Genomic DNA, 72,089 nt, shown 5'->3' with positions numbered 1-72,089 from the left:
CCAGTGGAAAGTGGTATCTCATTGTAGTTTTAATTTGCATCTCTCTGATAGCTAATGATATTGAGCATCTCTTCATGTGTCTCTGGATATTCTGTATGTCCTCCTTGGAGAAGTGTCTGTTCAAGTCCTTTTCCCATTTTTTAATTGGGGTGGATGTCTTCTTAGAGTGGAGTCATGTAAGTTCTTTGTATATTTTGGAGATTAAAACATTGTCTGAGGTATCATTGGCAAATATGTTTTCCCATACAGTTGGTTGTCTTTTTAATTTAATACTGTTTTCTTTAGCCGTGCAGAAGCTTTTTATTTTGATGAGATCCCATTTGTTTATTCTTTCCTTTATATTTCTTGCACTAGGGGACATATCAGTAGAAATGTTGCTGCATGAAATATCTGAGATTGTCTTACTGATGTTCTCCTCTAGGACTTTAATGGTGTCACGGCTTATATATAAGTCTTTCATCCACCTTGAATTTATTTTGGTGTATGGTGTAAGGTGGTGCTCAAGTTTCATTTTTTTTTTGCACGTAGCTGTCCAGTTCTCCCCACACCATTTGTTGAAGAGGCTATCTTTACTCCATTTGATGTTACTGCCCCCTTTGTCGAATATTAATTGACTGTAGAGAGTTGGGTTGATTTCTGGGCTCTCTGTTCTGTTCCATTGGTCTATGTGCCTGTTTTTATGCCAGTACCAGGCTGTTTTGATTACAGTGGCCTTGTAATATGGTTTGATATCAGGTATTGTGATGCCTCCTACTTTGCTCTTCTTTCTCAAAAGTGCAGCTGCTATTCAGGGTCATTCATGGTTACATATAGATTTTTGAAGTGTTTGTTCTATGTCTGTGAAATATGCCATTGGTACTTTAATAGGTATTGCATTGAATCTGTATATTGCTTTGGGTAGTATGGACATTTTGATGATGTTAATTCTTCCAATCCATGAACAAGGTATATGTTTCCTTTTGTTTGTGTCTTCCCTGATTTCTTTCTTCAGTGCTGTGTAGTTTTCTGCATACATGTCTTTTACCTCCTTGGTTAGGTTTATTCCCAGATATTTTATTTTTGTTTTTGCTATATCGAACAGGAATTTTTTCTTGATTTCTGTTTCTGCTGATTCATTGTTGGTATAGAAAAATGCCTTTGATTTCTGGATATTGACTTTGTAACCCACTGTTTTTCCAAATTCATTAATTAGTTCGAGCAGTTTTTGGGTAGAGTCTATAGGATTTTCAATGTACACTATCATGTCATCTGCAAACAATGACAGTTTTGTTTTTTCTTTTCCAATTTAGATGCCTTTTATTTCTTTTCTTGTCTGATCGCTGTGGCTAAAACTTCCAATACTATATTCAGTAAAAGTGGTGAAAGTGGACATCCTTGTCTTGTTCCTGATCTTAGTGGAAAAGCTTTTAGTTTTTGCCCATTGAGTATGATGTTGGCTGTAGGTCTCTCATATATGGCCTTTATTATATTGAGGAATGCTCCCTCTATTCCCACTTTGCTGAGTGTTTTTATCATAAATGGGTGTTGTACCTTATCAAAAGCTTTTTCTGTGTCTATTGATATGATCATGTGATTTTTGTCTTTGCTTTTGTTTATGTGATGTATTACATTTATTGATTTGGGAATATTGAACCATCCTTGCATCCCTGGGATGAATCCCACTTGATCGTGGTGTATGATCTTTTTGATATATTGTTGGATGCGATTTGCCAATATTTTGTTGAGGATTTTAGCATCTATGTTCATCAGCGATATTGGCCGGAAGTTCTCTTTCTTTGTTGTGTCTCTATCTGGTTTTGGAATTAGGATGATGCTGGCTTCATAAAAAGAATTTGGGAGTTTTCCATCCTTCTGGATTTTTTGGAATAGTCTGTAGAGAATAGGGGTTAGCTCTTCCTTCAATGCATTGTAGAATTCTCCTGTGAAACCATCTGGTCCAGGGCTTTTGTGTGATGGGAGTTTTTTGATTACTGCTTCAATTTCTTTTGCTGTTATTGGTATGTTTAGATTTTCTGCTTCTTTTTCATTGAGTTTTGAAAGATTGTATTTTTCTAGAAATGTTTCTATTTCCCCTAGGTTTTCAAATTCCTTGGCATACAATTCTTCATAGTAATTTCTTACAATCCCTTCTATTTCTGTGGTATCAGTTGTAATCTCTCCTCTTTCATTTCTGATTGTGTTTATTTGTGTCCTCTCTCTTCTTTTCTTGATGAGCCTATTTGAGGGCTTGTCTATTTTGTTTATCTTCTCAAAGAACCAACTCCTGGATTCATTGATCCTTAGAATTGTGCTTTTAGTCTCTATTCCATTTAGTTCTGCTCTGATCTTGGTTATTTCCTTCCTTCTGCTTGCTCTGGGCTGTCTTTGTTGTTGTTCCTCAAGTTCTTGCAGGCGTAGGGTAAGGTTGTTTGTTTGATATCTTTCTATCTTCTTTAGGTAGGCCTATATTGCTATGAACTTGCCTCTCAGGACTGCCTTGGCTGTGTTCCATAAGTTTTCGGATGTTGTGAGATCATTTTAATTTCTTTCCAGAAACATTTTGATTTCTTCCCTAATTTCATTCTTGACCCATTCATTGTTTAATAGCATACCATTCAGTCTGCATGATTTGGGGTGTTTTGGGTTTTTTCCTTTGGGGTTGGTTTCCAATTTCAGTCCCTTATGGTCAGAGAAAATGCTTGGTATGATTTCAATTTTCTTGAATTTGTTGAGGCTTGTTTTGTGTCCTATCATGTGGTCTATCTTTGAGAATGTTCCATGTGCATTTGAAAAGAATGTGTATTTAGCTTCTTTGGGATGAAGGGCTCTATATATATCAATTAAGTCCATTTCCTCTAGGGTGTTGTTTAATGCTACAATATCTTTGTTGATATTTTGTTTGAATGATCTGTCCATTTTTGATAGTGGGGTGTTAAAATTCCCTACTATAATTGTGTTGCTGTCAATATCTTTCTTGAATTCCTCTAAGATTTTCTTTATATATTTGGGTGCTCATATGTTTGGTGCATATATGTTTACAATGTTAATGTCTTCTTGGTGGATTCTTTCCTTGAGTATTATGAAGTGACCTTTTGGGTCTCTCTTTATGACCCTCTTTTTGAAGTCTATTTTTTCTGATATGAGAATTGCTACCCCAGCTTTTTTTTCTTGTCCGTTGGCTTGGTAAATTTGTTTCCAGCCTTTTACTTTTAGTCTATGATGGTTTTTTGTCCTGAGGTGGGTCTCTTGTAGGCAGCATATGTGTGGGTCATGCTTTCTTATCCATTCAGCTGTTCTGTGTCTTTTGATTGGAGTATTTAATCCATTTACATTTAAGGTTATTATTGATAAGTACTTATTCATTGCCATTTTTGTACCTGTGTTCCTCTCTGTCTCCTTCTTTTCCTTAAAGCATTCCTTTTATTATTTCTTGTAGAGCTGGTTTGGTGGAAGCATATCCTTTTAGACTTCTTTTGTCTTGGAAGCTCTTTATTTGGCCTCCTATTTTGATTGAGAGCCTTGTTGGGTAAAGTAGCCTTGGTTGTAGGCCTCTGGTTCTCATTACTTGGAATATTTCTTGCCATTCTCTTCTTGCTTGAAGTGTTTCCATTGAGAAGTCAGTAGCTATCCTTATTGGGGCTCCCTTGTATGTTACTTCTTTTTTCTCCCTTGTTGCCTTTAAGATTCTCTCTTTGTCTTGGAATTTTGCCATTTTAATGATGATGTGTCTTGAAGTGGGCCTCCTTGGGTTCCTCTCAATTGGGACTCTCTGTGATTCCTGGATTTGTGTGACTTTTTCTCTCATCAAATTAGGGAAGTTTTCTCTCATTACTCTTTCAAATATGTTTTCTTTCCCTTATTCTTATTCTTCTCCTTCTGGTATTCCTATTATTTGGATATTATTATGTTTCATATTGTCTTGCATTTCTCTTAATCTCTCTTCATTCTTTCTGAGCCTCTTTTCCCTTTCCTGTTCTTTCTGTGAGATGCTTTCTACTTTGTTCTCCAACTCACTAATCCGATCTTCTGTCTCATTAACTCTATTTTTAATACTTTCAAGTGTGTTCTTCAATTCAGAAATTGTATTCTTCATTTCCTCTTGGCCCTTGCTAATGGTTTCCATTTCTTTTTTCATGTTGATGTAGTTTTCAGTGAGATTGTTGTAGCTCCCCTGTAGTTTCTGGTAGCTCATTGTGAGCTCTTTGAACTTCCTGATAACCAGTGCTTTGAATTCAATATCTGATAGTTGACTTGCCTCTATTTCATCTAACATTCTTTCTGAGGGTTCCTCCTTTCCTTTCATTTGGGGATTGTTTCTCTGTCTTCCCGTTGTTTGTGAGACTCTTCTTGTTAGCCTCAGCTTCTTCAATTGATCTGTTTTGACTCCCTGGGTTTATGGTGTGAACTTTTTTGGTGGAATGCCTGTAAAATTCAGTGGTGCAGTCTCTTTTGGTTATCCTGTCATTCTCTGCTTCCACCTACTCAAATATGCAGCAACTTGTGGCTTCTTTCCTGCAGTGAAGTGCAATTTGTCTCTCTGACTCTACTGTTGGGAGGTCTCTTCTATGGGTCCAGCTCTGGCCGTTTCGTATTTTCAAGTTGTTTGTGTCTCTTGTGGTTAGAAGAAAGAAAAGACAAGGAAAGAAATAAAAGGAAGAAAAAAAGGAAGGTAGGGGAATGGAAGAAAGAGCTATAAGTTTGGAAAGGAAGAAGAAATAAAACAGAAAATCTGAAAAAAGAGGACAAAGGTATTGAAAGATAAAACAGTATTACACTTTAAAAGAAATAACAGATTACTTAAAAAAAGCAAGCAGACAAAGAAAAGGAAAGGAAAGGAAACAGAAAGAAACGTTAAAAAAAAGAATAAAAATAAAAAATAAAATAAAATATAGTAATATAAAATTTAAAAAAAAGAAAAGAGAGGGAAAAAAAAAAAGGAAACGTTGCTTGTAGGTTACAAACTGGCCAAACCAGTTTTTCTGGCTGCAGTTGGCTGAGGGTGGATTGTTGTGATTTTTCTGCCAACCCTCTCTCAGGAGCCAGACCACTGGCGCCTCTCCGGAGCTCTCTACAATGGGGAACTAGGACTTCCTCTCAGTGCTCTTTTCCCAGGGGTTACTGCTGTGGGTTTGGTTGCAGGGTGCCCGCAGGTGCTTGCCTTGGCCAAGTTGCCTGGTTCCCAGTGCATCGAGCACAGACTTGCCCCTGTTCTTTGGGGAAGCTCCAGGCCTTCTGCCCAAACTCGGGTTCGCTGCCAGGCTGGGTGTGGCGCCCACTGGGCAGTTGTGTCTATTGGATTCAGATCCCCACACTGTACCTATCAGATCTTGGGGGCTGGCAAGCACAGAGTCCTCAGTACCCTCTCTGTAAATACTGGCAAACAAGTCTCTCTCGGCACCCAAACTTGCTTGGCCAGAAAGGGAGGGAGTTGAGGATCTCAGCTCTTTCCCCAGGACCCCTAGGCAGGCCCGTGGCTTCCAGATAGTCCGAGGGAGATGAACTGAAAGCTGGGAGCCGATCTGAGGGCTGGGTGCCGGCGAAACGCTGTGCGCTCACAGGTCAAGGTGCACTGCAGGTTGTATACTAATCCCACGAACTGTGCTCCGGCTGAAATTCCTTCTGCTCCTGTCTTTGTTTGGGTCCCCTGGAAGGCCCGCCGCAAAATCCTAGGGAGGGAGTAGCCCCGGGGGACTGTCCCGGGCGCTGAATGTTGGCCCAAGTGTGCCAGGCAACTGCCCAGACACATTGTACACCAGGCACTGGACCCCTGACCTGTGTGCCGGCTGAAATCCCTTCTGCTCCTGTCTTTATTTGGGTCCCTTGGCAGGCCTCAGCTGAAAAATCCTAGGGAGCGAGCAGTTCAGGGCGCTGGTGCAAGTGTGCCCAGCAATTGCCCAGATACACTGCTCGCAGGTGCTGGCCCTCCAACCATGCACCAGCCGAAATCTCTTCAGCTCCTGACTTTGTTTTGGGAGGCTGCAGCCTCCAGACGAATCCAAAACAGGGGTTTGCACGGGTCACTGGTCCAGAACGCTGGGCGCTCGTCAAGGGGCGCCATGCACTGGTCCGTGGACTGTGCACCCCCCAGATTCCCTGCTGTTCCTCTCTTTGCTCTGTCCCCGAGACTCTACTGTACCGCTGCTGTCTCCCTACCATCTGGTTCCTCTGGTCCCTCTGTGACCGTGGAGATTTCTGGTCCCTTATTTTCATATATGTTGGGCAACTGCTGGCTTGCTGGCTTCTCCTCCGTCCACAGGTTTCTCTCCCTTGTGTACAAGGAACTGGAATCTGCTCCATCCTACTCCGTTGCCATCTTGCCTCTCTCTGAGGTTTTAATTTATAAAATGGGAATAATAATCTGTCCACCACCATTCAGGATATTGTTGTGGATCAAGACAGACCATAGTTATGAAAGACCTTTGCAGAAGCAGAATTCTGTGGCAGTGTGAAAGATTATTATTCTAGAGTAATGATCACTCTAAGTTAAAATAATCCAATGTAGTAAGTGGAATTTTGTGTTTGAAATATATATTTGATATAAGTATTGCTACCCTAGCCTTATGTCCATTTGCTTGGAATATTTTTTTCAACACTTTACTTCAGTCTGTGTAGATATTTTGTTCTGATGTTGGTCTCTCATAGAGAACATATATGTGGGTCATATTTTGTGATCCATTCAGCTAAACTATGTCTTTTGATTGGAGCATTTAAACCATGTGTATTTAAGGTTATTATTGATAGGTACTTATTCATTGCCTTTTTCTCCCTTTGTACCTGCTTATCTCCCTTTTCCTCATCTTATTAAAGCAGTCTCTTTAGCATCTCTTGCAAACTTGGTTTGTTGGAAATGTATTCTTTTAGCTTTTATTTGGCTCAGAAGCACCCTTTTTTTACCTGACATTTTAATTGAGAACCTTCTGTGTAGAGTAGTCTTGGTTGCAGGCCTTTTCTTGGAATATTTCTTGTCATTCCCACTTTGTTTGTAGTGTTTTTGTTGAAAAATCAGCTGATCACCTTATTGGAGGTACCTTGTATGTTATTAGCTGTTTCTCCCTTGCTGCCTTTAAGATTCTCTCTTTGTATTTAAAATTTGCCATTTTAGTAATTACATGTCTGGGAGTGGGCCTCTTCTGTTTCATCTTGATTGATATCACCTGTATTTTCTGGACTTACATGACTTTTTCTCTCACCTAGTTAGGGAAGTTTACTGTCATGACTTTTTCAAACAGGTTTTCTATTTCTTGCTCCTCCTTTTCTTCTGGTATCCCTATGGTATGAATATTATTATGTTTTGTGTTGTCCTGAAGCTCTCATAAACCCTCTGGTTTTTTTAAATCTTTTTTTTTCTTTTTTCTTTTTTATTCTGTCTGGAATTTTTTCCTACCTTGTCCTCCAGCTCAATGATTCACCCCTCTGCTTCATCTAGCTGGATTTTAATTCCTTCTAGTGAATTATTTATTTCAGATATTGTATTCTTCATTTACTCTTGGCTTTATTGATAGTTTATATGTCTGTTTTCATGCTGGTGTAGTTTGCAGTAAGTTTCTTGTACCTTCCTTGGAGTTCTCACTGAGCTCCTTGACCATCTCTATAACCATTATTTTGAACTCAATTGCTGATAGTTCGCTGGCCTCAATTTTATTAACAATCTTTCTGGGGATTGGGTTTGGTTGGGTATTGTTTCTCTGTCTCCTCATTTTAGGTGACTCTTCTTACTGGTTTCTGCTTCATAAGATTGTTCATTTTTGACTCCCTGTCTTTGTGGTGTGTCCTTCTGTGGTAGAAGACTGGCAGAACTCAGTGGTGCAGTCTACTTGATCACCTGAAATTGATGTTCTCAGAATATCCTTTATGCTCTTTATGTGGGCTCTCTGGCTGTAACTAGGTTTTGGTTGTTGTTAAGTCTTTCTTTCGTGGATCTTCTCTCTGGTTGGCTGACTGACAGTCACATCACCCACCAAGTCTTCTGTGCTGTTGTACAGGTGTTTCCAGGATAAAAGCAAACAACCCAGGAAATAAACCTGCTCCTGTAAAAAGAAATCCACAACCACACTATCAACAGCTAACAAACAAATATTAATAGAGGCATAAATAGATGAAGACTATTATAAGAAATGAACATGAGATGACTAACTGCAAGAAAAATAATTTTGAATGGTAGAGGAGATATAATAAAAGTAAGGAATAGAAACGAGTTGAAGAAAGAAAGAAGATAAAATTTACATCATAAAAAAGGGATGAAAGAAGGCAGAGTGGAATAAAATATGGGAAGCATATAGTATTATGTTTAAACTAGAATTTTTAAAACATTATAGTGAAAAAGAAAAAAATAGGAACTACATTGAAGAAAAAGATCCACCACAGCAATATCAACAAAAGATGATCCAACATTAATAGATATGGGATAGGAACAAAAAGGATAAATGAAAGAATTAAAGCTTAAGATATGTCTAGAGGAAAGAAAAGTGATTTGATGGGAATAGAGGGAGAAGGAATACTAAGAGCAAGGAATGAAAACCAGACTTAGACAGGCAAAAATTAAAATTTAAAATGAAGAAAAGGGCCAGAGGAAGTCAAATTGGAGTAGGAGAGGGGGATGGTAAAATTTGAACTTTGAAATACAAAAATAGTGAAGATGTGGAATAAAATTGTAGAAATGCAACAACAAGCACCACATCCAAAAACAATGAACAAAGACTAATTGAGGTGGAAAGAAAATAAAAGTGTTTTAAGACAGGGAAAAAATGTGAAATAACTGATGACAACAAAATTGGTATTAAGAGGCCGGAAGGAGAAGAAATAGTAAGACTGCAGAATAGAAACAAGTCATGGCAAGAGAAAAATAAAATTTTAAACAAAAATAAGAAGAGGAAGAAAGAGGATAAAATAGAGTAATAGAAAACAGGAGCAAAATATGAGATTTGAAATAAAGTAAAATATAAAAACTAGTGACATAATATGCACAAAATGAAAGGGAAAAAGGTGAATGTTAAAAATCTATGTAGGAGAGAAAATAATGCAAATCATGAAGAATATTGTGGTGGAATTTATTTTAGTGGAATTCAGTGTTTGCCATTGTCTTTTCTTTCTGGGTCTACCCCTGGTAATATCAGATAGTGTCCTAGTCTGGCCCTAGGCATCCTGTTCAAAACTACAAGCGATCCACAATCTGTGGTACTTTCTTCCAGATTTGGCCGGACCCAGTCTTCTGCCCTGCCCTGTATGCATCAGCCCTGAGAGCAGAAGTGGTTTATTTAATGACCTGAAAGGAGTAACATTACCTTCTCTACCTGCCCTCCCAGAGGGGGCTCTAGTACAATAGGAAGGGTGGGAACCCTGGGTCACCTCCAGGGGGCAATATTAAGTCTGCAGGGAAGATTGTGTGAATGTTTCACTATCCCTTCACCCCAAGTCTTTGTCTGTCCCAGATTCTTTCCAATAATGTATGGTTTCTGGTTGATTAGCTGTCTATTTCCTGTGAGGGTCCAATTTGTATAAAAGTGGTAGCTGTTTCCTGCTTGGTTCTGATAGCAGCTTTGTCTATATGCTGAAGGTGGGTGGGGACCTGAAACTCCCTTGTTGCGCCTGTTTCTAATTTCTCTGCTCCGATAGGTTAGGTGGATCAGGGTACGAGGAACAGTGTAGCTCACAGTGTCTGGTAGAGGGCCCTTTCAGAGATTTTTTTCTCTTTCCCCTATGGAAATGTGTCTTGTAGTGGGCTCCTGAACCTGGCCTCACTAATCTGTAGAGCCTGTAATCCAATAGGTGGGGGTTGGGCTTGCCTGTCCCTGAGGAATCTGCCTGTCTGCAGCAAATCTCAGGCATCCAGGTCCTTGCTGTTCAGTCCCCATCTTTTCATTCTCTTGCAGGAGGCTCAACCCAAATTCTTCTCTCTGAAAAGTATTCTGCTTGCCAGCCATGGATTAGGTCCCACAGTCCTTAAGTGTTACTCTGTCCCTCTCGGTTCTTGGTTCCTCTTGTCATTTTAATTATGATGTGTCTCAGTGTAGAACTCTTTGGGCCCAATTTGTTTGGGACTCTATGAGCTTCTTGGACTTGTGTGTCTTTATTCTTCACCAGATTAGGGAAGGTTTTGGTCATTATTTTTTTAATAGGTTCTCAATCCTTTGTTTACTCTCTACTCCTTCTGGTATTCCTATGATGTGGATGTTGCTATGCTTCATGTTGTCCAAACTGTTTCTTAATCTCTTCTCATTTTTAAAAATTCTTTTCTTTTTGTTGCTCTGCCTGGATGTTTTTTTCCCCTACCTGTCTTTCACTAATTTGATCCTCTGCTTCATCTAGCCTCCTTTTTTATTCTTTCCAGCATATTGTTTATTTCAGATATCATATTCTTAATTTCGGACTGGTTGTTTTTTAGAGTTTCTATCTCTTTTCATGCTGTTGAGTATCCTTACAATCATTACACTAAACTCTCTATCTAATAAATTGCTTCCTTCCATTTCATCTAGTTCTTATTTTGGAGAATTATCTTGTTCTTTCATTTTGGGTTTGTTTCTTTGTCTTCCCATTTTGTCTGCTTTTTTGAATTTTCCACCTTAGTTGTTAAATCAACTTTCAAACTGCTCCATCATTAAACTAATCAAGCTGTGATTAGTATCCTAGCTTAAGCACCATAGCGTGGGACAGAATAATTCCTGTGGGCAGGGCTATTGCTTCCCCTCAGACTGATGCCACTTGGAGGGGTGTGCTCTGCCTGAGAAAGATGTGTTCTGCATTATGGGTAATGACTCAGCACAAGGATCCTGGCAGCTATTCTTTGAATGTCACACCAGAGCCACTGACCCCAGACTCTTAAGTATTTCTCATCCACTCTGTCCTACCTCTGCTGGAGCCCAGGGTAAGTGGCAGTGTGGTTGCAGTGAAGTGGTTTCTTCTGTCTGTCCATGGTTGTAAGGCTTCTCTGCAGCTAGTGTTCAGTTGGTTATTCAGGATGAATCTTTACAATTTCTTCTTTTCTCCTTTTAAATAGAAGTAGAATTCCAGCATCTTTTGGAACTAGGTCAAGGCATTAATCTCCTCCCATTCACTAATTTCTAGAGTCCATAAACACCAACATCCAGCCCACAGCAGTTCCAATTAAATAAGAGCCATTCCTTCCCTCTCTTTTATCCTTTCTCCCAGGGCTCCAAGCCAAAAGACATGTACTGAGAGGCACATAGTCAACATTCAATAAATTCATCAGATTTCCCAATTGCCTTCATAGAGGAGCACCTTTTTTTTCTTTTTTGATGTTGAGTTTTGCAAGTTCTTATAAATGGTGGATATTAACCCCTTGTCAGATGTATTGGCAAATATGTTCTCCCATTCTGTGGGTTGTCTTTTTATTTCGTTGATGTTTTCCTTTGCTGTGCAAAAAAATAATAAATTGATAGCATCCCATTTATATATTTTTTCTTTTCTTCCCCTTGCCTAGTGAGATACACCTGATAAACTATTGTTAGCATTCAAAGCTTTAATCCATATTGAGTTTATTCTTGTGTGTAGCATAAGAAGGTGGTCTCGTTTAATTTTCTTTGCATGTATCAGTCCAATTTTCCCAACACCATTTAATGAATATATGAACTTATCCCATTTTATGTGTTTGCCCCCTCTGTCAAATATTAATTAATTATAAAGGCATGCATTTATTTCTTGGCTTTCTATTCTCTTAGGTTGATCCCTATATCTATTAAAAACAGACATGCCAGTACCATATTATTTTGATGACTATAGATTTATAGCATAGTTTGATATTAGGGAGCATTATTCCTCCATCTTGTTCTTCTTTATCATTATTGCTGTTGCTTGTTGGGGTCTTTTATGTTTCCATGTAAATTTTTTATATATTTGTTCTAGTTCTGTAAAATATATCATTGGTATCTTGATAGTAATTGCATTGAATCCACAGATCACTTTAGGTAGTATGGACATGTTAATGATGTTAAATTTTCCTGTCCATGAACATGTGCATGAACATGGCACAAGGTGTTTCTACTTACATGTAACACCTTGAATTTCTTCACTGTTTTATAATATTTCAAGTACTGGTATTTTACATTCTTGGTTAAATTTATTCCTAAGTATTATTCTTCCTGAAGCAATTGTGAATGGGATCATTTTCTTAATTTCCCCTTCTGATAGTTTATTTTTGGCATATAAAGTACAATTGATTTCTGTATTAATTTTGTGACCTGCTACATTACTGAATTTATTTATCAGTTCTAATAGTTTCTTGGTGAAATTTTTAGTGTTCTCTGTATGGAGTATCATGTCACCAGAAACTTATGAGAGTTTTATTTCTTCCTTTGCAATTTGGATGTTTTTTTATTTTTATTTCTTATCTGATTGCTTTGGCTAGAACTGTCAGTACTATGTTGAATAAGATTGGTGAAACAGACATGCCTGTTTTGTTCCTAATCTTAAGGAGATAACTTGTAGTTTTTGCCTACTGAGTATAATACTGACAGTGGGTTTGTCATGTATTATGTTTACATAATAAATGTAAATTTGCTGAGAGTTTTTTATCATAAATGGCTGTTGGATTTTATCAATGATTATCTATTGATCTGATCCTGTAGTTTTTATACTTCATTTTGTTTATATAGTGTATCATGTTTATTGGTTTATATATATTTTACCAACCTTGCATCTGCAGAAGAAATCCCTTTAGAATATATTGTATTAACTCTTTAATGTATTGCTGGTTCTGGTTTCATAATATTTTGTTGAGTATTTTAGCATTTATATTCATCAGAGTTCTTGGCCTACTTTATCTCTGTAGTATTTTATCTGGCTTTTGAATTAAGACATTGCTGGTCTTTAAAATAAGCTTGGGATTGTTGCCTTCTTTTGCATTTTTTGAAAGAGTTTGAAAAGGAGATGCATTAGATATTCTTGGAATGTTTGGTAAAACTCACCTGTGGAGCCATCTTGTCCAGGGCTTCTGTTTGATGGGAGTTTTTTATTACTATTTCAAAAATCACTATTGTAATCTGTTCATCTAGATCTCTGATTTTACTTGATTTAGTTTTGGAAGATTGTATGTTTCTAAAAATATATCCACTTTGATCAGGTTGTCCATTTTTCTCCCATACAGTTGTTCTATTTTCTTACAATCCTTTGTATTTCTCTGGTGTCAGTTATTAGTTCTCTTCTTCCATTTTTAATTTTATTTATTTGGATCCTTTCTGTTTTTATCTTGATAAGTCTGGTTCAAGTTTTGTCAATATTGTTTATCTTTCAAGGAACTGGTTCCTAGACTCATTTATCTTTTCTACTGTTTTCTTAGATTCTATTTGTTTATTTATGCTCTGACCATTATTATTTTTTTCACTACTCAATTTAGGCTTTATCTTTTGGCCTTTTTCAAGTTCCTTTAAGTTTATAAGTAGATTGGGTTGTTTTTTTGTTAGCTTTTTCTTGTTTCTTGAGATAGGCCTTTAATGCTATAAATTTCCCTTTTAGGACAGTGTTCCCTGTGTTCCATAGTCTGGGTTGTTGTGTTTTCATCTTTATTTTTTCAAGGTATATTTCAATTTCTTCCTTGATTTTATTGTTGACTCATTCATTGTTTAATAAAATGTTACTTATCTTCCATTTCTTTGTGTGTTTTAGTTTTTTTTTGTGATTGATATCTATTTCATAACATTATGCTTGGAGAAAATGCTTGATATGATTTTAATCTTTTTTACTTTATTGAAACTTGTTTTGTGCCCTAACATATGGCTTATTCAAGAACACTTTCTATGTGCACTTTAAAAGATTGTATACTTTGCTGGTTTGGGGGTAATGGTGTATAATTTAAGGCTCCTTTCTCTTTGTTGATTTTCTGTCTAGAAAATCTATCAATTGATATCAATGTGGTGGTAAATCTCCTACTATGACTGTATTTCTGTAAATCTTTCCATTTATGTTCATCATGAGTTATTTACATATATTGGTGCTCCTATGGTGGGTACATAAATGTTTACTAAGGTATATTCTCTTGTTTAATTATTTCCTGTATCATTCTGTAGTGTTCTTCTTTGTCTCCTACTCTAGCCTTGGTTTTAAAGTCTATTTTGTCAGGAATAAGTATTGCTCTCCTAGGTTTTCTTTTTTTTTCCATTCACATGAAATATCTTTTTACATCCTTTTATTTTTAGTTGGTGTTTATCTTCTGAAGTAGATCTCTCAAAGGACAGCATATATATGGATCTTGTTTTCTTATTCATTCAGCTACCCTATGTCTTTGATTGGAGTGTTTGAGCCATTTACATTTAAAGTGATTATTGGTAGATATGTTTCATTGCCATTTTATTTTTCTTAACTATGTTCCTCTGTCATCATTGTCATCGTCATCATTGTCATCTTCTTCTTCTCATCATCCTTCTCTTTCTCCTTCTCTTCCATCTGTTTCTTTTTCCTCAAGCAAGCCCTTTAACATTTGTCTTAATACTGGTTTGGTGTTAACAAATTCTTTTAGCTTTTTCTTGTTTGAGAAGCTCTTTATTTTTCCTTAAATTTTAAATGATAGGCTTCTGGGTAAAATATCCCTCATTTAGGTCCTTGCTTTTCATCACTTTGAATATTTCATGCCCATTCTTTCTGGCCTGAAATGTTTCTGTTGATAATTCAGATGAAATTCTTATGGGAGCTCACTTGTACTGCCTTTTTATTGCAACTTTTAAGATTCTCTCTCTTTAGGCTTTGTCATTTTAATTATGATTTGTCTTATTGTGAGGCTCTTTGGATACAGCTTTTTTGGGACTCTGAACTTCAGGACTTCTGTGTCTTTTTTCCCTTACTAGGTTAGGGAAGTTTTGGGTCATTATTTCTTCATATAGTATCCCAGTCCCTGTTCTCTTCTCTTTCTGGCATATCTATAATGCAGATTTTTTAGATTCATGTTGTCACATATGTCCCTTAAACTATATTTTTTCTGCTCTTATTCAGTGTCTTTTTTCTACATTTTCTTCCACATCACTGATTCAGTCTTATGCTTCATCTAACCTAGTGTTAATTCCTTCCAGTGTCATTTTTATTTGACATATTGCATTCTTTATTTCTGACTGGCCCTTTATTATGCTTTCTATACAATTTTCATTCTATTGGGCATCCTTATAATCATTACTTTAAATCGTATACCTGAAAAAATGCTTGCTTTCACATTTAGCTTTTCTGGAGAATTCTCTTCTTTCAATTGGGGCTTGCTTCTTTGTCTTCCCGTTTTGACCCTCTTTTTGTGTTAATTTCCATATATTGCATAGATCTGCAAAGACTCCGGTGCAGGCTTATGCCAGACCTAACATACTGCTTGATATTTGTCCTGGGAAACCTGTTTGGAGTCTTCAATGATCTGCAGCCTATGGCTCCCTTAGCTGGGTCTGTGTGAATGAGGAACAGACCAAGCTGTGTACCATGGCTGGCATTTACCAGCACCAGGTCCAGGAGAGTGTCATCTAACATCTCAGAGCAACCAAAGATCTGTCTCTGCCCACAGGCTGCCTGTTAGTTTCAGTAACTGAAAGAGTTTCCCACTAACAGGGTAGGGCAAGATGGATTTCTGCATGTGTGTTATTGCTTCTCCCCTGGTTGAAGTCACATGGAGGGGAGTGCTCAGCCCAAGAAAGATGGCTTCTGAATTATGGGGAATGGTTGAGTATAGGGATCATAGCATCTGACCCTTCAGCTCTCTCCCCAGAGTAATCAACTTCAGAATCTACTCATGCAGCTATAGTCCACTCTGCCTTCCCTTCACCAGAAGAAGTAGATGAAATTTTCTGTGTTAGCCTTTTAAGAAGATGGCTGCATCTCTAGCCATCTCTTCCTAGAGGACAAAAACTCCATTGCTTTTCACATCCAGATGTTATTTGGGAGAATTTCCTGGTTCTGGTGCTCCTGACTGGGGAGCCTGGCTTGGGGTTTAGAACTCATTTTTCTCATGAGGAACCCACCTGGCTGTTAAAATATACCACTGGAACTTCAATTGACACACTTGGTACCTCAGCCAGGCCTCTTGTACCTCCATCCTTCCTACCAGTCTTGATGTGGCAGTGTTGTTTCTTCTGTAAGTCCTTGGTCATAAGGTTTCTCTCCAACCTATCTTCAGTTGGTTATTTAGGATAATTTTTCTATAACTTAGTCGTAATTCAGTTTAGTACTGGGAGGAGGTTAGTATAGCTTCCACTTACTCTGCCATCACCTTGATTCTTATATTGTAGCTCCTGTTTTCAGCACAATTAACCTTGAACAACACAGTGTAACTAAAGCTTTTTTTAGAATTCACCTCAGAACTCTTTCAGTTTCTTCCTGTTACTCAGATCCAAAGCCCCTTCCGCAGTTTTAGGTATTTGTTTCTGTAGTGTACCCCAATGTGTACCCCAGTAGTATACCAAACTATGTATTAGTCAACTTGTGCTGCAATAACAGAACCACACACTGGGTGGTTTAAACAACAGATATTTATTTTATTATAGTTTGGGGGGATGTAAATACAAAATTCAAGCAAGGTTGGTTTCTGACGAGGTCTTTCTTCCTGGCTAGTAGATAGTCAACTTTTCACTGTGTCCTCACATGACCTTTCATCTGTGTACTCTCAGAGAGAAGACTGATGTCTTTTCCTTTCCTTGTAAGGACAGCAGTCCTATTACATTAGAATCTCACCCTTATGATCTCATTTAATCTTAATTATTTCCTTCAGGCTCTGTCTCCAAGTACAGTAGTAATTGGTATTTAAGTATTCAATATATAAGTTTTGGTGGGAAAAAATTCAGTTTATAAGAGAAAGGAATCAAATGTGCATTACACATTTTTGTGATAAAATATTTTTTCACTAAATCAAAAGAGGGTAATAATAAAATAAATGAGGAGCAAAAAAGTTGTAAGTAAAGACGTACATGAAAAAAAATTAATGGAAAGTTCTCAAATAATAATTGGAGGCATCAATTAATTAATTAATTAATTCTACTCATATCACTCAATAATTGATAAAATAACTATCAGAAGATCAAAAAGAAAACAGGACTTGATTAACACTGTAACTCAATTTTCTTTAACAGATATATAAAGACCATTCCACTCAACAACAGTACAACAAACATTTTTCTAAATGTACCTAGAACATTCTCTAGGAAAGAACATATGTTAGGGAAGAAAGCAAATCTTAATAAGGTTTAAAATATTTAAATTATACAAAGTATTAATATGTTTTCAATCACAAGGTAATGAAACTAGAAATCTATATCACAAGAAAAACAGAAATTCAGAAATATATGGAAGTTAAACACTACAACACTATAATATACTAAGTCCCAGAATAAAACACAAAGGAAATTGAAAATAATTTGAGATGAATAAAAATGAACATAAAACATACCAATATTTGTAGAATACAGTATTTAAAGGGAAATTTATAGCCATAAGTACTTATTTTTAAAAGAAATACCTCACATCAATATCTTAACTTCATACATGAAGAAATTAGAAAAAAAGTCCAGCAAACTAAATCCAACAATAGAAGGAAGGAAATAATAAATGTTAGAGTGCCTAAATATAAAAAAATGTAAAAAATAAATAAAATCAATGAAATGATATAGGAGATCATTCTGCATGGCATGGTTCCAGCCCCCAGTGGCAAACATTTACTGCAAAGTAACTTCCTAAAATCCATGCTAAACCAACCAAGGACCTTGTAAGGGTTCAACTACATTTGCCCTTTTCATTTGCACATATCCCTCTTTTGTGATGTGATTAGCAGCATTAGCTCCTTTGTTTTCTGTAAAAGGTAATCACCTAAAGCAACCTGTGCATAGTAAATGAGGACCATCATGTAATGGGAGGACAAACCCAATTAAGGCCTGTTTTGGTGGAGGCTGCAGGCTTTTTTCTCCCCTTGAGAGAAAAGCCATGCTGTCCCTTTTCTTCCACCAGACTCGGTAGTCAGTGTGAATGTCTCATTTCATCCATAATGATATGTACACTGTGGGGGGGGGTGTCCACATCAAAACTTAAAATAGGTTCTTTGAAAACATCAACAAATGTGACTAACTAGATTAACTATGAAAAATAGATTAGAGATTCCAGTGACTAAAATTATAAATGAAGATGGAGACATTACTACTGACTACACACAATAAACTACATTATATCAGAAAACTATAAACAAAGTATGCAGAGTAGTTGGATAAATTGGAAAAATATCTAGAAACATACAATCTAGCAAAACTGAATCATGAAGAAATGGAAAATCTAAAAAGATCTGTAACTGATACAGGGTGCAGCTGGGAGGGGGGCAAAAAAAGATTTGGAATGGTGTCCAGAATTCAAAGTGTATAGGACTATTGGAGAGACATATAAGATGTTCTCACCCCTTCCTCCCAAAGGTGTGAGTTGGGGGAAGGGACACGTAGAGCAGAAACAGGCAGGGCTGTTTGGTTCAGTCACAGCCTTGCAGCTAATCCAGGGCATGGTCACTTAACATATCTATAGCCTTTGGTGGGTCACTTGGATATGTTAAATGGCTGTGGCCAGGCTTGGAGCCAGGGGGATGAAGTCACTTCCCCGAAGATGTAACTGGGGGCAGGTCCCCCAAGTTACAGCACCTGTGTGGGAGCTTGGAGAAGATTGGCTCCAGGACATTGGGCGATAACTGCGTAAACTAACAATGGCAGCCCAGTAAACTGGTAATAATACAGAAATACTGGCAGGTGTAACTGATCATGGGAAGAGTAGGAAATAGAGGTATAGAGAAAGACTGGCACAAGGATTTAAAAACCCAGACAGGGCAGCCATTGAGAGAGAGCCACATGGTTTCAGCAAAGTAAGGGTCCCCTCTTGGCCAGGTGAAGGGAGAGCCACGCGGTTTGGGGCAGAGTGAGGACCCCTGCAGTCATGTAGGGGAGGACCATGTGATTTTGGCCAGGGTGCAGACCCCTGTAGCCAGGTGAAAGAGAGAGCCACGTGGTTTCAGCAGAGTTAAGATCCCCTCTTGGTGAGGTGGAGAGGAGAGCCACACTGTTTTAGAAGAGTGCAGACCCCTGCAGCCAGCCAGGTGAAGAAGAAAGCCACATGCTTTAGGTCATAGTGCTGACCCCTGCACTTTTGGTAGAAGAGGCCCACGTGACCTTGGGGGGCTCCCTTTGGCTACGTGGCCTGTGAAGCAGGAAAAACTTTGCCTAGAACTCGGTAGAAAGAACTCTTGTCATTGGACCATGAGAAGGTGCCATATGACTTTGGATTAACTAGAGATCCTGCCTGACACAGCTGACAATACCAGCGGCCTGGAAAAATGGATGTGTAATCTTTTTTTTAAATTATTTATTTATTTTTATTGATTATGCCATTAGAGTTGTTCTATTCCCCCCTTCATTCTCCTCCACCCTATCCCCCCATCCCCACCATTACCCCCCTTTAGTTTATGCCCATGTGTCTCAAGTTCTTTAGATTCTGTATTTCCCATACTATTCTTGCCCCCCCCATCTATTTTCTATCTACTGTCTATGCTACTTATTTTCTGTACCTTCTCCCCCCTTCTCCTCCTCCCACTCCCCTGTTGCTAACCCTCCTTGAGATCTTCATTTCTATGTTTCCACTCCTGATCTAGCTGTCCTTTTAGTTTGCTTTTGTTTTAGGTGTGGTTAATAACTGTGAGTTTGCTGTCCTTTCACTGTTCATGTTTTTTTAACTTCTTTTTCTTAGATAAGTCCCTTTTCCTGATTTTATGGTACCTGGAGTTGGGACAGTGGGAGAAGGGAGAGCTGTGTGTGTGTAGGTGTATACTCTAAAGGACTTTGATATTTTAGTGGAGGCGTTAGGCCTGAATAGCATTAAATAAACATTTCATTTCCTTTTCACAAATCTCTGGCATTGAGAAATGTCTTTCCAATTGGCACCAGACAGAAGAGCCCAGTAGATATTAGTATACCGTCCTTGGGAGGGGCCCCTGTTGTTCTGTAGCAGTTTTTGGCGTCCCTAGGTGGGCCAAATGTTGCCCCCCCCCTCGGACCTCTGTTTGGTAACATAACTACTAAGCAAATTGAATCAGCAATCAAAAATTTTCTTAATATGACAGGCCTTAAACCAAATGACTTCACTGTTAAGTAATACCAAAAATATAAAAAATAACATCAATTCAACTCATACACTTCCAAAGAATTAAAGAGAGAGAACACTTCCCTACTAATTCTATCAGGCTACCATTATCTTGATACTAAGACCAGACAAAACTCTACAATAAATAAAACTACAGACCAAAATTATTTAATAATATTAATGCAGAAACTTCAACAAAATATTAGCAAGCAGAATATAACAATTTATTAAAAGAATTGTATACTATGAACAAATATGACTTAATCTCATAATGCAAAGATCATTTAATCTGAGACAATAAATCAATGTACTACATTACCAGAATGAAAAAAGAAAGACCTACATGATCACTACAATTAATGCATAAAAGCATTTCACAAATTTAACACACTTAAATGATAAAAAAGCTAAAAAGCTAAGCATATCAAGAAAAGTTCTTAACATGATATAAAACCATATAAAAATTTTGTAATTTTCATCATCTTCCTAATGAAGACTTAGTTTTCTTGCTAAAATCAAGAACAAGGCAATGATATTTGAATTTATCATTACTATTCAACATAGTATTGGAATTTTAGCCAAAGTAATTAGATAAGAAAATAAATAAAATAAATAAATAATGAAATTGAAGAAGTAAGATGATCTCTATTTTTAATGAACATATATTTTCAATTAATTAATTTATTTATTTTTAGACACAGGGGAAGGGAGGGGAAAAGAGTGGGAGAGAAATATCAATGTATGGTTGCCTCTTGTACCCCCCACAGGGCATCTGACCCACAACCCATTCATGTGTCCTGACTGGGAATTAAACAGGTGGCCCTTTGGTTCACAGGCTGCACTCAGTCCAGTGACACACACCAGCCAGGGCCCAATGAATATATCTTAAAAAATCCCAAAGAATGCACACACACACACACACACACACACACACTTAGAGCTAATACATAAATTCAGTAAAGTAAATTCAGGGTACAAGATGAATACACACAAAAAACTGTATTTTATTTTGTTTCTGTACACCAATAGTAAACAATCTAAAGAAGAAAGTTATAATAGTATCTAAACCAATAAAAACCTACAAATAAATTTAAGTGAGGACATGTTCAGAAGTTGAAATACTTAATAACCTAACATGTCAATATTACCTAAAACAACTTAAATATACAATTTCTATAAAAATTCCAATGCTTTCTTCTTACAGAAATAAAAAAAATATTATTAAATTCTTATGAAATTACAAGGGGCCCAAAACAGTTAAAACAATTTTGAAAATAAACAAAGTTGGAGATCTGACATTTTTCAATTTCAAAACTTACTACAAAGCTATTTTATCCAAACATTGTGGTAATAGCATAATGGTAGACATATAAGATAAATGGAATAAAATTAAGGGTCCAGAAATGAACTTATATATTCATGGTCAACTATAGTTCACAAACTATGCCAGAACCACTCAGTGAGGAAGGAATAATCTCTTTAACAAGACAACTATATAATCATATGCAAAAAAAATGGAGTTGGACCTCACACAATATACAAAATTAACTCAAACCATAAATCTTTTCAGAGAAACATATGATAAATTATCAAGATCTTGGATTTGGCAATGTGCTTAAATATGACACCAAATGAATGAACAACAAAAGAAAAATACTTAAATTAGATATTTAAAAACTTCTGTGCATCAAAAAATATATTTCCTATCTGGCTGCTTCCCCAAAAGCAGTGCTACAACACAAAAAGGAGAGTTGCCCTGCCCAGGTGGATACCTAAGGCCCACCCCCTTATAACTTAACAGGTGCCTTGAACAAAGAAATAGAGCCAAAATGAAAGAACAGAGCAAAACTTCAGAAAGAGAGCTAAGCAATAAGGAGATAGCCAACCTACCTGATGGAAAATTTAATCAAAATGCTCACAGAACTAATTGAGCTTGATCAAAAAATGAAAGAACAAATGAAAGAGCCAAAATGAAATAAAGCAAAATATTTAGGGAACCGGCAGTGACAGGAAGAAAATCAGGATTCAAAGCAACAATTTGGAACAAAAGGAAGAAATAAACATCCAACCAGAACAGAAGGAAGAAACAAGAATTCAAAAAAATGAAGAGAGACATTTGAGTCTCTGGGACAACTTTAAATGTTCCAATATCCGAATTATAGGGGTGCCAGAAGGAGAAGAACAACAGCAAGAAATTGAAAACTTATTTGAACAAATAATGAAGGGAAACTTTCCCAATCTGGAGAAGGAAATAGACTTCCAGGAAGTCCAGGAAGCCCAGAGAGTCCCAAAGAAGTTGGACCCAAACAGGAACATGCCAAGGCACATCATCATTAAGTTACCCAAGATTAAAGACAAAGTTCTAAAAGCAGCAAGAGGAAAGGAAAGAGTTACCTACAAAGGAGTGCCCATAAGGCTATCAGCTGAGTTCTCAAAAGAAACCTTGCAGGCAAGAAAGGACTGGAAAGAAGTATTTGAAGTCATGAAATGCAAGGAACTACATCCAAGATCACTCTATTCAGCAAAGCTATCATTTCGAATGGAAGGGCAGATAGAGTGCTTCCCAGATAAGGTGAACTTAAAGGAGTTCATCATCACCACACCAGTGTTATATGAAATGTTAAAGGGACTTACCTAAGAAAAAGAAGATAAAAAATATGAAGAGTAAAATGACAACAAACCTGTGACTATCAACAAATGAATCTAAAAAAAATAAGAAAGAAAGAAAAACAATGAAAACAAAAACTTAGCAAACAGTCAGAACAGAAACAGGATCAGAGAAATGGACATCATGTAGAGGGTTTTCAGTGGGGAGGAGAAAGGGAGGAATAGGAGGGAAAAGGCAGAGGGAGTAAGAAGCATAATGGGGAGAGGTCAAAAATGGTATAGGAAGGAGAGAACTCAAAGAACTTCTATGTATAACCCATGGATATGAACTAAGGAGTGGGGAATGCTGGAGGGTTAGGAGACACAGAGTGAATGGAGGATAAAGGGAACATTTTTTGGAAAACTGTAATAGCAAAATCAATAAAATATACTTAATATATATTCAAGTAAAACAACCCATACATTATAGGAATTATTTGCAAATCATATATTTGATGAGAATCTTTATCCAGAATATATAAAAACTTTTACAGATCAAAAACAAAAAGACAAACTATCCAATTAAAAATGTACTGGAAACTTGAAGAGACATATCTTCAAAGAAGATGCAAAGGGCCAATAAAAAAGAAAGAAAAAGATGTTCAACACCATCAGTCTTTAGGAAAACACAAATCAAAAGAACATGGTGGTACCACTTCACATACCTACTATTATGTCTTAAGTAAGAAAAACAAATAAGTGTTGATATTTGAACAAATTGAAAAGCTTGTCCGCTCCTGGTGTAAATGTAAAATGGCCCAGCTCCTTGGAAAACAGTTTTATGGCTCCTCAGAATATTAAATATATAATAATCATATAAGCAGCAATTCAATCCCACATATATACCAAAATAATTGATAACAGTGGCTCAAACATGTACATGCATGTGCATGTTCATAAAAACACTACTCAAAGTAGCCAAAAAGGTGAGGAACAATGCAAATGTTCATCAACAAATGAATGGACAAATAAATTATCTTATATACATACAATTACAATAGACTGTTGTTTAGCCATAAAAAGGAATAAATGACATGCTACAATATGGATTATATATTATTAAAACATTAGATGAAAGGAGTCAGATACAAGAGGTCACATTTTGTAGTATTCCTTTTACATGAATTATCCACAATAGATAAATTCATACAGACAGAATGCAGATTGGTGGTTGTCAGAGGCTGGGAAGAATGTAGAAGTGGGGACAACTGTTTAATGCCAAGGGTTTTACTTTTGAAATGTTTTGGAACTAGATAGAGGTGGTTGCAAATATTGTGAATGTACTAAATATCACTGAATTTTCCACTTTAAAATGGTTAATTTTATGTTATGCAAATTTTACCTCAATTGATTACTCTAAAAAAAGAAACAAAGCCAATATTTGGATATGACACCACCACAGAGAAAAATTATTAACCCTAAAATACATTATTTATCACTGTTGTACTTTAAAAAAATCAAGATGGTGATACACAATTGGATAATTCCTGCATTACTTCTTGTTCTAAAAGTACAAGGATTTAGTCATCACATACCATTTATCATAAGACAAGAAAAACACTTGGCATTTGCTGGGCAACTGCATTTGATTCTAATTGATTAGTAGCCAAGTAATTAATTCTAGTGTTATTGTCATTGTCAGTACATGGAGGTCTATTCTAATAAGGTCTGCTCTTTATTCATTTTGAGTCTCAATTTTTTTCTTTTGCAAAATGATAAAGCAGTTCAACTAAAATAAATTTTTGATTAGTAGTATTCCAGGTATAGAGCTAAGTATAGGGTATGTAAAGGTGAATGGCATATGATCTTCTCCAGGCTAAAAGAGGAATAAATATGATCTATAGACAATTGGTATGTAGGAGCAAGTACTGTGAGAAGACAGCTTCAAAGAGGAACATATTACCCACTCTGGGCATGGATAAGGTATCACGAAAGCTCTCTTGAATCTATCTCTAAGCTGAGTCTAAAGGAATAAAAAAAGAATTAGCTTCACACATTGTGAAGAGAATGTCATTGAAAAGTTGCTGGGAACTGTTGGTAAGGCTGAGTGTCAGGCAAAAGAAGAAGCTGGATCTCTTTTATATAAATCTCTTGTATTATTGCCACTCCTCTGATGCAGACCCCAGCTTATGGGGTCTGCCACATTGTGGATGAGGCACGAGAAATTTACATGGACTACCAAGTCCTGTGGAGGAAAATGGATAGCATGGCCTCTCTCTCAAGAGGAGAAAAAGCTTTGGTACTTGCCTTGACCAGCCTTTACTTCTTTTCTGGGTACATTACATGATGGTTCTTATTTACTACGCAAGGTTCATTTTAGGTGTTTACCTTTCACAGAAAACAAAGGAGACAATGCCACTAATCACATCACAGAAGAAGGATATTTGCACATGCAAAGGGAAAAGTGGTTGGACTGATCATACTTCATACGGGGGAGGTTTAGCGCAGACTTTAGGAAGTTACAGTAGGCCCTTTCTACCTCAATTCAGGTCAAGGGAGTTTTAGCAAAAGCAAGTCTCAAAGCAGCCTAGGTACAATGCAGGCCTGATGCATTGGGAGAACCTATCTGTTAGTGTGAGTCCTGTGCATCTCCGAGTGGGAGCTGGGCCCACGCCATGCAGAATGGTCTCCTATACTCCTCCCAGCCCTACCTACAAAACTGTATGTTAAAAATTGGTCAAGAGCCCTGGCTGAATGGCTCAGTTGGAGTGTTGTTCCAATCACCAAAAATTTATGGGTTCGATTCCCCATCAGGGCACTTACCTAACATACCTAGGTTGCAAGTTCAATCTCTAGCTGGAGATGTGTACAGAAGGCAACTGATAGATATTTCTCTCTCACAGTGATTTTCTCTCTCTCTCTCTCTCTCTGTTTTTCTCTCTATCCCCTCCTTTCTTTACAAAATCAATGATTTAAAAATATCCTCAGGTGAGTATTTTTTTCAAAATTGTCAAGAATTGGGATCTAGGCCTTAGTCCATGACATGGTTCACAGAACATGTGAACTCCTGAAGTACATCTGAGGTTAGTTGCAAAACATTTCTTTACAATTAGATAACAATAGGCAGGGACTCAACCACTAATTGTGAAATTAACCACCACCAGAGGCTGAAAAATCAGCAGCCTTCCACAGTGAATCAAAGCAACTATAGGAGCTGTTGCCACATCAGTTGTTTATCATATATGGAGTACTTAGTGTTTTAACATTTACCATCTCAATATATCATCACATTCCCATGAGATCAGCACTAACATTGCACATTTCATATTTTCACTTTAGAGAAAGGAAAATTAAAACTAAAAGAAGACAAAATAGATTCCATAACTAGCAAATATAAACTAGAGTTGTCTGTTTAGAATTCAAAATTTTTCTACTCTGAAACACAACAGGGCTCCTCAAACTGAGCTGACAATCAGGATCAATGGGGAAAGTTAAAAAAATTCTGAGTAAACAAGGGAAAAAGTTAAGAAAACATCAACTTTTACACGCGCACCCAAATAAATGAAACAAGAATAAATCTAACAAAATATGTATAAGATCTACCTGAGGGAAACTATGTAACCCTGATAAAAAGATTTAAAAAACTAAATAAATAGATATTCCAAGTTCATGGCTAGGCTAGCATGACTCAATAGTGTCAAAATATCAGTTCTTCCCAACTTGATCTTTAGCTTCAATGAAATTCCAATCAAAATCCCAGAAAGTTATTTAGTGAATATTGAAAAACTGATTCTAAAGGTTATGTGGAAAAGCAGAAGACCCATAATAGCTAACATGATATTAAAAGAGAAAAACAAAGTTGGAGGACTGATATTACTTGACTTCAAGCCTTGCTATATGTATAGCTCCAGCAATGAAGAATGTGGCACTGGTGAAACAGGCAAAAAGATCAATGTGAAAGAACAGCCTGGAAACAGAGCCACATAAATGTAGTCTCCTGATCTTTGGAAAAGTTGTAAAGGCGATATAATTGACAAAAGACAGTCTTTCAAAAAAATGTGCTGGAACAACTGGATATACACATGCAAAAATACATCTAGACACCAGCCTTTTTAAATACAAAATGAATCACTTAAGTATAAAAAAAAAACCTACACAACTCCTAGATGATAACATAGGGGATAGATAATATAGATGACCTGAGGTAAAAATATGACTTTTTAGATATAACTCAAAAGACACAATTCATAAAAGAAATAGTTGATATGCTGAAATTAAATGAAAAATTTATGCTCTACAGAAGACCTTGTCAAAAGCATGAAAAGACAAGCCACAGACTGGGAGGAAATACTTTCAAAATAGTTATCTGATAAAGAACTTTTATCCAAAAGATAAAAAAGAAGTCTTAAAACTTAACAATAAGAGACAAACAACCTGATTTAAAAATAGGCCGATGACCTTAAAAGACACCTTACCAAAGAAGGTAAACCGGTGGTGAATAAATATATGAAAAGATGTTCCTTCAAGATGATATACCACTGGGAAATGCAAATTAAAATAAAAATGCAATGCCATTACACATCTACTAGAAGTGCCAAACTTTAGAACACAGACAACACTAAATACCATTAAAGATCTTGAATAATAGTGACTCTTTTTCATTGTTGGTGAGAATGCAAAATGGTGCAGTCACTTTGGAAGATAGGTTGACACTTTCTCAAAAAAACTAAATATACTCTCACCACACAATCAAACAATCACAGTTTTTGATATTTTCCCCAAAGGAATCAAAAACATATGTCCACACAAAAACCTGCACACAAATGTTTATGTTGCTTTATTCATACCTGGCCAAACTTGGAAGCAACCAAAATGTTCTTTAGTAAACTTGTACATCCAAACAATGAAATATTATTCAGCAAGAAAAAAATGAGCTATCAAACCATGAAAAGACATGGAGGAGACTTTAATGCTATTACTAATTGAGAGAAGATTAATTAGAAAAGGTTACTTACTATTTGATTCTAACTATATGACATTCTGGAAAAGGGAAAACTGTGAAGACAGTAAAAGGAGCAGTGATTGTTACAGGTCAGTGGTGAGTGAGCGATGAACTGATGAAGCACAGAGGATTTTTAGGGCAGTAAAACTAGTCTATACGATACCATAATGGTGGATACATGTTATTATACATTTGTGAAAATCTGTTGGAAGTACACCAGAAATGAACACTAATGAGAACTGTGGGCTCTAGGTGCTGATATTTCAGTGTAGGTTCACTCCTCTCCTCTCTGGTGGGGGATGCTAATGATAGATGTTAATGAGGCTATGCATGTGTGGGTGAATTGAGTATATCGAGAATAAATTTGGCTCAAGTTTGTTGTGAACCTAAAATTGCTCTTGAAAAATAAGTCTACTAAAAAGAAAGATTTTTAAAACCTTTCCAAGATTTACTGACTCAGATACCTTGCTATGAAGCCCTCAATTCTGCAATTTATAAAGCACTTTATATTGATGATCACTCTGGTTTTGAAATGACAGGCCAAAATTGCAATTGAAGCAAAATGTAATCAATTAAAGTTATGAAACGTTCAAGTAAAAATTGTATGAGGAAACTGAGATATTATGAAAGATGAGGGCTTAAAGAAAATAGATCCCCCAAATCTCATTATTCATTTACATTCATATCCAAGTCGTGTTCAATATGTACATGCCAAATGACGTCCTTCTCAAATAACCAGTGTTATTTAAAAACCAGACAAGATGATGCTGATGCTATTGCTCCATGGACCACACTTTAGTAGCAAGGTTATAAACTGTCAGCTCATTGAGGACAGGGTTCTTTTTGTTTCAGTCACTTGGGTATATATCTAGTACATATCACAATTTCTGGAACACAGTGGATGCTCATCATGTGTTTGTTGAATGAATAAAATGTCCCCTGTCTCTAGTCTGATGAAGGCCTTTTGTCTGTGCTTTTTCTAACTTCTGTGATATGATACATTTTTCCTGGCATTTATAATAGCCTACTGAAGTAGAGCTTTTGTTTTTTATTCCTTCTTTCCCTAAAGATAAATTGCTTAAGAGCAGGGTCTATATAATTTTCTACTGATCTGTATACTCTAACTCTAACCATGATCACACATACTCAGGAGACTGGAGGAAGAGGTGCCGTACTAAAGGCAAAAGAGGAATGGGTGTCTGGGAGGATAGTCTGGAACAGAAATTCACATGCAGTATCATCATCCTTAGATCAGACAGAGGAGCTCAAAGGACTTGGCAAATGAGGAAATGTCTGTACAGAAGTAGACTCAGTACATTATCAGTTGTTATTTTCAATTGGTGCTTTTTGTCATGAAAACAGCTAATCTGCCATGTCAGAATAATTTAGTCCACCTTCAAGGTCAATACACATTCCCAGAACTGGCACTGAATATAGTCTGGCAAGTCTGGCTTCTTAAAGTGAATTAGGTGGGCTCCAAAGAGAGACTGGTATCCTGGCTGTATTCCTGATTCTTATACCTAAAGCCTTGGTGATATTTCTCTGAAGACAGCCACCTCTTTTGTTCCTCTTTGGATTTGAGTCTAGTTTCTTGACCTGAGTCTTTTGCACTATTTCATACACTGCCATTGCCCATACCTGTCCTGCTAAAGCCATTAGCTGTTTATCATCATCACCTTAACTATATTCTGGTAGGTATGATGTAAATTAAACCTGTGGCCAAAGTCAAGGGTCAATACTTAAGATTGCTTTAATTCATAACCCTTCCCTGTAAAAAAGGTTTTATGTTGACAGGCTATCTCAACCTTTTCCAGAAACACAGAAAGAGATAGCTGTCCATGCAGGACTTTCTCCCCAGCTGTTCTCTCCAAACTACTATAGGCTTCCTCATCTCACACTTGGTGGGTGGATACAGCTATTGTTCTTACAAGAACAAAGAAAAAGAGTAGTGATATAAATTTGAAGGTTCATTTTCATATCCAGTGTAAAAAATGGGGCATGGTCTGAAATTTTGCCAGGAAAGATGTAGACAAGAGTTATAAAAAAAAACAAAACACTGCTTCTTGTTCTACCAGTTCAGTTTAACACTGTAATGTTTAATACATTTGTAGCTATATGTACTGTAGATATGTAACTATATCCATGAATATATAAATAATCTGGGTATTACATAAATTTCTGTATCTAGGTGTAGATAGATATTTTAAACTTACATAGAAAATTCTTTGTAAGACTAGAATGAGGTATTTCTGTGAGTGATCAACTTAGTTGCTCTACAAGGAAAACTGTCTTCCCTGGCTTATGTGCTAACTTCACTTGTTTTGGACAACTCCTAGAGTCCTTCATTTGATCCCATTTAAGAATAGAAGGGGACTTTTGAAATGACTTTTGAATGTTCCTGAAATGTCTCCTAGTCAGGGGTGTCCAACCCATGGCCCATGGCCACATGAGGCCCAGGGCAGCTATGAATGGAGCACAACAAAAAATTGTAAATTTGCTTAAAACTTTTTTTGTTAGTGTTTGTGTATTTAATGTGTGGCCCAGGACAACTATCATCTTCCAGTGTGACTCAAAGATGCCAAAAGGTTGGTAACCTCTGTAACTCATCACTAGGGAAGCCAGAACCAGGTTCCTTCCCTCGGCCCATAAGAGGCAGTGGAAGAATACCTCTTCGCTCTCAGTGAAAGGCTCCTCAAGAAACTATTCCAACAAAGTCTGTGAAAAGAACACTGGACCCCTCCTCTCCTTAGGACTTCCATTTGCTCCACCTGAAAACATAATTGTCTGAGACCCTCCCAGTGCCCCCATTCACTGCTTCCTTGGTGAGTCACAGAAGTTAGAATTGAAAATGACCCTAAGGGAATCACGCCCTTTTTCCTGGGGGAAGGAAGTGGGAGTGACAGGACTCGCTGCATCTGACAGAGACCTTGAAGTCACAGCGGCACTGGCCCAGAGCCCAGGCTGGGCCCCAGTTCCTCAGTTCCCGGTTCCTGCACACCCATTCTACTCGCAAGGGCAGCGTCCCCAGCACGCGCCCCAGCACCACTTTCCTCTGACGTCCATTCCGGAGCTCTGACGATCGCCCCCACCCGCCGCCCTTATAAAGGGGACTTTTGTCAATAGTGAGATCGATCACAGCCTCGCTGAGTTCCAGGCTCCCTCCGACCGCGCCCACACCTATGAACTCCACCAGAACCCACGTTCTTGGGGAAACAAGGTAAGGAGCTGCACGGGGTTATTTACCCCAGAGCCTGGCCCTGCCCCCGCCCCTTTGCACCCCCGCCCACACCTTCCCACCAGCACCCTTGCGCACTCGCGCGCGCGCGCGCACACACACACACACACACACACACACACACACACCACTGCACTTTTGCAGACCCCAGCCACCACGGTTCCCAGGGGTGGTGGTCCGAGGAGCAGACAAATTGGCTGACTGTTTCTCCGTGTTGCGACCACCCCAGGTAGGAGCGGAATGGGGGAATCCCTGGTGCGTCAGACTGCACTCCCGGACTCTGTAGGCACCAAACGGGGTATTTTCAGAGCTGACGGGAAGCGGCTCTCTTGCCTCTTCATCGGGACACGCGGGCTATCCACTCCCTGGCACTTAGGGTTCTCGGGTGCTAGGGGCTGGAAAGTGTGGTTACAGGAGAGAAATTACTAGCACTGGAGAGATGGGCAGGGGAGCCCAGGGGATAGCGGGGCCGAGGAGCCCCAGGGAGGGCGAGGCCCAGAAAGAACTTCTCCATTCGGTTCTCACAAAGGCAGAGCCCATCAAGCCCACCGAGGCTTCTTTTGCTCACCCCGGAATCCAAGGGAGGCTAGCTCTTTCTCCTAAGGTCTCAATAACCACCTGCGTGCACAAATATTAGTTTTCCCCAGAAACCTGCTTATGGAACTGGGTACATGAAATAGCCAAGATCTCAAGAAGGGTGGGGGGATAAAGAAAAAGTGAAGGCGTTAAAACTTGACATCTATCTTCTAAGAGTCTTGATTTTAATACTTTGACCCTCTGTTATGTTTTTAAGGACTTGTGTATCTTTAAATCGTTTTCTTGTGTATACCATTGAGGGGGTAGGGGAGAACCGAGAGGAACAAAGGACAGTGGATAGGGAAGAAGGTTGATAAAGATGTTAAACATAACATCTCTAGTTGATACAGAAACTCGAATCACAGGCACTTGTTGAAAATTGCAGTTGATGTGTTTTTGGAATGGATTTTTCTAAAGTTTTTGTTTTGTCTGCTTGTTTTGTGTGTCTATGTTGTACATATTTTCACTACAGCTTACTTTTGAAACATTTCCTGAAACTATTTGAAAGAACAGATAAAAAATGAATGAATAAATGAATCTGTTAGAATTCTCAGAGTAGCCTTTTATGATATACTTACCTTACTGAATAATTCTAGATTTAGTGTTAGTTCCAAAAAAACAAATACAGACATATTCTTTATAACCAGTTTCTTGATTGAATTGCTGAATTAAGATACAAGAAAAAGTTAATTTTATATTGAAAGAATTTATCAAACACAAAATTATTATGATTGTATTTGTTCCAAAGCATTTAAATTTTTTGAATGCTCAAAACAATGCTATATCGTTAGATAGAATAATATAATAGACACTTGTTGGTAACTACCAGTTTAATATGTGATTTTGATGTACTTTTTCAAGTTGCAAATGATTTCTCATGAGCTAGCTGGTGTATTCCTCACCACCTATGTGTGCTTGGCTGGTTTATATTGCATTACTGTATTTTCTTCAGAAATCTTAATGAAGTAGCCAGCTGTGGAAGATTCCAGACCCCCAGATAAAAATGGCTTTCCATGTGGAAGGACTGATAGCTATCATCGTGTTCTACCTTCTCATATTGCTGGTGGGAATATGGGCTGCCTGGAGAACCAAGAACAGTGGCAGCACAGGAGAGCGCAGTGAGGCCATAATAGTTGGTGGTCGAGACATTGGTCTGCTGGTGGGTGGATTTACTATGACAGGTAGGTTCAGAGCTCAGCTCCATGCTGCCCTCCCTCTTTGACTTCTCTGAATGACAGAGCAAATGTTACTCTTTGTCCTTTGAGGATTCTTTGTGTTCATTACATATATATTATATATAATATATAATTATATATATTTTACATTTATTTAAAACAAAAACTAAATAGTTCAACTCCATAGTATCTGAACAAAGCAATTTTACAATTAATTGAATAGAATATTAATGAAACAAACCTGGGCTATCTGGGCTGTTTAGTGGGTGGAACTAGTAAAAACAAAGAGGTGGAGGAAAATGCAAAAGGGTCTTAGTCTTACAAGTGTTGTATCAATGTGATAAAGTCAGCATCTCATCTCATTTATTAATATAGGAATGAAATTATGACTTTTTACTAAATGATGAGCATCAGTGAACACAGATTAGTGATGGTTTTAAACAATAGATCAATATGGGGGCAACACAATTCCAAATTGATTGATGCCCTGATTGGAAACATAATCTCCTATTTCATGAACTAATTTCCTTGTAGGAACACAATCACATGTTAGTAATTCACAGCATTGAAAGGTAAAATTTCCAGGAACTTCAATATAAAAGGAAAAAAAATGTATGGCATGCCTTATCAAGTAATCCCCAGCCACCATCTGCAGCTCTCTCCCATTTGAGCTTTCTCTGTGTCAAAAGGGGCTGATATTTCTATCTTCATTTTTCCAGAGGTGGTTCTGTTTAAGAGAGGAATTATTTTTCATTTATATCTTTTAGTCATTGAAAATATTTCTGAAAAAGAATTTAAATTATGTTTGTAATATTATTTAATACATATTTACTAACAAAATATATTTCACTTTAGGGTCTTAATAGGTTTTTAAACATCAGCAACATAACCCATACTGAAAGGAACTCTGAGTGTTCATTGGAAAATATCCTGTTATAAGTCATATCCAAATGATGCTCAGTATTAGTCCTGAAGTGTTATTTGAAAATGATTTGCTCTCTGTGTGAAATACCTTACCAAACCGATGTGTGAAGACTACATCCCTGTTTGGCCACCTGAAATCTAAAGTGTTCTAGAATAATTTGTGGACTATATATTTCTCTTTTAGATATTCACATTTTTTGTTAACTCTTAGACAAGTGTATATGGTTTCATTTGAATATCTTTATATTTGAATGCTGTGAGCACAGAGTTCATAGTTAACAAAGACCAGAGTCAGGGCCAAACCCTGGACTTCTGAGAGCCACACCCAGGAACTCTCCACCCCGTTAGCACACTCAGTCCTCTAGCTGGTTTGTCTTCATCTCTTTCTAAGTGTACAGGGTTGTGAAGAGGTCTTTTTTTAATCCTCTTTACCCCTTTTTACCCTATATTTTACCCTCTTTACCCTTTTTTCCAGTCACACAAATGGAATGATTGTATTTTGCAAAATCTTTTCTATGATGCCTAATATGCAAAATCAGATAAATACAAAAACACAAAGAATAAAATTCATTCATTGAAATTTTAGCATGGCTTTTCAGATGTTTTTTTTTCTCTTAGTATCTGCCTACTGATGGACAGTGAGCACAACTCTGTGTCTTTGTTTTCATTTTTCATTATAGTATTTCTTTTTTTCCTAAAGATTCAAATCTGATACTGGTATTTGAAGCAGATTAAAACATTGTAATTATATTTCCTTTAAGTTTCTTCTATTAGAAAGAAAATGAGAAAACAAAGCCCATTGATTTCACTCAAAAACACTGAAGATAATAAATAAGCTGTCATATATCAAAGTAATTTGTCCATTGTAAATTAGTATAATGCTTTATTACTCTAACATTCTATTTTGTCCATCAATATATTTTAGATTTGTTATTTTATCACTTAGAGTGATGTTTTCAATATAATAGGCTGCTTTTAATAATCTATTCCATTTATTTCTCTTCTTTTTAAAATTTTTATTGAATTTATTGGATTGACATTAGTAATAAAATTATATAGCTTTCAAGTGTACAATTCTATAATGCATCATCTGTATATTGTATCATGTGTTCATGACACAAAGTTATGTGTCATGGTGATTTGTCAAGGTCTCCTTTCATCACCATTTATTCCCCCATTTACCTTCTTCTACCTTTCCCCACCCCCATATTCTTATCTGTGTCTATGAGGATTTTTTCATTTTTTTCCTTAGTCCCTTCACTTTTTTCACCCAAACCCCAGACCCTTCCCAACATCTGTCAGTCTGTTCTCTGTATCTATGAACCTGTTTCTATTTTACTTTGGAGTTTATTTTGCTCATTAGATTCCACATATAAGTGAAATCGTATGGTATTTGGCTTTCTCTTACAGGTTTGTTACACTTACAGGCTGTTAAACTGTATAGAAAAAATTGAATTATGATGTTTTATATAATGAGTCATGGTCTAGCTCAGTTTAAAAATTTTTTAATCTCTCAGAACTGAAAATAATCTTGATCAATATTATATTTCATTTAAAATCTGAACCATATTATCTAACCCTTGTCAGATCATTGATTTTATATTTTTGGTAAAGAATAAAATATAGTTTAATAGACATTTTTTCTCATTTAGCAATCTGACATTAAATATACAAACATGCAGCGCAAATTCTGTTCTATAAGGTACTAACTTGATAATGGAGGGACTGTAACCATAACAGGTACCTAAATCTCCACCTCTATATTATAATATTTGTGATCATTCAGGCATCAATTTTCTTTTTGGACTAGGGAGAAGAGACCTACATGATAAAAAAGGATTACTAATAAGCTTTGTGCTTGTAAGACCATCAGACCATTTACTTTTATGCAGTGAAACATTGCAGTTTCAGTTGCTAGCAGAAACATGGAAGATGAAGTCTCAGGTCTGGCACCTGAGAGGATTTGTTTCTTCAGGTCTTAGTTACACACCCAGTGAGGCTGCTGTAAGGGAACCCTCTTTAAAATTTCAGCAGGGGCTTAGTCAGTCAAAACAAGACAAATACCATGTGATCTCACTGATATGTGGAAGGTAATGAACAAAATAAACTGATGGATACAATAAAACCAGAGACATGGATACATGGAACAAACTGTCAGATCTCAGAGGGGAGGGGGTAGGGGAGATGGGAAAAGATTAGCCAGAGAACATGTATGCTTATATACATAGCCCATGGACACAGAGTACAATGTGGTGAAGGCCAGGATGGGAGCTGGAGCTGGAGCTGGGTGGATGGAGCAAAGGGAGGGAATGGAGGACATTTGTAATAGTGTCAACAATTAAAAATAAAAATAAAAATTAAAATTTCAGCAGGGCTTAGAATGAAAAAGACAAATGATAGCATTTATTTGTTAACACTCACACGGAAGCTCTTATGAAGATAACAATGGCTCCTAATTATGTACTTGCCCACTTTAGGATTTTGTACAGAAACTTTGCATCTAAATATACTTAAAATTCCTTTGCAGGGAGGTCTTTTGATGTTAACCCTTTAAAAGTAGTACTAACTTCAAAATATTTTTCTCTTCTTTGCTTTTTATTTTTTTAAACAGATTTTTGGCATGAACACAACAGAAAAGCTTGTTTTCTATAGTTTTATGTATTTATATATTTTGAAATTTTACTTACATTCTTCAAGATTGTAGAAAAGTTTTCAGAGTCAAATTGGATGACATAGCTTAGAATTTAGTTTCATTCATATATGATAAGCTTCTTACCAATTGACATGTCTTATGATTTTACACAAATTCTACATAGGAATTATTTTAAATATTTTGACTATTAAAATATATAAACTGCAGAAATGTAAGTGTTCCATTAACTTTAGTTCTTCAGCAAGAATCAAATATTATATTGTAATATCAAGGAAAATGGTAAAGTTTGCATATCATCTTCAAACCTATTTAACCAAAATGTGGGTTTTGGGGGATTCCTTTACCTGCCCTTCAGCTATTATACTACAGAAATTTTATTAAATAACATCTAAAACATTTATTATTCTCTATGAAATGTTAAATAGCTTACTAGAAGAGCCAGGTTAGAACAAAGAATTATAAGTGGATATGCATTCAACGTGTTATGTTTTTCTGAATGCTAGTCTAGGTCCTAAGTGTATGCTGGGTACTTGGGAAGAGAGTGAGAAAAAAGTAATTTAAACTCACTTTAGTTAACCTCGGAATAAGTGTCATCTCTCCCCTTCCTTCACTCTCTTAATTTAAAGTAGTAAACAACTTAGGTATGATTTAAAGTTACTCTATTAATAAAAAGTACACACCCCCACAACTACACTTGTGCATGCATGTTCTCACATGCACACACACACTTTAAAAACAATAGTTATGATCAATGTGATTAATCAGTACAATTAAAACAGAAGAACCTCAAAATAAAGACATTTGACCTATATTATGGAGGCTGGGGGCAAAGATGTAGTTTTACTGAAAATATAAAGTCACATACTATATTGCATATGATCTCAGACTTTATGATGTAATAATGCCATTTAAAAGTGTTGATAAGTGTTGATGACTAAATAGATTTAGAAGACATCTGGGGCAATCTTGTCCAAAAGAAATATAATGACAGCCACAAATGTAATATTACATTTTCTACAAGCTACTTTAGAAAACACAAAGAATAGTTGAATTGATGAAAATCAGAGAATGTATTTAATTCAATATGTTGCAAATGTTTTCATTTCACCATGTAATCAATACAAAAAATTATTGAGTCATCTTACACTTAGTTTTCCAAACTAAGTCGTTTTTAAAAAGTTTTTTAACATACTACATCCTTGAAACCCAGTGTGTAATTTACACTTGTAGAACAGCTCATCTGGACCATCCACATTTCAGTTACTCAGATAGGCACATGAGGCTAATAGTCACTGTGTTAGAATGAGCAGGTCTAAGGTATTACCAGTATGAGAGTGTCTTTCCCTCAGTTTTCATTCTATTTCAGCGACCTGGGTCGGAGGAGGTTACATCAACGGAACAGCTGAAGCAGTGTATGTACCAGATTATGGTCTAGCTTGGGCTCAGGCACCAATTGGATATTCTCTTAGTCTGATTTTAGGTAAGCAAAAGTTCAAATCTTAGTGACTGACTCAGTAAATCACAAAGAATGGGAATACATATAAAAAGTGAAATAAAAAGTCAAACAATGTAAATAACTATTGTAGAAAAATGTTACCAAAAATCTTAAGTAGCTGCTACCAGAACTTGGTAACATGTGCTTAGAATATTTGATCTCTTGAAAACAGAATATATTAAAACTTCCTTGATGTTATGGCTGTCAGAACAGTAATTTTTTAACATTATGATTTTTTATTTAAAAAAAGGTGTGGATATATCCATAAAAATTAATCACCTTAAAGTGTACCTGAATTTGTTTTTGTAAATCAAACTAATAAAAAGTCAAGAATTATGTATAATAGAGTGTTACTAACTTATTTTTGTACTTAAAAATACTTTTATTAAATCCTGTGCTTACCCAAACTATCTAAATACTTGCTATGCTGGGTGATGCATGAAGGCATTTTGGTGAATGCTGTGCTGGTCCATGTTTTTCAATATACATGCCCCAGATACACCGTTCAATTGTTCTTTGGATGCATACAATGACAAATGTATTAAGAAATATGCCTTTGATTGCTAAACACTTCTTGGTTCTGTATTCACATGATACTATTTCAGACTGGTTCTTCAATATATAAAGTAAGTGTTCTTAAAATTTTATTTCCCTTGAGAAATTACAGCATAATGAAGAATATTACATTATGAATTTGTTATTTTCTTATAAACCCTTGTTTTATTCCTTTTAGGTGGTCTGTTTTTTGCAAAACCTATGCGTTCCAAGGGGTATGTGACCATGTTAGATCCATTTCAGCAGATCTATGGAAAACGCATGGGTGGCCTCCTCTTTATTCCTGCACTAATGGGAGAAATGTTCTGGGCAGCAGCCATCTTCTCAGCCTTAGGTAAGAACTAATAAAACATTGCTCTTCCTGAATCTCTGGCTAACTGAATATCAGATACAAAACTTCATTTCCATTGGTCACAGGTCAAATCTCCCCAGCGTCTTTCTCCAAGATTAATGCACCTCCCTGCTTACAGTTCTGCATAACTACTACAGTATCCATGTGGTAATCACACTTGTCCTTCTAAAATGCAAACCTTATTATGTCCCTTTCCTTTTTAAAACCAAACTTTTTAATCAGGCTCATAGGCTTCTCATGACTTAGCCTCTGATCCTCTCTTTATCATTCCTCTCTCCTCCTTCCTTCTTTCATAACTGTAGTCCTTCTCTTTTGCCTCTGACACTTTCCAAGCCCTCTGCCTTGGACTCAGTTCTCTCTTCTTTCTCACATCTGCCTAGCTAACCAAGAACTGTCCTCTTTTTATAGATGTCACTTTCTCGAGAGAAGTCATCCTGAACTTTCTAATGCCTTTCCTATGGGCACAAAGAATTTTGTTTTCAAAGGACTTATCACTTTGTGTGATTATGTTTCTATTTCATGCCAAATTTTCAGTCTCACAAAAAATATTATAAATTTTTTGAAGGCAGGATTTGTGTCTTGTTACCAGTTGTAATCCTATCACAAATGAATTAGTAAACCATCTATGGTTGTTTTCTTTGAAGGAGAAAATGAAAAAGAATGTTAAATCCTTTCTTGATGTGTTCACATTGCATGGCAAAGTACTGGGTCATAGACATGTTTAAGATCTAGAAAATGAACTTAGACTCTTTAGGGTCTACCTCATTTCCAAGGTCAATTAATGCTAGGGATAACCTGTTATTGGCCTTTGGGTTCTTGGCCCACTTACAAGATTTAGGGAACAAGAGATTTCAGCAGGATCATGGGAAATCTTCAGAGTCAGTGCCCTTCCTTTTGATCAAGGGGAAATCTAAGTCATCCTACTGAGTGTTGAGTTCCTCCTGGAAGCTGGATAGAGTTGGAAGTTCCATGACTTTCCTCAGTAAGCTTTATCAATGTTTGACATCCACACATTCACTTTGTTTCTCTCTATATCTTCTTACAATTGGACATAAAGGGATTAAATCTACAACTGGACATCCAGTGGTCAAAACAAAAGTAAGATATGATGAATTTCTTTCTATGTTACATGTTGTAAACTACAAATATGTCTTCTGCTTTCAGTATTATCATGAGACTCGGTCTCTACAATATCATATATTAGTTTATATTACCTTTAACTCCTTTCTCCCTCAAAGTCCTGTATAAGTTTATCTTATTTTCTTGGTCTCCAATTACAAAATAGAGGAATGACTTGATGTAATAAAGAAGATAATTTTATAGTTATAAAATACTATAATAACTCAGTGAAAAATGCTGCACTTGCATGGTGCTAGATAACAATACTTCACAAATACCACTGCACTTATGTTCTAATGAAAATATGTGTGAAAATATACCTCCTTTGTTACCTGACTCTCATTAGCTAAGAAGCAATTGTAGTTTATTTATCATTGTTTTCAACACTGGAAAATTTTGGTTTTAAGATAAGCTGCTTGCTAAGATATCCAAAAGGAGTGGGCTGAATATCTTACAGAATACAAAATATTTATTCTCACTGAATAAGGATCAATTTAAATAACAGAGCCTTTTAGAGAAAATGGAATTAATGAACTAATATTTTATTTTTTAATATTTTACTTATTTATTTTTAGAGGGGAAGGGAAGGAGAAAGAGTGGGGGAGAAACATCAATGTGTGGTTGCCTTTCATCTGTCCCCTACTGGGGACCTGGTCTGCAACTCAGGCATGTGCCCTGACTGGGAATCAAACTGGTGACCCTTTGTTTCACAGGCCCATGCTCAATCCTCTGAGCTATACCAGCCAGGGCAATGAGCTAATATATTAAAGTATTTTGGAAATATAAAACATAATAACTAAACACCAAACTTTGCTGTAGTTAATTATTTTGTATGTGTGTGTCTACTTCTGTGTGTGTCTGCTTCAGTGTGTATTATGTCAGTCTATGTAATGTATATTAATGTTTATCTCTCTCTACATATACATACACATCAATAATATATATGAAAACATTACTGCTATTGCTTGAAATGCATATCTGATAAAGATAATGTGTGTCTACCTTTAACACCTGTGTTTTTTCAAAAATAATAGTTGGATATAATTCAAAGTTAATGTTTATTAGAAACAACTTGGGATACTTAAGAATAAAGAGATGTAAGATCAAGTACCACCTTACCCTGAGTGTAAATAGTTCATCACTGAAACTTAAGAGAATCTTAAACTATCTTCTTGGTATAAATGGGCATCTTAAAACTTTTTAAAGAAATGTATAGTGTTTACATTTCTGACAACTCAAATTCAGTGAATTTTTATAACTTTATTTATAATATATTTATATTATATTTGAGCAAACTAATATTTAACAACAAATCTAGAAGCATAACTTTGATTTTACTCACTACAAATGATGGAATTGTTTGGAAAATATTTTAGAGAAATATTCATCCCAAACTTGATAATGATAGAAAAATAGGTGACTTCTTTATAGCCACTGAATTAAAACCAAATGGCAGCACCTACTAGAATTCCAAATCTTTAGTACTCTAGTCCAGGGATCTTATTACTATTAATGTATAGACAGTATTGAGAAGGGGTAGGGTAATAATTACACTGTTTATAAGTCATGAACTATATAACTTTAAAATGTTTTCATTAAAGAACTAGACAAAAAGAAAAATGGCCAACTAAAGTTTCAACATGAGGTAAATAAGTTTAGAAAAACTAATTTGTTCGATATCTCTACAACAACTCAGTTATCCATAGTCACTTATAATAAACTCATCATCATCCTTGAGTTCCTTACCAGACATTTCCTTTTATTAATTTGCTTTTCGCTCAAGAAAGAAAATGTGATATTGTTACCAAAGCCAAAGCATTAAGAAAAATTTGTTTGAAAAGTATTTTGTATTTTAATGGAATTTCATCTCTGGTGGGTTTCGTACACTATTAGCCTGCAGTTGAAGAGGGATAATAGAACTAAATTTGCAAGTAAAAAGTCACAGTGTGACTTTTCGTGTTAACATTGCTGTCATTGCTGCGTTTAATAATATGAAATATAAATATGACAGCTTTCAAGAACAATGGGGAAAAGGTTTGTAAAGCAATAAGTAAATGCAGATCTGGCAGAACCACAGTGGTCCAACTGTCTATGCCATCATATCCTCATTGGAAATACAGACACAAACACAAAACAGTCATAAAATAAGAAAAACATAAATTTGATTTTGAAAGGGGGTTTAAAATTTTGATGGTGAAAACTACTTAAAACTATGATGTTGAAATTTAGGGTTCTTCAACATTGATGTACTATGAGCAAAATAGGAGTGCTCCATCAATAAAATTAAAGTATAATAAAATAAAATTAAAATAATAAAACTTTAACAGAGTTGAGAGAGAAAAATATTATAGATGCAATTTACCAACTTTATTTTGTTTTCTCCTACAAATTTTTCTCAAACCTTGGTATCTTATACCATTTTCCATCTAATAAGAGGTAGCAGGAGTCAGAATTTATGCAAAATAGAGGATGAATATTAATTGTAAAATGTAAAAATGGGTTATTATGCTTATGATAAAGGGTTGTTTTCTCATAGATGTGAGTAAATATATTGCATATATTTAACTTGGAGTTTACAATAGTTGGTAGAATTAATATAAGTTCTTTTATAATTAAATTTCATGTATTTCATGGAATTCTAAAATCATATCATAAATTGCAGGTATCCTTACATAAATAAGTTAGCAAAGCACTAATTTTTAAATTAGAAGAATTTTTAAATATATGCATGTATATGCATAGTCAATTTACTGAAATTTAAAATTTTCAATATGAAAACTAACTTTAGCTGTCACATTTCACATGACACTGGGACAAATATATGCTGTCACTAAACTTTCAATATGTCTTTGCCTAAAACATGGAGTCCATTTGAGTACCTTGACCATAGCAATTTCTTATTTGCATTCTTCTAGGAGCCACCATCAGTGTGATCATTGACATCAATGTGCATGCTTCTGTCATCGTCTCTGCGCTCATCGCCACTCTGTACACCCTGGTGGGTGGTCTCTATTCTGTGGCTTACACGGATGTTGTTCAGCTCTTTTGTATTTTCATAGGCCTGGTAAGTGAGGCCATTCACAGACTTTCTCTCCCTCTCCCTTTTTCTCTCCCTCCTTCCTTCTCTCCCTCTCTTCCTTTCTTTCTTTCTCCCTCTCTACGTTTCTCCCTTTTTTCTATTTGTCCTTCTTTCCTTCCTCCTTCTCTCCCTCCTTCCCACCTACCTCCTTATTCCCTCCTCTCTCTGTTCCTTCCTTCTTTTACTTTCTTCTTATGTAAAAGATAATGGGGCATTTTATACTAACTCAGCAAAAACTAATAGAAGTGTTATTTTTCATTCCAAGTAATATATAGTAAGTTGTATATCATGAAATATTATATTTCTTAATAAATTGATTAAATGAAAAATTCTAGTTTTGTTAGATTTTGCCAGAAAAGTGTTTCCTCAGTTTAATTCCCAGAAAAGTCTAAGTCTTTCTTTCTTTGAAGTCTACGTCTGATGGAAACTTAATGTGTAATCTTCCTTGAGGTTTGAAGACAAGACCCTTTCCTCTATGTTAAAATTTAAACCTTGATGCTAACCTGTGTTATGCCCTTATTCTCTTTTTATATTAGTGTCAATTAATCTCTATGATTGCTCAAAAGTCATAGAAATTATCCCCTTGAAAATACTGTCTATTTCAATATTAATTCAATATTAATTTACTATTTGGGATCTAAAAAACAGGAAAAAGGTTAATTATGTGAGGCACTAAAAAGAGTATTATGTACTGCATATACACCCCAGGTTAAATTAGGTAATATATTTGTGCTTTATTAAATAAAATGTACTGTACGATTATGAGACAAGAAATTATTAGTATTAAACTAAAAGCACTTTTGGGTGTTGTGAACACATTTTAGTCAATGTTTAGTTTTTGCAAATTAATACCTTAAAATGTGACAATTGTAATTATGCATATAATAATATCTAACATCTAACACAACACCTAAGAGAGTATAAAGAAAATAGAATGCACACTCTGTGCTGGGAGCTGTGAGGGGTTCATACATGTACATGATCTCTGTGCAAGGGCCATGGACAGAGCGAGCTAAAACCACACATCACGGATCAAGTGATCAAAGCAGCGTTGCTTCTCCTTGTTTGTTTGTTTGCTTGTTTTTATATCATGAAAAACTTTGGGCACTTTTAGTGTTTACACTAGATACTTAAAAAGGAAAAATGAAGAATTAATTTCATACTCATTTGTGTTTGTTCTTTACTTTCTAGCATGTCTAATATACGGAGGAAAATTCAAAAGAACTAATTACAGTCAGAATTAAGTTTAGTCATTTTTTGCATTTGATTGAATTTTACTCACTTATATTTTAGTCAAATCCAAAAATATTTAACTTTCTCAAGGAGGTTTACTTTTTTATTTTTAAATATGCAAAAGAAAGTGGACAGTGCTGAATGAAATTCTGAATTCTCTTAGCATCATCATAAACTTCCAGAAATAAAGACCTGTTCAAAATATTAGAGGTAAGATTAGTTAGACAATGACAGCTCTCATAAGGAATGCATTTGGCATTCTAAGAAACACACTTCCAGGGGTTGAATCTATTTATTTATGATGTATTGCTTTGTATGAGACCAGCACTTAAAACACACAAGTGCATAGATTAAATGTGCTATTATGAACATGACAGGGCAAATTATGTAAGAATATGTATTAGAGAAGTTTTCTGCTGCAAAATGTAGCTAAACTGAGAAGGAATAAAGTTCTGTTTGTCACTATTTGTGGCCCTATTAAATTAGAATAAAAGCCCAAATACAATTTGTTCTTTAAGCTTCAAATCTTACATATACATATGAGGGAAACCTCCCCCCTTAAAAAAATAAGAATTGTTTTGTGGAGGGCAACTTTGCAGTACATGCTTCCTCTGCTGGTGAGTGTGTTAGGAACCCATCAGCATCAGTGTACCAGCTGGTGTTGTTGTGAGAGTCTGTATTCAGCTTTAGTGAATTTTCTTTTGAAGACTTTAAGTACACTTGCCTATTTCATGTTGGGTGATTTATGACAGCACCTGCCTATACCACACTGAGTGTTCAGCTGTTTTTGTGCAGAAGCAGCATGACACTCCTGTCCCGCCCCCCTATTCACCTGATCTTGCCCCAAATGACTGTTTTTGGTTTCCCTGAATGAAAAACAGTCATCAAAGGAAAACATTGTGCCTATGTGGAAGAGGTGAAATAAAAAAACACAGATGCACTACAAGGCAAGTTAATCAAAATTAACGAGTTCAAAAACTGTTCTGAGTAGTGAAAAAAGCATCTTGAAAGTTGTATTGCATCATATGGAGTGCTTTGAATGTGACTGAAGTTTAAACATGTAAGAATAAAGACACAGTTTTTATTAATAAATTCTGGGTTTTTTGGTTCCCCCTCATCTATAATTAATCAACTTATGGAATAAACCATCTTCTGTCTTTAAAGTCTATAATTCTGTAGATTTTTATAATCATCCTACAACTGTAAACTTGAGGTTCACATGTTAGTTTTTTCTTTCTTCTTACTTGTTTCTTACTGATCTAACTAGAGACTATTGAATCTGTATTCATGGGTTTTTGCTTTTTGTACCAGTGTCTTTTCATTTCTAATATAATTACTCAGCCCCGGGACTTTATCTGGATTATATCAGTACCACCTGACTACTCTTCCTGACTCCTCCCTTTTTTGTAACTGACTGTTCACCTCTGTGATATTAAAATAAAAAGAAATTTCTACTTCTAAATATTTTTTAAAACCTAGAGGAAAGTCCTCTAGCTTTGAATTGCCAACAAAAGAAGATACAAATCTTTTAGCTTACAATTCAAGGCTCTCTCCGCATATCTATCTTTATGTCTCCTACTTCACAGAACCACTTCCCTCCAAGAAAACCTTCTAACCCAACAGATGTGCACATGCAGGTATGCATGCATACACAAACACACACCATATGTTCTACTCTTGGCCTTGTTCCATAGACTATCTGTCCCTTCTTTTTTCTTCTACCAATTGGGTACTGGACTCACCCTTGAAGCTTTGTTTCATTCAACCATTTCTCAATCAAATCTTTCCTTTTCACTTTAATGAGTGGATAACTTTTTATAATTTAAAGAAAACACAAAAAGTTTATATAAGTATGTATGTTCTCAAATTTAATGTTTTCTTCCCAAAGGTCTAGTGACTTCTCCTATAGTTGATATTGGTATAATTAAACAGAAGTAAAAAATATGTTACTTTAACCTTTTTTTAATCCTCACTTGAGGACATTATTTTCATTGCCTTTTAGATAGAAAAGGAGTCAGGGAGAGAGGAAGAGAAACATGGATGTGAGAGAGAGAATTGGTTGCCTCTCATAAGCTTCCAGACCAGGGATTGAACTGGCAACCTAGGCATGTGCTTTGACCAGGAAATCAAACCTGCAACCAACTTAGGCATGTGCCTTGACTGCAACCTTTTGGTGTTCAAGATGATGCTCCAACCAACTGAACCACACTGGCCAAGGCAGTTAGTTACTTTAACTTTTTTTTCTAAGTCACAATTTCATGATGTTCCACATAGAACATGATTTCAGGTTCTTCTCTGTCTGAACAAGAGGAATTACTGAAATATATGGTCTATAAGAATAAAAGAAACAAAAATATAAATGTCATATAAATGACTTGCATATATCGAACAGTTAAAAATCATTGCCTAATACTCTAATGTCACTCTTTGGTTACAGTGGATCAGCGTCCCTTTTGCAATGTCACACCCTGCAGTTACCAACATTGGGTTCACTGCTATGCACACCAAATACCAGGCTCCTTGGCTGGGGACCATTGAATCATTTGAAGTCTACACTTGGCTTGACAGTTTTCTGTTGTTGGTGAGTGGTATCTTACCTGAGAAATACAGTCTAATTTTTCCTAATATCAAATGCATTTTTAAGATTTTAATGTTTATATGTAAATTTCACCTACTGGCTCATGTCCATTTCTGAGCCTACTACTTCTATTGGAATAATGGAGTGATTTACAGTGTCAAAGTGGAGAGAGCAAATGAGATTTTAAAGGGATACCACCCATGGTATTATGTGTGGTGTGTACACATTTCCATTGTGCTGTAAATGAAGGAGCACCTTGTCCTATCTCCAGATACCTTCACCAAGTTGAGAGCCAAGCCATCTAAAAGGGCTTTTTTTTGGTATTTTGAATTAGGTGTTAAAAGCCAAATTCTTCAGAACTAATTAACTCAGTGTCTATATAGAAAGGAAGTTAGTGGTGTCCTAGGCCATAAGTATATGAGATAAATTGGGAAAGGCCTCCTCAAGGAATGAAGCTCTGGACAGCCAGAGGTGACTTGGGAATGAGCAGAATCTTGGGGCAGAGATGCTAGCAGTGGCAGGTGGGCACATGAGAGATAAAGGCAAATTGCAAGTTGAGGGAAGAGTGAAAAACCTGAAGAACCTGACACATTTTGTGATTTTGCTAACTATACAGATTTTTATAAAGTAAAACATTGTCCTGGCCTGGGTAGTTCAGTAGCTTCTTCCTGTAACTGAAAGGCTGCAAGTTTGATTTCTGGTGGAGGCAGGTGCCTAGGTTATGGGTTCAGTCCCCCTAACAGTCACATAGAATATCTGGTCCAGGAACATATGAGAGGCAATCAATCTATTCTTCTCTCTCTCTTTGATGTTTCTCTCTCACTCTTCCTTTGTCTCTCCCTTTGTAAAAACAATAGGATTTTTTTGTCCTCAAGTGAAGCTAAAAATAAATGAATAAATAAATAAATTAATTAAACACTTAATTTTGTTATGGGAAAACTAATATTTCTCTTTTTTAAATTTTATTTAGTTATTTTTCAAGTACAGTTTTTTTTGTCTATTTCTCCCATCCCAGGCCCCTCTGCCCCGTGCTCCCCACCTCCCTCCCATTTCCTCCCCCCCAGTCCTCATCCCTGTGTCTTTCATACTTATTCTTCAAAATCCCTCCCCTTTTTTCCCCTTAAATTCCCTTCCCTCTCCCCTCTGGTCACTGCCCACTGTGTGAGTAAACACTTAATTTTTATATCAGAATGAAGGGAAAATTGTTTATTTTTCCTCTTTAGAGGGTTCACAATAGGTTGTGATTATTGTACTTTGTGTTTGTGGCACTCTGCTAAGTTTTAGCACTGAAGTTAGGTGTTTTTATCACTAAAGAATTTCCTGGTTAAGAACACAGGAAAACTGCAAAAAAAGTATGTCCTCTGGTGTCAAGGGGTTTACTTTCCCAAGGATTGTTAAGAAATGTATCAGCTGAAATTATTTCTTGAACTCTGCAATTTTGAATGTAATGGAAAAAGGGATCAAACATTATGTGTGTGTGTGATTGTACCTGCATGGCAGAGATATTTATGGTTATATGGAGAAGATGATGCACTTAGAATAAGTTAGGTAATTTGTTAATAATCACACAATTATCTGAGCAAGAGACTGAAATAGGAAAGAATCAAAATCCCAAAGTAATTTCTTCTACACCACATGTTTAGTCCTCAGATTTACTAATTTTCAAGATAAAGTATAATATCCAATGATGGCTAAAGTTGTTCCATCTCATGGACTTATGTGACTAAGTCATGTTGATTTTGTAAAATGTAGAATAAGTTGAAATAGATGTTGAATCAGTGAATAAATAACTATAGAAGTAAACCTTGAAATATTTCACCAGTGGTCTCTGATCTTCCAGTTGCCTTTCTGATCTCCAAATTGTCATATAAATGACTTAAGTCATTTGATGCCTTCAAGGTGACTTCAGGGTATCCCTGCTCATGATGCCTTCAAGGTATCATTCAATCTCATCCTGAACCTGCCCACTGTCCCTGTATTAGCACTGAATTAGGCCGACAGCTTTCTTCACCTGGCCTATTGTGATAGCCCATCAGTGGTTTCCCTGAAGTCAGCACACATACCTCTCTCACCTCCAAGCCCATTTTCCATCTTGTCAAACAGAGCTTCTGTTTGTCAGTGGAAGTCAGAGTTTACCCTAGTTGTGACCTAAATGTCCAGAGATATTGGTATGTAAATTATTATATATTAATTCATATACAGGATCTGGCACAAATGATGCCCCTTTTTCTTACAAAATCATAAGCATACAATTCTGTAACCTAACAATATGACACTTTAGTATACCGTATGGTATTTTAGGTGAAATGTTCAAATTAAACCTACAAATTATTACACCCATATTATTACTCTACCAACCACACTGAAGCAAGCCATACTTCTGCTATACCCTGTAGTCATTGATATTATTTAGCAATTATGATTTACATAGAACAGGTTAATGATATATTGATTTGCCAATTGAAAGACAAAAGGATAAGTTTGGAAGAAATATAGACTTGAGGCATGAGATAATAAATTTTAGAATCTTTTAAATTTTTTTTACTTGTGAACATCTATGGCTTTTAAAATATATTTTATTGATTATGCTATTACAGTTGTCCCATTTATTCTCCCCTTTATTCCCCTCCATCCTGCAACCACTGCCCCCCTCCACCACCTGCATTATGTACCTGCTCAGTTCATATTCATGGATGATACACATAAGTTCTTTGGTTTCTTCATTTCCTGTACTATTCTCCCCCCATGTACTTTGTACCTACCATTTCATTTATACTTCTTTTTCCCCATTCTTCCTGATCCTCCTCCCCACTGAGAACCCTCCATTTCTGTCTCTGTTTTAGTTGTTAGCTTAGTTTGTTTGTTTTTTTTTTTTTTTTTTTTTTTTTGCTTTTTTTAGGTTTGGTTGTTGACAGTTGTCCATTTATTGTCATTTTACTGTTCATATTTTTGATCATCTTTCTTTTTTATATAAGTTCCTTTAACATTTCATATAATAAGGGCTTGGTGGTGATGAACTCCTTCAACTTGACCTTACCTGGAAAGCACTTTATCTGCCCTTCCATTTAAAATGATAGCTTTGCTGGATAGAGTAATCTTGGATGTAGATCCTTGCCTTTCATGACTTAGAATACTTCTTTCCAGACCCTTATTGCCTACAAGGTCTCTGTTGAGAAATCAGCTGACAGTCTTATGGGAACTCCTTTGTAGATAACTGTCTCCTATTCTCTTGCTGCTTTTAATTTTTTCTCCTTATCTTTAATCTTGGGTAGTGTAATGATGATGTGCCTTAGTGTGTGCTTCCTTGGGTCCAACTTCTTTGGGATTCTCTGACCTTCCTGGACTTCCTGGAAGTCTATTTCCTTTGACAGATTAGTAAATTTATCCTTCATTATTTTTTCAAATGAGTTTTCAATTTCTTACTCTTCTTCTTCTCCTTCTGGCACCCCTATAATTCAGATGTTGGAGTGTTTAACATAGTCCCAGAGGTTCCTAAGCCTCTCCTAGTTTTTTTGAATTCTTGTTTCTTCACCTGTTCTGGTTGAATATTTATTTCTTCCTTTTGCTCCAAATTGTTGATTTGCATCCCGGTTTCTTTACAGTCACTATTGGTTCCTTTATTTCACTTTTCATAGCCTTCCCTTCTTCCTCTATTTTGTGACCATACTCAACCATTTCTGTAAACATTCTGATTACCAGTGTTTTGAATTCTGCATCTGATAGGTTGGCTATCTCATCATCACTTAGTTGTATTTTTTCTGTTCCTCCATTTGGGCCATATTTTTTTTTGTCTCTGTGGGCCTGTTACATTCTAAGGGATGGAGCCTAAGGTATTCACCAGGGTGGAGCAGCCTAGGTAGCCTTCATTGTGGTGCTATATGTGGGAATGGGGTCCAAAAGCAAACAGTGCCACTTGCTCAGCTCTTGGCTGGCTTTCAGTCACTTCCTCTTCTTCCTACAAGCAAATTTGGCCCTTCTGGTGCTGAATTCCAGGTGGGTGGTTTTTGTGTATGTTCTCAGACCTGGTGGGTTTCTCCTGTGAGGCTGGGAATTTCTCCTGTCACCTCAATTCTCACAGCTTTTTACAGCCAGAGGTTTTGAGGCTTTATTTCCCCGTGCTGGAACTTTGGGTTGCATAGTCTGCCTTGCTCCCCAGTTGTTCCTCCCAGTTGATTTATCTGGTTTGCCAGCCACTGCCTTGCCCACCCAGTCCTCCAGCAGCTGCCTTGCCACACTACACATCTCCACCCCTTCTACCAATCTGAATAAATATTTCTTCTTTAACTCTTTGGTTGTTGGACTTCCATACAGTTCAATTTTCTGGCAGTTCTGGTTGTTTTTTGTTTCTAAATTTGTTGTTCATTTGGTTGTGCAAGGAGGCAAAGTGTATGCACCAACACCCCCATCTTGGCCAGACAGCCATGTGTGGCTTTTTTAAGAAGAAATTTGTTCTGGAATCAATATGTGACAGGCATTCTGAATGGCATAGATGTGACAATGATAAACAAGATAGACATCCCAGGATTTAGAGCCTAGTGACTGGCAATTAAAGAATCAACTTCAATACATTGTGATGTGGGAAGCTCCTTCATCAGTTCACTCATTCATATAATATATATTTATTGAACACTAACTGTATGCCAGTCAGAGGAATGTGGCAGTCATGAAGGGGAAGGTATTTTCCCAGCCTTCTCTCTTACCATTCCCATATATCTTGACTTCTACTTATACAAAATACATAGTGTTCTCATAACTGCTTTGCTGTTCTTTTTCTTTATCTTCCTATTGAATTCTCTGCCAGATACTGTCTTCTCTTTTCATTTCCATCTAGTATACCCTCTCAGTGCTTAAGGACTTTTTAAAATATCATTTCTGTAAGTCTTCCTGTTTAGTAGGTAGTGTCCTTCCTCACACCATTCCACCCCTCTGTTACCCCCATGTGATTCATTGCTTCTCACTTTCGTTACCATAAGTATCTTTATATAGTGTGCAATATATTATGCAATAGTTTAACATCTCCAAACTTATTCGACAGTATGTCCTCAATATGAATTTTAAGTACACTCTCAATATAAGTACATGTCATTATAAATTACTTATATATATAAATATATGCACCTTACTAATATACTCTGTAAATACCTTAATAAAACAATGATATAACATTCAAGTATGAAGTAAAATGACTATCAATAGGAATCCTGATATTATTGTTGATGCCCTACTGTGTTGTCTTGAGTACTCTGCACATGCCACTTTGGAAAACACTGTGATGCACTGACTCTCCCAGGGAACAGTAAAGCCTAAGCAAGAACCAGTCCTTATTCATCTTTCTGCTCTGACAACCATTACCTTCCCTGACACACATTATGTCCAGAAATATTCATTGGGTTATATGTATTCAGATTTTAAAAACTCCATATTTTCAGAATCTTATTTTTTGAGATAATTTTGTGATGATTAAGATGGATATCTAGATAATGAAAAATAGGTTTCATGGTAATTGTAATGCAGCTTCGAGTAGGTAAATTTAGGAAAAGATCTCATGTAATTATGAAGGAAAACAACGTGAGGAAAGTCTGCCTAATAAATATGACAATAACATAATGAAAACAATTGAGATGTGTGGCATGTAGGGCCATTTTCTACACTTCAGAGATGTACATATGACTATTCTGAAGGTGATTATAAAAAAATCTCATGTTAAAAATATATAATACATGCTACTTGCCTCCAATTCATTCTGGGTCCCTGTGGTTTTCATGCAGATGCTTGGTGGAATCCCATGGCAAGCCTACTTTCAGAGGGTTCTCTCCTCATCCTCAGCCACCTATGCTCAGGTGCTGTCCTTCCTGGCAGCTTTTGGATGCCTGGTGATGGCTCTACCAGCCATACTCATTGGGGCCATTGGAGCATCAACAGGTAACTACTCTATTGCAGCTTCACTAATCAACCCACTCAAGCTTCATCAAAGTTAACAATTACCACAAATGCTTTCGCTCTCCCACTCACCCTCAAAAAACCCTAGAATTTATTTATTAAAATCACTTATTTATTCTCACATATTTAAACTTTAGTCACCTTCAAAGCACTCTCCATTTCATGCTATATACCTACCAAGATTTTGTTTCACTGCTCAAAACAGTTTCTGAACTTGTTAATTTTGATGCCTTTTAGTGCATCTGCCATTGTTCATTTCACTGCTTGCACATGAGCAAAACATTTCCCTTTGAGGACTTTTTTCCATCTAGTATACCCTCTCAGTGCTTAAGGACTTTTTAAAATATCATTTCTGCAAGTCTTCCTATTTAGTAGGTAGTGTCCTTCCTCACACCTTTTGGTTTCAGAGAAACCAAAAAAAGTCACTCAGAGTGAGACAGGGTAAATAGGGAGGGTGTGGCATGGAGGTCATGCCATTTTCAGTCAGAAAGTGCTGGACTCAGCACGGTGTGGGCAGGTGCACTCATAAATCTCCCATCATAAAATGGGCAGATGTGTTGAAGGAGTCTTCAAAAACAATTCACTGAAGCTGAATGCAGCCTCTCACAGCAACGCCAGATGGTACACTGCTAGAGATGGGTTCCTAGAACATTCCTATAGCAGGGTAAGCCTGTACTATAAGGAGCCCACCCTCCAGAAGATAATTCCGTAATATTTGGGTCCCCCCTCATATATATACCTTTGCTATAGGGTTCAAATTGTATCTTACATTCGTGCTCTCCAAAAATTTTTCCATTGCTCACCCCACCAATAAAATATTTATAAGCAGCCCCTCTCCCAGTGTTGTTATATTTATCAACAGTGTATTTGTAATCCTGTGAGTGGTGGTTCTCAACCAAGGAGCACACTGACATTACCCAGGAGAAGAAAGACTGCTTAAAAATAGCTATTTCTCTCTTAGCCCATAAGGATTTTATTTTAATGATCTAAGATAGAGCCAGTGACCAGTGCTTTTTAAAAATCCCCTTGATAAGTCAAAGTGCAGCCAGAGTCCAGGGTTACTGGCTAAAAAAAGTTTACCTGCCATTGTGACCACTTTAAACCTGAGATTCCTGCTTTACCTTTTGAATGGTTTGTTAAGTTTTCCTTTTTGGAGAAATTGATCAATAAGTGTATATGTAAAGATAAATTAAGGCACTAAGTCATGTAGAGAATAATTTATTCAAAATTAGTAGAAAGAACATTAAAAATGCTTTCCTTACCATTACCTTCTATCTAGAACATTATTTTAATTTTCACCCTTGATTGAGTTAATTGATTATTCCTGAAACTTATGTTCCCGTGTTATACAGCTTTTGGGCATTTCATGCAAATATGTCATATCAGCCCAAATTTAAAGAAGCCCTCTAGGTTTAACTAATTAAAACACAGTTAAGAAGGAGACCTTTCACTCTGTTGTGTTTTGTAAAGATTATCCAGGATGAAACTCAATGCCTACTTTGATTTTCAATTAGTAGAGCTATTTATTGCATTATTTAATTTTGAAAAGAGCAGTTATGATTCATATTGTATACTCTCTATTCCAGTTACTCATAATTAATAAATAAACACTTAAAAAGATGTCTGACAAAGGGGATTATGTGGCTTTGAATAAAAGATAGCATGTATGTCATGACCAGAAGATAGATCTGGCCATTAGTCTGCGTATGTGTGTGTTGTAGGACAATAGACTGAAAAATGTGTAAAACATTTTTTTCTTGGATTAAGTACACATTTTGATGGTTGTTATTTCTGGTATCATAGCATCTCAGTTAATGCTATAAAATTGGCTTTATCAAATTATGGTTTGAACAATTATAATGGAAAATGGGGGGGAGAAAAAAAGGTAAAATCCAAGGGAAAAGACTCCTGCTTGGTTCTTTACTTATGACATTACAAAAGTTCAATGAATAAAGAAAGGAGCTATACTAACATACACACAAAAAATCTGTTGTATTTTTTAGCACATACTAGTACAAGTCACCTCCTCATCCATAGGCAATACTGTCCAAGACCTCTAACACATGCCTGAAATTGCAGATAGTACCAAAACTAATAGTAGGTCCTCACTTAATGCCACTGATAGGTTCTGCAATTTTAAGCAAATCAACATATAATGAAGTCAGTTTTACCACAGGCTAATTGATAACAAGAAAGAGTTAGGTTGCTGTGATATCTTATCAACAATTTTATAAAATGACATTATTTGAAGATCTGCTGTATATACTACGTTTTATTCTATTCTTACATACCTATGATAATGTTTAACTTACAAATTAGGCACAGTGATATATTAACAATAATAATTTATAATAAAATGGAACAATTACAACAATATACTGTATAGAAGTTATGTAAATGTGGTCTTTATCTCTCTTACAATATCTTATTTTACAGTATTCATCCTTTTTTTGGTGATGATGGGTGGTGATACAATGTGTACAATAATGAGATGAAGTGAGATAAATGGTGTAGGTATTGTGACATTGCATACAGGTTACTTAAACACAAGCACTGTGGTACCATGACAGCTACTCAGTGACTAATGGTGAGGAGCATATACAGCTTAGATAGATACATTGCTGGCCAGATGCGGAAAGAATGCAAGGCTGCATCACACTACTCAAAACATGGTGCAATTTAAAACTTACAAATTGTCTATTTTGGGTATTTTCTATTTTCAGACTATGGTTGACCACAATAACTAAAAAGCAAAAACCACGAGTGCAAAAACACAGATGGAGGACTACTATACAGTGATCCCTCACCTATCGCGGGAGTTACATTCCAGAGACCCCCTCGATAGGTGAAAATGAGCAAAGTAGTGGCATTATATTTATTTTATTATTTATATCTATTTTAAGGCTTTATAAACCCTTCCCACACTCCTATAAACTTTTCTTACTCTCTTATTAACCTTTCCCGCACTCTTATAAACACTTCATATGCTCTTAACCACTTTCTATACTCTTAAACCTACCTAATTTTAACAACATATAAAATTCTATATGGGTACTTACCAGTGAAGTATACTACAACTTGAATGATGAAGATCATGAATTATATAGCTGCGCAGTACTGATGGCAATGAAAGTGATGACAATGAGATGAATGTACTGCACAGCCAAGAAGAGCATTTCAGCTCTTCTGAAGGCACCACTTCATCAGATACTTCATCAGGTGGTGCATTATCTTCGCCCTGGGCCATTACTTCTATTTCCACTAAAAGTGTAGGCGTAACTGATCTCTTCATCTGAGTGAAGAACATAGTTATGGGGAGTTGCTGGTGCTGCTTTTTATCCACAGAGGCAGGTTCTCCATGCAGAGAAACACTCTTGAGTCCAAAGCATCTCTGACATTTGTCAAACCAGTGCTTGCTGGAACTGAATAGGGTTGGTCTCCTGGGAGAAGCACTCGACAGTCCTGCTTCTGCCTCGTTGTCTTCTTCTTCAACCTCACTACCGTCGTGAACGTCCATGCTTTCTGCAAAACTATCATAAAGTTTCTTGGCCTTCTGGATGGTGTTGGTATTCAGCCAGATATTCTTCTTCCTGCAGTATTTATTCACAAGGCCAATGCAGAATCCATCCTCATAATGGCCTTATTACTGGAAGTGACCACCCTCCTTGTAGTCTTGTTAAAAGTCATTGTTACCGTAGACCTAATATTCTTCATGTCTTTCTTTATGTAGTGAACAGATTTGTTGATCCCATAATGGCAGCCTACAGCAGTGTAGCTTTTGCCTTCCTTTAACATGTTGAGAAGTTCCACCTTTTCTTTGATGGTACGCATATTCCTCTGGCACTTGGATTCACTGCCAGAAGCCTTAGAAGGTGCAGAACGTTTGGGTGGCATTGTAGGGCTTGAAATAAATTCAAACTTTTACAAAAATTTCACAAAAACACAACACTGCAGAGCAACACTATGCACAGTGATCAGACTTCAATGCGGAGTGGACAAGGAGAGATGCTGAATGTTTGGGCACTGTGCCGGAGAGCAGACAGATGCTACGGGTCACTGAGCCAATCAGTGCCCAGGATACAGAACACAGCGCTGTGGTTGGTCACCTTCCACTCCATCAGTCAATAGTGTGCCCTGTACAATCTTGCATTAGCAAACTTGTGCAAGTGGTAGTGGCCTACTGCGTTTCCCTTGTGTACTGTATAGTATTCATCGGCTAATGAAATACATACTGTATTTTATTTCAATTTAATATTCTTTTACTATGTTTGAATTAACATTTTTATATTGTTTTAAATTTTTTGGCAAAAATAATTAAAATCATAAATATATAGATATCTATATACCACAAAATCCTGCGATATAGCGAAAACTCCGTGATACCAAATTAGATATATATTTTTTAAAAAACCTGTGATACACTGAAGTTACAATAAGTGAACTGTGATATAGCAAGGGATGACTGTATAACTAAATATTAAAGGAGCTATCCAAACATAAACCTATATTTAAAGTCTGTGTACCACTGAATCCAAATATATTCTGAAAATGTCAGCTTCATTCCAGCACATTTTACTCAATAAAAAGAGACTTTCTTATCATAGTTCCTATTTCTAGTAAGTGAAAGCTGATGCAAGAAGGAATTTAATTGGGAAGAAGTAATGCTAATGAAGCTCCAAAACCAACTTTTTATCCAGGAAGGGTATGAGTAAGAATAGACCCAGTACTGTCCTCATCCATTTGTGAGTATATAACTGATGAATCAGAAATGAAACATTGAGTTGCTGCTTATATCTTCAAATGGTTGAAGAAATAATCTATGGTTCAGTGTAATATTTTTCTATGATTCTGTACAGTGGAATGCCACCTTTGCAGAAGATATATGTTGCTAGATTATAGATAGGCAGATAAACAGATCACCACCTTATTCTTTGCTTACTCTTAATAAAATCAAGAGTAACCAAAACCCATTAGAGGCCAGGACCTATAAGATAATTTCATTTGACCAGTACATGGACTTCCCACCTAATTAAGCTAACATACCTAGTTAGAATAATTAGACTTCCCACCTAATAAGGTTAATTCATACATTCTGAATTTCTTTAAAAAACTCCCTAGTAAATAGGATGACCCCAGACTGATAAAGAATGTATGATTCTTTAGTGGTTGTTAATGTTTTTTGTTTCTATTCAACAGACTGGAACCAGACAGCATATGGGATTCCAGATCCCAAAAGTAATGAAGAAGCAGACATGATTTTACCAATTGTTCTGCAGTATCTCTGTCCTGTATACATTTCTTTCTTTGGTCTTGGTGCAGTTTCTGCTGCTGTCATGTCATCAGCAGATTCTTCTATCTTGTCAGCAAGTTCGATGTTTGCTCGCAACATCTACCAGCTTTCATTCAGACAAAATGTAAGAAGTCTTTAAAATATGTTATTTATTGTTGTTGTCTTTGTCAGTGTATTTATTGTATATGTAGTATTATATACTTATTAATGTTCTATATTAAATTTGACCATACTTTGAGTAAGCACACAGGGTTAAATAATGAATTTTACTTATACTATGTATGAATATTTTAATGCATGTTATCATTTGTGTTAATACAGAAGACAAAAGAGCAAAATAACTACTAAGAGGTACAATTATATTCCTATAATTTAAACTCTCATCTTTCTAATGAAAGAGTAGTGAAACCTAAAATATCTTAGAAAAACTTTGATTTTAATTAAATATAATAAGAAACTTGAGATCCCTAGTGGAAGCAGAGTGAGTTATTTCATGGGTATTTGTGTTAACATCTGTACTGCTCTTCACTTGAGTCTCAAGTCCACCTTTGTCTGAAAATAGCCTCCCAACTTAATTTTCCTACTGTGTTAAGTAGGTACAGAATAGCATGCTGTTGTGGGCTACTGAAGGCCCAACACCCCCGGGTTCTGCCTTCTTCCTTTGACTAAGGCTTTCTCTTTCTCTAGATTTTCTAGGTCAGAGTTAACAAAATGGTCCCACTTGTTTTTTTAAGGTGGTTAGCCTTAAATTTGGTAGGGCTCCTATGGAGAGATATGGCATGGTTTGCTTCCTCTGCCACATAAAAACCATTTCTTTAAATTAAAAGTAAGTAAAATTGCCCCTTGCATTATTACCCTATGTCAACAAAGCTCATCTCCCCTCTGCACAGTCAGGGAAAGGTGCAGGTGGCCTGTGTTTCCTACATAAGGTACTCAGAAACCTTTCCAAAAGGCCCACCAGGGAGGCCGCCTAGATTGCTTGCTTCATATGCTGTCATTTAGGTTGGTTTTGCCCATAGATGAAGCCATTTGAAACCAGGGAATTCTTCTGACCAGCTTTAAAGCACAGAAATGCATCTCATTCTTCACCTGCATGAGTGAACACATTGTGTGAAAAGCTGACACTGTGGCAATTTCTTGCAGGCATCAGACAAGGAAATCGTTTGGGTTATGCGAATCACAGTGTTTGTGTTTGGAGCATCTGCAACGGCTATGGCATTGCTAACAAAGACAGTGTACGGGCTCTGGTACCTCAGCTCGGACCTCGTTTACATCATCATTTTTCCGCAACTGCTTTGTGTGCTGTTTGTAAAGGGGACCAATACATATGGAGCTGTGGCAGGTTATGTTTCGGGACTTTTCCTGAGAATAACTGGTGGGGAGCCATATCTGTACCTGCAACCCTTGATCTTTTACCCTGGTTATTACTCTGATAAGAATGGCATATACAATCAGAGGTTCCCATTTAAAACTCTTGCCATGGTTACCTCATTCTTATCCAATATCGGCATTTCTTATCTAGCCAAATACCTGTTTGAAAGTGGAAACTTGCCACCAAAATTAGATGTATTTGATGCTGTTGTCTCAAGGCACAGTGAAGAAAACATGGATAAGACAATTCTGGTCAAAAATGAAAATATTAAATTAAATGAACTTGCACCTGTGAAGCCCCGACAGAGCATAACTCTCAGCTCAACTTTTACCAATAAAGAGGCCTTCCTTGACATGGACTCCAGCCCAGAAGGGTCTGGGACTGAAGATAATGTATAATAACCCATCCAAATAAAATATTGCTTTCTCAAACAGCTCTAGAGCAGGCTAGTGCTGGAACGATGGTGTGTAGCATATAAAAATATATTTAAAAATAACATTCAGGACAAAAATTCATATAAAAAGTGCAACTGTACAAATACAAGCCAAGCTAGAAGGATTACTTAGAAGAGAAACAGCTCTCTTTCTCATTGCTATTCTAATCCTCATTTGGTTTTACACTAGACAGCTTTACAAAGTATTCAAAAATCAGTAAAGCCCCACCCAAAGAACAGAAGGCCAAACAGAGTATCTTTATTGTGAAAAAGGAAGTAGATATGAAGGAGCCAAGGAAATTATGTCATCTTGATCCAGACCTTGTTTGCTAGTGCACTGGTGAATGCAGTTTAATTACCACCCTAAAGCTATGAGAATAACTCAACGTTACTCTAATGAGTGGTGCAAGGAATTAACCAGCTGATTTTCTTGATTTGATAATATACCACTTAATTTGTATTCTTAACTATAACACATATTGAATATGCATTTTTTTCTTTTAGTAGTGGCATGTATAATTCTAAGCCTAGACAAAGCAAACACACAAAAATGTTATATAGTGAATTCTTTATGTGCAAGGTGATAGGAAAATACACTCTATCTTTGTAGAGGAGCACTGGGCTTCTTTGAGTGAGTCTGCAACTACCACAAGCATTGAGAAGAGTACCTGGAGCATGAAAGACATGATTATTAGGCAACCTTAAAGTAATATGTAAACAAGGTCATTAAGATGAAATAGGAAAAACAGTGCATTTTTACTTTCATCTGAAGTTTATAAAATTCTGATTCATGATTAAAGAAGTAATGTCTTTGCTTACTATTTAAATTACTATTGGAAGTGAAATTGAGCCATATGTAAGATGAGATAGTGCCATAGCAGCAGTTAAGGTTAATGAGAGATACACTGCATGTATTTATTTATTTATTTATACTTAATTTAACATTTATTTTAATTAGTTTATGTTCAATATTATTTCATATTATTTTCATGTGTATAGCATACCATTTAGATAATCATTTACTTTTACAAGTGAGCCCCACAATATTTCAAGTACCCACTTGGCACCATACATAGTTACTACAATAATATTGACTTTATACAATATTGTAACATTGTGCTTTACACCCCCCTCACTTTCTGTAACTGCCAATTTGTACTTTAATCGCTTCACCCTTATTAAAGAGGGTGATTTACTGTTTAGAGAGTGACAGCTGTGGTGAGGGTGTGGTTGGGGGCTAGGCGGAAGAGGTGAAAGGATCAAGCAAAAAACAAACAAACAGACCAACAAAGAAGTTCACAGATACAGACATCAGTATGATAATTACAAGAGGGAAATGAGAGTAGAATTAGATAAACGTGTAAAGAAGGAATAAATTGTGACAGAAGGGACTAGACTTTCAGTGGTGAACACACAATCCAATATAAATGATGTGTAATGAAATTCTACATTTGAAAACTATATAACTTTATTAACCAATGTCACCCCAATAAGGCCAATAAAAATATATTTTAAAAAGCTGTTCTTTGGCGCTTTTTCATGTAAGCCATCCTTAGGCACTGGAATAATCACCATTATAAAAAGTAATTATTACAATGAATTTTTAAATGCAGAAGAAAGCATAAAGTAAAAATAAGTTCTAGAAGGAGGAAGCTATCAATTTTAACATTTGGTGTCTACATAACTTTCATAAGATGAGTCATTAAATACTATTTTGCTCCTTTTCTAGAGTTAAAATATATGTGAGTATACATATAGATATGTAATGGCTTATATTCATTTTTGTATTTTAAATGCTTTCCTACCAGTCACAAAATAGAAATAACTGGAGCTGTGTGTAAAAAAGCAGAATAAACTGACAAACTAAAAAATCATCTGAGCATTTGATCTAATGAAGAAAGGCAACCTGAATTATTCAAACAAAAGCAATTTTTCTAAAAGAATTTTTGTGCATGTGTGATTCATATAAAAAGTAAAGTAATTACAGTGTTTAAAATTATGTATAAAAGTTGTGATTGAGAAGTTAGATTTTCTTTTTTTAATAATACTGCCCCAAAACATAAAATAATATATTTTTTATTAAGCATGAATTAAATTTTCAGAGTAAATTTCAAGATATAAAATTAAATAATTTTACATGTTGTAACATGCCATATTTCTAATGTTTTATGAAAACATGAGGGTAAGCCCTGGCTGGTATGGTTCAGTAGACTGAACACCAGCCTGCAAACCAAAGAGTTACCAGTTCAATTCCCAGTCAGGGCACATGCCTGGGTTGCGGGCCAGGTCCCAGGTAGGGGACACATGAGAGGCAACCACACATTGACGTTTCTCTCCCTCTCATTCTCCCTCCCTTACCTTCTCTCTAAAAATACATATATAAATAAATCTTTTTAAAAAAACTTGAGGATGAATATGACATTGCACTCAGAATTGTTATAGAACATCGTCTACACCTAAGTGAAAAGAAAATTATTTTTACTCATCTATTTGGTCAGAATTCTACTTTATGCCCAGTGACCTCTGGAGCACTTGGAAGGAGGACATTTTTGGAATCAGTAAGGGTGGATGTCCCAAGATTATCAGACATGGATTGAGAGAAGAGCCAGGGGCAGGAAACACTTTAAAGAAAAACTACAGACATGAAATCATTTGACCTGTAAAAGTGATTAATTGATGGAGACTACAGTTTCTGGCAAACATGATACTTCAGATGTGCCATGGTTTCTAGCACACTTACCTTAATCATAGTTTTATCCGTTCCATTATCATAACTTTTTGTTTAAACCTATTTAGGCTTGTGCATTCACAGAAAAAGTGTAACAGAGTACAGCAGAGGAGTTTACTTTCTTTACAGACATTGTATTTTACAGTTTTGTTAGGAAACAATTGTTCAAGCAAATAACCATATTAAATCCAATGAAAAAGAATAAATATCAGTAGTGGAAATTTTGTTCATCACATTCATTTTGTAATAACAAAGACAGAGGGAAATAGTTTACCTTATCTAAAATATTAAAGACTAGATAACTTATTTTGGTTAACAAATAATGTTCTATTTTATTAAACCCATTATTTTTACCTATTCTCAAACTAGATATATATTTTTTTAAAAACTGGACCCTGGCTGATGTGGCTCAGTGGATTGGCCTGTGAACCAAAGGGTCACTGGTTTGATTCCCAGTCGGAGCACATGCCTGTGTTGCAAGGCAGTTCCCAACCACACATTGCTGTTTCTCTCTCTTTCTCCCTTCCTTCCCCTGTCTCTAAAAATAAATAAATAAAAATCTTTTCATAAAAACTCGGTTAGTAGAAAATCCACTAATAAGCTAAATATTAGCCAGACAATTTTAAAAGGACAATAATAGTTGAAGATAAAAAAGAATGAAACAATGATTGCAGGGTCTTTATTTAGATACCTTCACACACATATTTATCCAGTTTCCGAGGAAGGAAATGAGTTGTGAAATGTAGAAGATGAGGATTTATGCTCACACTTGCAGCGTTTTGACATCATGCAAACAGCTTTGTATCCTTCCATCTCTATTTAATGGACCTAATTTTTAAAAATGCATTCTCAATGATACTAAAGCAACAGAAAAAGACACTGGCTACATTAACCTTTCAAGGCAATATGTATGCAATAGAGCAGTAGAATAAAACACTGTATTTTCATACTTTTGCAATAATTACAGTGTGTTTATTGGATAATTTTAGTATATATTCACATTTTTTAAAACATCAAACATGTAGTAATCTGTAGAGTCAACAACATGCTTTCAAACATTCAGTGTCAAAATCAAACTTCTTTGCTATACTTGTAAGTAATGCATTTTATGCAACCATCGAATGTGAGCTTAAATAAGTGAATCTAATATAATGGCTATTAGATTTTTATTTTAAAATAATGAATTAGTATTGTATCTTAAATGAAGACTTTTCAGCTGTCAAGAAAATGTACTCTGATATAATGTGTCACTTATTGTAAGTTTGCTATTGAACCAGATACATATAATGATTCTAAACATATATTTTTGTCTGTCAACATATATAAATTATGCTGAAAATAAGTAAACATGAAACTAGACATGTAATTGTTTTAAATGTGATAGTTCTGTATTAAATTGTGCTGTTGCAATTCAGAATATCCTTGTCTAGGTTTGGCTTTCTGGGGCCCTTTTTTTAAAACAAATATAAATGGTGCTTCAAGACAATTATACAATGGAATTGAAATAAACCATCTAATTAACACAACTTATGCAAATGCCAAATGGCAATGGTATGCCTGCATAAATCTTGGGGAAATATATGATATCTCAAAAAAAGTGAATTTTTTTTTTGGAAAAGAAGTTTAACTACTACACACAGGCCATCCTTTGAATCAAAGAAGTCAATAGATGTCATATGTACTGAAGAAGATGTGGTGTTAAAAACCAAATAGCTGTCTGATAATTGTTGATTTAGTATATATAATCAGTAAATGACAAACTGGTTCTCATTATACTCTAAGTATGTACTTCATATCTGTCACCAGACTCTCAAGGTGTTCTTAAAAGTGTAATTATATATACTCTCAGATGAGCTTTACCCTCTTACATCTGAATCATAAACATTTGTGCCTTTGGATATATATAGGGAGTAGAGATCTAGATTAAACTTAAGTTTGAATGAAGAAAAGAATAGTTGTAGCAAAAAATGTCACATCAATTTGTCTGCCATTATGAACACATTTCTGGAGAGCATTTTTTTTTTTTTTGCTTTATCACAAATCTGTACTATTGGGGAAATTATTAGGAGCTAGAAAAAATGTATAAAATATGACATTGGAGCCTGGGTATGCTTTCCTTATTTTAACCATTGTATTTAGAGAGTTTAATTTGATCATTAGCATTCTCCTAAGACAGATATTCTAAGAGAGATCCAGGGAACTATGGGAAAATGATAAATAATTACATTTCATTTTTTATACAATCAATGAAAAATTGAGTTCAAAACAGCCATCTCATATTACTTAAATTTTTTCAAATGAAAGAGTATATAGTTATTTTGATCTTTAGTTGAAAACTATGGTTAACTATTTATTTATTTTTTAAGCATTTTAAAATTTTAATTATTGTTCAAGTACAGTTTTCTGTCTTTTACTCCCATCCCAGCCCACCCCTCCAGTGCTCCCCACCTTCCTCCCATTTCCACCCCCTTAGTTGTTGTCCATGTGTCCTTTATACTAGTTCCTGTAAATCCTTCCCCTTTTTCTCCTGAAATTCCCTCCCCTCTCCCCTGTGGTCACTGTCTGCCTAACTATTTAGAGAAGTATTGCATTACATATTTTGAAGTAAAAATGCTGTGTTGGTTAATTTTTGACCTAGAAACAGTTAAAAACATGAAACTTAGGCCTAATGATAGAGTTAAAGGGAACTAATAATGGGGATAATTGAAAACAGCCCCTGGTAGTGCTACAGAACGCAGCTGACGAATGCCGCCACAGCACAAGAATGGTTCGAGGAGTCAGATTCATAGGCTTCTGTCCTGAAATGGATGTACCTGGGAGAATTATTGACCCTTTCTGGATCTCTGTTTTATTGATATAAACTTCTGATTTAGGGCCTCTTTAAGGTCTCTCATATCTCTCAATTTTGATTACGCCTTTAGTTGGAAATTTATTTAGAGAATTGTAGCATAAACTGCTAGACAACAGATAAAAGTGGGGTTGCAGAGGAAGAGAAATATGGTTTCAATAACACTGCCTCAAATTAAGGGTCTCAACAGTCGTTTAACATCTGGGGCCTCAGTTTCCAAATGAGGATTGCAACCTGTTATTAGGCTGAAATTATATGATACATGAAAGGCTGGATGGTACAACACACTTAAGTGTAAAGATATAGAACTATAAACCTATAAATACATAACTTTATAACTGGGAAAATTATTACTAAACATATCTAGCTATTTTGATAAACAATTTTGACTTTAAATCTTGTCACATTAAACTAGTATTAATCATGAATTCCAAATCAGGGATAAAGAAAAAGAAGTCATGCTTTAAAGTATATGTAGCTATAGATCGTATTTTCTTTATTTGGCTTTTCAATGACCTAATTTAACAGAATTTTATTGCTGTTCTGCATGCACCAAAATTGTGGTCTGTGCAAGAATATAAGCTTAACTGGAGTGGCTCTGTCTACAGAAAAGTTTGTCACATTATCCATAGTGGAATATTCAGGAAATACCACCTACCAAGAGTACTTCGTGCTGAAAGCAAGGAACAGAAAGTATATGGGAGGTTTCCAGGTTTGGAAAAGTTAGTAAAATATCCTTTAGCTGTTTTGTAGATTCCTGATCATTCCATTAAAAAGTATCATATGATTCAAACAATTTTTAAAAAAGTAATAAGTATAGGAGATTGAAAAATCAAATTTTATTTGAAAATGACCCAAAGCTGGTCTTCAAAGCCCATAATTGTGTATGTTGGGATACGAGTGGGGAACAAGTACTGATGAATGCAAATAAAATTAAAATAAAATTTGAAAACATCAAGAAGTCACTGCAAACCATATTACTCTATATAGGTTAAAATGTCTCAGGCAGAGTTGGCCATGGGCATAAAATACAAACTATGATTTAAGTGCAGGGAACAATCTGGGTTGAACCCATGCAAAACAATTGCAGTCCCAACCACATTTGTTTGTGTTCACAGAGCTTGAATAACCTCAATGGATGCCACATGATCTATTTTCTGTTAATCAACATTAAGTTGAAATTTAGCCCTCAGAAAAAATCTAACCTATATAGGCTTCCATTTTATAACAACATCCTTTTCATATTATTTTAGTTTTTATAGTAAAGTTTCTATTAAATAAATAAAATTCTTAGTAAATATTTTTCACATTTTATTTTTCAGAAAAAAACTATACTGCTCCAGAAAGGTAGTTTATATGAGTTTTTAAAACATAATATAAAATAAAAATATCTTGTTATGGCATCATACATATTAGTTTCAATGTTTTAATTTTTACCCGCATTATCTACAAAGCAATTCCAAGATCACTGTTATTTAAATATATGGCTGAAAATTAAAATTAATTTTAGTTGACTCTACTTTTTAATTTAACAAAAAAAGTTAGAGACTTAAACAATGAAGTATGAACTAAAAGCAAGTTATCAACATTCATGTTGGTGACCCAACAGGGATTCTACTTTCTTAACTTCATCACCTCCTAAAGGGAGAAGTTGGGAGATGCTACATTTATTCCTGGTTTTGCTCCTGTTAGATCTTAGGTAAGCTAATTGACCTTTGTCACAAGTCATTTTTTTTGTGAAGGATGATGTTTAGGGCATCTTTCTGGTTCGAAATTTAACTACATGATCTGCATCTGCCTATCATATTAATCAAGGCATACTTCATTATTTACTCTGGAACTATTCAAATTATTGGATTTCCAAGACCTCAAATTTAGTGTTTGCTGTAAACTGAAGCATTATTGGAATGGAAGTAGAACTTGTGCAGATGTATCTGCACATCTGATACAATTATGTAGAGTGATTGGAAAACAAATTTACCTGGGTCAGTGTTCTTGTGAGAGTTCAAGTTTTCTGAGACTCTAAATATCAGGAGAATTACCTCTGTAGCCATTTTTTAAAATCTTCACCAAAGGATATGTTTATTCAAATTTAGAGAGAGGGGAAGGGAGAGAGAGAAAAAAACAGAGAGAAGAGAGAGAGACAGACAGACATCATTTGGTTGCCTACTATATGAGCCCAGTCCAGGGATAGAACCCACAGCCTAGGTCTGTGCTATGTATTCTGACTGGGAACTGAACCTGCAACCTTTTGGATTATGGTATGATGCTCCAACAAACTGAGCCACCCAGCCAGGGCAACTCTGTAGCCATTATTTTTAGCTAAGTGATCTGATCCAAAAATGTAAAAAAATTTCTCTTACATTAAATAAATTCAGCACAGAGTAGGCCTCTAGTCACCCCCTCAAGGGTGTAAGGAAGACTATAATGCTTTTTTATTATATATTTATATTTCGGGAGGAATGAAGCCTAGAACTCGAAGAAGTCTCCAAGTCATAATAGCCACAACACACAGGGCTATCTGAATTTTGAACAGATTTTATTTAAATAGTAAAGGGTGGGATTTAAGATCCATGACCATTGTTTTTTCAAAAAGACTCAGGGTGTAAGGGGTCTGCCGTCTCCTTCCCCTGTGCAATATCCAGTGCCCAGGAATATTGTTGAGTCCTAAACCATCTCCATACCTTTCTGTGAGCTGACCCCCTTCATGACCAGCCATTCTTGCTGCTTCTTACAATAATTTTGCTTATGCCTTCTGATAGTTAAGCACCTCCTCTTGGGTGCTATTATTTGGGGTCCTATCTCCTATCATCATAACTGCTATCAGTGAGCCTGCTATCATTGCCTTGGACTGCAGAGGAAAGAACCACTGAATGTATTTACAGCACTATTTACTATATCCACTCCAGTAAGCCCACTTCACTTGCAGAATTGTAACCCATTCCTCTGTTGTCTCACATGGCAGTTCTGCTATTTCAACTTCATTTAGCTTGACCAAAATTTCCCATGTTTCTAGGAACCATCCTGGTAGTGAGTTCTTACCATCTCCACTGGGCCTTGGCAGGGTGTTAAATCCTGTCTCTCAGGTGAGTTCTCCCATCTGAAAGTTTGTACTCTGGAAGAGACATTAATGACCAAGTATACAAGGTACCAGCCATTCCTTGTCATCAGTCACTTCAGTGCTCACACAGTGAGCACATGAATGAAGAGGCCATGTGGGTGGGTGCAGAAGCTATAGATGAGACTGACAACACAAACTCCTTCTCGCTGAGATCAATACAGATACTACTGCCACAGGGTCTAGTCTGCTGATAACAGAGACCAACATTGAGTCCTTATATGGCATCATTCTTTGAGGAAACCAACAGGCCACATGGTAGCGCATCATTTCATAAGGCTTCTTTCCCTGTGAAGTAGAATTAGTTCTGACAGAATAGACTATACATGCTGACTCTCTTCACAGCACCACTACATAAGGGTTTATTCTGTGTTGCTTCAGCAACACTGGATTCCTCTTAACCTCACACCAAACCATGAGAATAGCTTTATAGAAAAGAATGTGTGGGAGTAAGCTTATGACAATGTGATACTTAGGCCATATTTGATAACATATGACCCAGAAGTTGCCTGCTGTCAAAATGTGAAAACAGTCTACTTCAAGTACAGCTGAGACACTGCTTCAGAACAAAAACTTCATTATACTGGGCCATCCTCCAGGATGCAGTGCATATCTTAATAGCAGATCTAGCCCCTTCTGACAGTCAAGGTGCCCACTGGGATAAGGACTTCTCTTTTTTCCTGCTAGTGTCTAATTTTTGAGTCAATCTACTCAAATATTGGAAAGCTCATACTATTTAACACATTTATTTTATTGAGTGTAATCCGTATTTTTTTTAACTTGAAACAAAAAAAAACTATATAACAAAGTGCAAAATTAACCTCTCTTTTCCACAAATTTGATTGAAAAATATGACAGAAGAACACCACTCCTTGCCACTCAAACAGGTACTGATACTACCCCTATGTGGAGTAACAAATAATCTGATTACAATAGTGAACTCTTGTCATCTTTTGTATTCATTTTTTAAAAAATTTAGCTAAGGTAGTAGGGAGTTGGCTAACTGATAATATATCAATTCAGAATGAAAAGTCTTTGTCATATTGTATTTAGTTTGAGTATTCCCATTACTGAATATTATTCCATTCAGAAGAAATATAAATTAAAGTCTAAGAGCTGACAGAGGAAAAATTCTACCACTTTACATATACTCAAACTTTATCCAAATAAGTCTGCAAAATTCCACAGTACCTGGCTGTATCTTATCTCCTTTCTGTCTCTATCTTCAGAAGTTTCTGACCAGTGTCTCTCTATGAACCTCTCTTGACCTTCTTCCTTATGTAGAAAGAAGTCAGCCATTTCCGTCTTTCTCAGTTCCATATCTGTACCTGGATGAACAGAACAAAGGTGGCAAACCTTCAAAAGCTCTTCTGTAAAAGTATGAGGAAGGAAAAAGCTATAAACACTTTCATTTTTATAAGAATGCATAATCCATTTGAGCATATCGGCTCTGCTAATATTCTAAGAGCATTTTTTCATGGTTTCTAAAACTATATTTAAGCAAATCTACAAAATTTAGGACTAAAATAAACTAAAACAACAAAAATAAGAACATTTAATTTTACAAGCCAAAGGCACTGCTTATCAAAATCTATTGTCATTATACAAGTGGTTATAAGATTCCATATCCTGTGTATTAGACTCTCCATCTCCATTGAATGAAAAGCCTCTAGGAGAGCATGAACTCATCCATCATTTATGTGGAGTCTACTTACCTTGTCTGGCCTCTTTCCAATAGAAAAATGTTGCTTTCAGACACATCTTATAAAGAGCTTCAAATACTTCAGGGAGAGTGTCCTGATTTATGAACCTTATAAATATGTCAAAAATTGAGTTAAGTGGAGAAATAGAAGTAAAGCATAGAATGTCTCACCTTTGCCCAGTGCAGTTCCCTTACTAAAGGTATTTCAGTTAATTAAGGATACAGAAGAAACACAACTTCTTCTGTAACAATACATCTTCCATTCTGGATCTTGCTCATAGGGAGACAGATGTGAAGAGAAGTCAATTCCTATTCCCTAAAACACTGTTTTGTCCGTATCAATACAGTGATTGTGCAAAGAAAACTTAGAGATACTTATAGACTCATGGACCTCATATTTTCCTCGGTGGGATATTAGTAAGTTCATGAATCAGAATCATATTTCAGATATTACTAAGCACACGTATACCATGATTGTTGAGCTAAGGAAAAAGACTTTGAGGGCTTAAGAGTATTTCTGGATTGGAAATAGAACTGTTTATTCAATTTTATTACCCCAGGAAACAATTTTATTGTTTCTAGTAGAAATCAAAGATCAAGCAATAGTAATATTTCTAACTGTATTTATTGTGAAACAGAGCATTTGTATTTTTAGGAAACTCTGTCTAATTTATTTAATAAGCCATATTAGAAAAAAACCTCCAGGGTATCACCAACATGACAAAGGAGAATATCCCAGCCTCCACCTCCCTCAATAAATACCAATAGTTAAAGAGATCTCCCTTTTCAAGAACATCCTTGTGAGAGCTCAGGAATTCCCTTAAGAAACTTGAGGAACATGATGGAAACACCTGAGAATAACTGCACAAAAAGGGATGAAAAAACAACTTTATTTTTGCCTACATCATCCCATCCCCCGGGGCCACACTGCTGAGTACCATGTAAAAACTCCACAGCTGGGAAAAGTTCCCCTCAATGGAAAAGGAAGAGCAGGAGGAGCAACCAGTTTTCTCAGTCTACATGGGCACAACATGAAGGACCCCTTTGGAATTCCCCCACTCAGATAATGGTAAAATCGAAATAAATAGATACAGATAAAAACAAGGAAGAAAAGCGGGGTCTCTTGGAATCAACCACATAGCAAGAGTGACTGAGGATTCCAATAATCCATTTTGCAAAGAATCACAGCAACTTTCACCTCTGGAGAAACAAGCCCAGCCACCATAGATGCCCTGCAGATTTTATTGTATTTTTACTTCACAAGTTTATGCATTCACAGATGCCATTCACTTGAGTCCCTTTCCACTCCCTTCCATTTCCACAGGCAGAGCCCAGGAACTGTACTAACAACCAGGCCAGGCTTCTGCCTACCACTGCCTAAATACAAAACAGCAACCTAGGCCCTTATGGCTGACTTTATATCTGTGCACATGCTTAGGATTAGCCTCACCAGCTGTGCATGTGCATACAGCCAGCCTGATTTCCATCACTGGCCTCTATGGCCATGTATATGCCTCTAGCAAGATCCCAGATATGAAAGTACACCCCAGAAGCCAAGGCTTCCACAGATGCTTTTGGTCCTATCTCTAATTATAAACCTGAATCACTGGGCTCATCTCTAGCTAGTTCTCACACTTGCTGGTGGGCCTGGCTCAAACCCTCACTTCTGTCGTTGGCTTGTACCAGTGGGCTAGCCTGTAGTAAGTTCCTCCACCTGTATACCTTCATGGCCCTGGTTCAACTCCCTTCACTGTCCCCCACTGCAATGCATGCACTCATGAGGAGATACCACAGCCAGAAAAGTACATCCTGATGGCAGGACCCCACAGCTGCCAGTTCACCCACAGTTGGCCCATATTCTTGATGATGGCTCTGGTCCCCATCACTAAGTGATTGTTTGCAACCAGCTCCTACTACTATATAAATACTTACAGCTGGTCTCTTCAACAAAGTACATGCACCTCAGTGACTCAAGATACCAATACCATCTGCCATGCATGGTTCCTAGCCACTCGACTGAAGGTATCACTGAGAATCCCCATAA

General features: G+C 36.2%; 1 protein-coding gene across 2 annotated transcripts; it reads left to right on the top strand.

Annotated features, from left to right (window-relative positions):
- Positions 1-30,736: 30,736 nt before the first annotated feature.
- On the top strand, positions 30,737-60,547 carry SLC5A7 (solute carrier family 5 member 7). 2 transcript variants are annotated; one of them, XM_037150416.2, is made up of 9 exons: positions 30,737-30,857; positions 32,404-32,632; positions 37,570-37,683; positions 38,432-38,587; positions 42,640-42,788; positions 46,474-46,617; positions 52,383-52,536; positions 57,751-57,968; positions 58,988-60,547. In XM_037150416.2, exons 2-9 carry the CDS (start codon positions 32,455-32,457, stop codon positions 59,612-59,614), a joined length of 1,740 nt encoding a protein of 579 aa, XP_037006311.2. In that variant the 5' UTR covers positions 30,737-30,857; positions 32,404-32,454; the 3' UTR covers positions 59,615-60,547. The 2 variants fall into 2 exon arrangements, with proteins under 2 accessions (XP_037006311.2, XP_053521238.1); XM_053665263.1 differs by lacking the exon at positions 30,737-30,857 and adding an exon at positions 31,017-31,104.
- Positions 60,548-72,089: the final 11,542 nt, after the last annotated feature.

This window comes from Artibeus jamaicensis, unplaced genomic scaffold (assembly GCF_021234435.1).
Source record: "Artibeus jamaicensis isolate MK-2021 breed Jamaican fruit bat unplaced genomic scaffold, CSHL_Jam_final contig_399, whole genome shotgun sequence".
Classification (NCBI taxonomy): Eukaryota; Metazoa; Chordata; class Mammalia; order Chiroptera; family Phyllostomidae; genus Artibeus; species Artibeus jamaicensis.
Note: the sequence above shows the minus strand (reverse complement) of the source record. Positions and strands in the feature narration are given on the sequence as shown.

Excerpts from the sequence above, each read along its gene's own strand:
- SLC5A7 (XM_037150416.2), top strand. The coding sequence starts at position 32,455 with ATGGCTTTCCATGTGGAAGGACTGATAGCTATCATCGTGTTCTACCTT. Across the intron at positions 37,684-38,431 it reads TTCTCTTAGTCTGATTTTAG|GTGGTCTGTTTTTTGCAAAA; the intron begins GTAAGCAAAAGT and ends TATTCCTTTTAG. Across the intron at positions 38,588-42,639 it reads AGCCATCTTCTCAGCCTTAG|GAGCCACCATCAGTGTGATC; the intron begins GTAAGAACTAAT and ends GCATTCTTCTAG.